Source organism: Dasypus novemcinctus, chromosome 12 (assembly GCF_030445035.2).
Source record: "Dasypus novemcinctus isolate mDasNov1 chromosome 12, mDasNov1.1.hap2, whole genome shotgun sequence".
Lineage (NCBI taxonomy): Eukaryota > Metazoa > Chordata > Mammalia > Cingulata > Dasypodidae > Dasypus > Dasypus novemcinctus.
Window position 1 is genome coordinate 29,481,294 of NC_080684.1, and position 72,089 is coordinate 29,553,382.

Here is a 72,089-nt window from a genome sequence, read left to right on the forward strand (position 1 = left end):
AACATATATCACCAATACTACTTTACACTTTTTCCTTGCTTACACAATTGCCTTTCGCCGGCACTAATACTTTCTTTTAAAGTGAACTCAACCAGCAATAAGAAATTAGAATAAGAAGAACAAAGTGACAAAGACAAGATATAACACTTATGCAAAAACAACAGCTAATTAATCCCCAAGACTAGACAAAGAAGCTAAGGAACTGATTAAACTCACCAAGATAAAATGATGACCAGAAAGCAACAAAAATCTACAAACCAAACCAGTAATCAGGAAAACATGGCTGAATCCAATGAACAAACTAAAAATCAGGAAGGGGAGCAGAACTTTGCACAAGAAATGAAAGATTTCAGAACATTTATCACCGACAAATTTAATGAAGTAAAGAAGTGGTTAACAACATGAAGACAACACTTGGAGGGGAAATTGCAGACATACTCAAAAAGATAACAGATTGCGGTCACCCCTCAGGCTGAAGTGTGGTTTGCTGGCCTGGCGGGGGAGCAGCCGCGGCAGGCCAAGCTGCTGCCCTCATAATAGGGTGACTGGTCGGACTCACCGCCACCCCTGAAGGAAGCTCGGCATGGGCGCAGAGTTCCCTCGGGTCTCCCATTCTCGGCAGCCATGCTTCCGTGGCCGCCCCTCCTCCAGGGTGGCGCCACACGATGCCTGTGGGGCAGTACCCTTCTTCTTCTTTCTCCCTGCGCAGGCGCAGGGCGGAAAAATCCAGTCTGCCCTTTTCCCCTCCCCCGACAGCAGCAACAGCCAGGCGTGGGCGGAAAATTCAAGTCTGCCCTCTACCCCAGCAACAGCAGCCACCAATCACTAAACCCTGCCACTTCCCCCAGCAACAGCAACAGCCAATCCCTAATCACCACCCCTCTCCCGTCCAGTACCACCCACTGACCTTCTCCAGCAACCAATCAGAACAGGGCGTGGCTTCGACCAATCAGCCTTCCCCAGCCCCTATAAAACTGTTGCTTCTCCCTCAATAAAGTGGACTTGCGTATTTACCTTGTCTCTGTGGTAGTTTTTCTGCCGTGCGCCCTCCAGTCCTGAGAGCCCCCGACAAGGGCCTGGCCTCCCTTGTCCCCAGTTCGTCGCCTGCTTCTCCGGGCGACCCCTTCGTCGCCTGCTTCTCCGGGCGACCCCTTCGTCGCCGGCTTCGCCGGGTGACCCCGTCAGCCGAACCGTGCAACCCCTTGTGAGACCGATCCCTCGTCTGCTGCTGGACCGACCCCTCGTCCCAAGCGGGACAGACCCCTCGTCCAGAGCTGGACCGACCCCTCGTCCGCAGCCAGATCCCACCTCTACCGACCGAGCAAGCCACCGCAGTTGGCGCCCAACGTGGGGCAAGGCAACCCCACCACAGCACAACGTGGGGCAAGACAACTCCACCACAGCCTCACTCCATAACCTGGCGGCCCCCCCCTCCTCTCTTCTCACCTTGGGACTTCTCTCATGCAACATTGCTGCTACCTGAGCCTTGGCTACCTCATACGATCCACGGCGGTCTGGGAGAATCGCTGGATGGCTTTCTCCTTCCATGTCGGGGGCTTATACCAACCCGCTATGATTAAGAGGAGCCTTGGATTTCTCGGGAGCACTCGCTTGCACGTCTGAAGTAACCCTACCATAGCCCTACGCTCTCCTCTCTTCTCACCCCTATCTTTTCACTCTGCATTGCTGCTCCTGAACTTTGGTGACCTCATATGATCCACGGTGGTCTGGGAGAATCGCTGGATGGCTTTCTCCTTCCATGTCGGGGGCTTATACCGACCCGCTATGATTAAGAGGCGCCAATAAAACTCTCAGGAGCGCGTGCCTGAGCACCTCCACCCCTGCCTTCACCTCTGCCTCCTCCCCTCCATGCTTGCTCCCATTTGCCTTGCTCCACTGCTCTTCGTTCCGCCCTCCCCTCGTCGGGGCCTTCTTTTGGCCCACGACCACCGTCGGAGCCCCACCGGCTCCGACCCCTCGTCTCACCGCGCACCTCGGCTCCCATCGCTGCGCTCTCAAGACTTTGGCGTTCTTATTGCCCTCGCCTACGTCTCCACCACTCCCGACGCTGCTGCCACCACCGTCGCTGGTGCCCTGACGCGACTTGTCCTCACGGCTGCAATCCTCCAGACCATCACACAGTCTGCCTCTACTGCTCTTCGCCGCCAAGAAGAGATCAACTACCTGTAACGCGCTGTCATTCAGGGCTTTTAACAACAGATAGATCTTATAGCCGCCGAGATCAACAAGAATTGGACACCGGCCACCCTTGCTTGCAACGGCAAGATACCGCCCCCTAAATTGTACATTTATATCCCCGTCATACTCACCTCCCTCTTCAGCCCCGCTTCCCTCATTGCTTACTGCCTCTTGGGCCTCGGCTACTTGTTGCTGCTGCCATCCTGGCCCTTATTTGAAAAGAAGGGGGAAATGCGGTCACCCCTTGGGCTGAAGTGTGGTTTGCTGGCCTGGCGGGGGAGCAGCCGCGGCAGGCCAAGCCGCTGCCCCCATAATAGGGTGGCTGGTCGGACTCACCGCCACCCCTGAAGGAAGCTCGGCATGGGCGCAGAGTGCCCTCGGGTCTCCCATTCTCGGCAGCCATGCTTCCACAGCCGCCCCTCCTCCAGGGTGGCGCCACACGATGCCTGTGGGGCAGTACCCTTCTTCTTCTTTCTCCCTGCGCAGGCGCAGGGCGGAAAATTCCAGTCTGCCCTTTTCCCCTCCCCCGACAGCAGCAACAGCCAGGCATGGGTGGAAAATTCAAGTCTGCCCTCTACCCCAGCAACAACAGCCACCAATCACTAAACCCTGCCACTTCCCCCAGCAACAGCAACAGCCAATCCCTAATCACCACCCCTCCCCCGTCCAGTACCACCCACTGACCTTCTCCGGCAACCAATCAGAACAGGGCATGGCTTCGACCAATCAGCCTTCCCCAGCCCCTATAAAACTGTTGCCTCTCCCTCAATAAAGTGGACTTGCTCACTTTATTGTGCAATAAAGGGACTTGCTCACTCCCTCAATAAAGTGTTTACCTTGTCTCTGTGGTAGTTTTTCTGCCGTGCGCCCTCCAGTCCTGAGAGCCCCTGACAAGGGCCTGGCCTCCCTTGTCCCCAGTTCGTCGCCTGCTTCTCCGGGTGACCCCTTCGTCACCTGCTTCTCCGGGCGACCCCTTCGTCGCCGGCTTCGCCGGGTGACGCCGTCAGCCGAACCGTGCAACCCCTTGTGAGACCGATCCCTCGTCTGCTGCCGGACCGACCCCTTGTCCCAAATGGGACCGACCCCTCGTCCAGAGCTGGACCGACCCCTCGTCCGCAGCCAGACCCCACCTCTACCGACCGAGCAAGCCACCGCAACAGATATGATGGGAATGAACACCACAGTTCAAGAAATCAAAAATACACTCGCAACAAATATCAGCAGACTAGAAGAGGCAGAGCAGAGAATTAGTGATGTGGAAGACAGTACATTGGAAATCAAACAGATAGTAGAAATGGTCAATAAAAAGATAGAAAAAAATCCAGCTAATACTTAGGGACCTGAATGATAATGCAAAACACTCAAACATATGTATTATAGCCATTCCAGAAGGAGGACAAAAGGGAAAGGGTTCAGAAGGAGTGTTGCAGGAAATAATGGCTGAAAACTTCCCAAATCTATTGAAAGAGACAGATGTACATATCCAAGAAGCACAGCCCACCCCAATTGGCATAAACCCCAACAGGCTCACCCCAAGACATATACTTGTCAAATTATCCAATGCTCAGGACAAAGAGAAAATTCTAAAAGCAGCAAGAGAAAAGAAAACCATCACATACAAGGGAAGCTCCATAAGATTAAGTGCTGATTTCTCATCTGAAACCATGGAGGCAAGAAGGCAGTGGTATGATATAGTCAAGGTACTAAAGGAAAAAATATTTCCAACGAAGAATACTCTATCCAGCTAAACTAGCATTCAAAAATGATGGAGAGTTCAAAATATTCGCAGATAAACAGAAACTGAAAGAGTATGCCAACAAGCAACCTCCCCTTCAAGAAATTCTAAAGGGAGTTCTGCAGGAAGAAAGGAAAAAACAGGACAGGCAGACTTGGAGGAGAGTGTAAGAGCAACAAAAAAGACAAAAAATAGGAGGAAAAAAAAATGCAAACAAAATATGACAAACAAAAATCCAATCAAAATATGGCTAAAACAAATAATTCCTTGAAAGTAATAACACTGAATGTCAACGGATAAAACTCACCTATCAAAAGATTCAGACTGGGACATTGGATAAGGAAATATGACCCATCTATATGCTGTCTACAAAAGACACATCTTAGACCCAGAGATTCATGGAGGTTGAAAGTGAATGGCTGGAAAACAATCATACAAGCAAACAATAACCAAAAAACGGCAGGATTAGCTATATTAATATCAGACAAAATAGACTTTAAATGCGAAACAATTGTGAGAGACACAGAAGGATAATACATTTTAGTGAAAGGGAAAATCTGTCAAGAAGATCGAACAATCATAAATGTTTATGCTCTTAACAAGGGCGCCTCTAAATGCGTGAGACAAATGCTGGAAAAACTAAGTGAAAAAATAGATGCATCTACAATTATAGTGGGGGATTTTAATACACCACTATCAATTCTTGACAGAACATCTCAAAAGAGAATCACTAAAGAAACAAAACGTTTGAACAGTATATTAGAGGAGCTGGATCTAATAGACATATATAGATCATTACACCCAAACACAGCAGGATATACATTTTTCTCAAGTGCACATGGATCATTCTCCAAGATAGACCATATGCTAGGCCACAAAGAAAGGCATAATGAATTCAGAAAAAACAAAATCATACAAAACAATATTTCTGACCACAGTGGAGTGAAGGTAGAAATCTGCAAGGGACAGAGGCCCAGATTTCACACCACAATTTGGAAATTAAACAGCACACTCTTAGAAAAACAGTGGGTCAAAGAGGAAATCTCAAAAGAAATCAATGACTACCTTGAAACAAATGATAATGATAACACAACGTACCAAAATTTATGGGATGCAGCAAAAGAAGTACTGAGAGGGAAATTTATAGCCATAAATTTATATATCAAAAAAGAAGAAAGAGCAAAAATTGAAGAACTAACTGTACATTTGAAGGAATTAGAAAAACAACAGCAAAGTAACCCAACAGGAACAAGAAGGAAGGAAATAACAAAGATAAGAGCAGAACTAATAGAAAATAAGAAATAGAAAATAAGAAAGCACTTGAAAAGATAAACAAGACCAAGAGCTGGTTTTTTGAGAAGATCAACAAAATTGACAATCCTTTAGCGAGACTGACAAAGAAAAAAAGAGAGAAGATGCAAATACACAAAAAAAGAAATGAGAAAGGAGATATCACCACTGACCCCACAGAAATAAAGACTATCATAAGAGGATACTTTGAAAAACTATATTCCAACAAAAATGACAATTCAGAGGAAATGGACAAATTTCTAGAAACACATAAGCTGCCCATATTGACGAAAGAAGAAATTGATGATCTTAACAAACCAATCATAAGCAAAGAGATAGAATCAGTCATTAAAAACCTCCCAACTGAGAAGAGCCCAGGGCCAGATGGCTTCACAGGTGAATTCTACAAAACATTCCAGAAAGAACTAACACCAATCCTGCTGAAACTATTCCAAAAAAATTGAAACAGAAGGAACATTGCCTAACTCCTTCTATGATGCCAACATTACCCTAGTACCAAAGCCAAACAAAGACACCACAAGAAAGGAAAATTACAGACCAATTTCTCTAATGAACTAGACTCAAAAATACTTAACAAAATACTTGCTAATCGTATTCAACAACACATTAAACGAATTATACACCACGATCAGGTGGGATTTATTCCAGGTATGCAAGGGTGGTTCAACATAAGAAAATCAATCAATTTAATGCACCATATAAACAGATTGAAGGAAAAAAATCACATGATTATATCTATAGATGCAGAAAAAAGCATTTGACAAAATACAGCACCCTTTCTTGATAAAAACACCCCAAAAGATTGGAATACAAGGAAACTTTTTGAACATGATAAAGAGTATATATGAAAAACCTACAGCCAACATTGTTTACAATGGAGAAATCCTAAAATCCTTCCATCTAAAGTCAGTAACAACACAAGGATGCCCACTCACTCCCCTTCTATTTAACATTGTCTTAGAAGTACTTGTTTGAGCACTGAGGCAAGAACCGGCTATAAAAGACATTCAAATTGGAAAGGAAGAAGTCAAAATTTCATTATTTGCAGATGACATGATCCTATACATAAAAAACCCTGAGAGGTCTACAACAAAGCTTCTAGAACTCATAAATGAGTTTAGTAAAGTCGCAGGTTATAAGATCAATGTGCAAAAATCAGTAGCATTTCTGTACACTAATAATGAGCAAGATCAGGAGGAAATCAAGATAAAAACACCATTCACAATAGTAAATAAAAAAATCAAATAGTTAGGAATAAATTTAACTAAAGAGGTAAAAAACTTATACACCTAGAACTATACAAGACTGTTCAAGGAAATCAAAGAAGACCTAAATAAATGGAAGAATATTCCCTGTTCATGGATAGGAAGACTGAATATTATTAAGATGTCTATCCTACCAAAACTGAGCTACACATTCAATGCAATCCCAATAAAAATCAACATAGCCTTCTTTAAGGAACTAGAAAAACTAACTATGAAATTTATTTGGAAAGGAAAGAGGCCCCAAATAGCCAAAGACATATTGAAAAAGAAAAATGAAATTGGAGGAATCATACTACCTGACTTGAAAACATACTACAAAGCTACAGTAGTGAAAACAGCGTGGTATTGGCATAAGGAGAGACACACAGACCAATGGAATCGAATTGAAAGTTCTGATATAGAACCTCATATATATAGCCATATAATATTCGATAAAGCCACCAAACCCTCTCAACTGGGAGAGAATGGCCTATTCAACAAATGGTGCCTGGAGAACTGGATAGCCATATATAGAAGAATGAAAGAGGATTATCATCTCACACCTTATACAAAGATCAACTCAAGATGGATCAAAGACCTAAATATAAGAGCCAAGACCATAAAGATTTGGAAAGCAGTGTAGGGAAACATCTACAGGACCTTGAAATAGGAAATGGCTTCATGAATATCACACCAAAGGCACGAGCAGCAAAAGAACAAATAGATAAATGGGACTTCCTCAAAATTAAAGCCTTCTGCACCTCAAAGGAGTTTGTCAAGAAAGTAAAAAGGGAACCCACACAATGGGAGAAAATATTTGGCAACCATATATCTGGTAAGAGACTTATAACTTGCATATATAAAGAACTCCTATATCTTGAAAATAAAAAGATAAACAGCCCATTTAAAAAATGGGAAAAAGATTTAAACAGACACTTCTCCAAAGAAGAAATACAAATGGCTAAAAAGCACATGAAAAAATGCTCCAAATTTCTAGCTATCAGGGAAACGCAAATCAAATCTACAGTGAAATACCATCTTACTTCCATAAGATTGGCAGCTATGAAAATAACAGAAGAATACAAATGCTGGAGAGGATGTGAAGAAATGGGAACACTCATCCACTGCTGGTGGGAATGCAGAAGGATCCAACCATTCTGGAGGACAGTTTGGCAGTTCCTCAAAAAACTAACCATAGATTTGCCATATGACCAGGCAAAACCACTGCTGGGTATATACCCAGCAGAATTGAAAACAAGGACACAAACCGATATATGTACACCAATGTTCATAGCAGCATTGTTCATTATTGCCAAAAGTTGGAATCAACCCAAATGCCCATCAACAGATGCTTGGATCAATAAAATGTGGTATATACACACAATGGAATACTACTCGGCTGTAAGAACAAATACATTACAAACACACGTGATAACATGAATGAATCTTGAGAACCTTATTTTGAGTGAAGCAACCCAGGCATTGAAGGACAAATACTACATGACCTCAATGATATGAAATAAGCAAGCTGCCTCAGAGAGCTAGAGACTGCAAAATAGGCTTACAGGAAATCGGGGGGTGGAGGAAGGATGTGAGCTGACGTCTGCAGGGGTGGAATCTATGATGAGCTGGCGGTAAGTATGAGCACAAAGAAAAGATAAAATGGGGGCAAGGGGTTACCTTTGGGTGGGGCTTTGCGGGTTTGAGGGGGGTTGGGGATGGGCAGATGGGTAATATTGCCCAAAACGTTGGGGGGAGGGAGGGGCAACATACTAACATAGGAGACTGTCAGGTGTTGGTTGAGAGTAAAATGCTGAGAAAATCATATCAAAATATAATTAGGAGGGTTACCTGTTTAGGATGCTCGGAGGGGATGGTCTGATGCAGGACAGACTCCTGGGGAATGTCTGAATGCTCATTTTGCCAGGGTGGGTTGTACCATTGGGTACAGACCCAAGAAGTGAGAGTTGGGGTGGACCCACATCCTGGGGAGGACTAATGCCATCAAATAAAGGGAACTGTATCTCTCGAGAGAAAGGGTGGCTCCCAGGGCATTAGGGCAGTTGAGCAAGTCAGGCCCTGAACACTGTTGCAAGTATCTTTGGACGTGGCTCCTCGGGAAATGGAGATTGGCTGTTGCTGTGGGCCCCAAGGGGAGGGGAAAATGGATGTTGAATGGATGGAACCAAGATAAATGTGGGGCAAGAGAGGAATTTCACGAGAGTACACAAGGATGGATATAAAACATGTAATATTACACCAAAAACATATAGGGGACGACAGACTAATAATGTAAACCATAATGTAAAACATACGATAACTAAAAAATTTAGAAAACTGTATATCCTAAAGTATGGACCACAATGTAAGCACAGATGTCACCTTGTTTGAAAGCTATTGTTTTGGAGTCTGTACATCAGTTTCAGTAAATAAGATATGAATAAGTTAAAAGATTATCGCTGTGGAAGGGAAAAGGTTTTATGGTGGATGTGTGGGAGTACTGTAAATTGTATATATGAATTACTGTGATCTAAAACTCTTGTGAAGAGAAGCTCAATAATTAGGAAAAAAGAAAAGAAAAAGATAGGATGTAGAATTTTTCCAAATCAATACGTACTCTAGATCTAACCTTTAAACTCTTCGCTATATTCCATTTTACTAATAAGGGAACCTGACATTATATTGGGCTTCACTTTACAGGAAGTTTTGGATCACAGAGTGGTTCAACAATGGTGGCAGAGGAATACTGGTATGGGATGTTATTGACAGGCTATATATGGTTGACAGGGAGTTATACAGGGCATATGTCCAGGGTGCATGGTGATGTTTGGATATACTCATAGTGGAAACAATTAAAAACAACAGCTGGGGGGGTACTGGGTTCCTGGCTGGGGGGGCTGTGTCGTGGTCCCTAGGGTAGCAGCGGCAGTCCCCCAGGTGCAACGGTAAGAACCAGGAAGGAATGAGGGTCCAACAGTGGGCTCCTGATACTAATGACTATGCTTGTGAGCCTATATGCCTGAAATAAGAACAAGGCCTAGAGCAGCATTGTGCCTGGGAATTTCCTCCTGACAGCCTTCATGTTACTCAAATGTGGCCAGTCTCGAAGCCAAACTCAGCATGTAGATGCAGTGCGTTCCCCCCAGCGTGGGACATGACACCTGGGGATGAGCCTCTCTGGCACCGAGGAATCACTACCAAATACTAGTTGAAGATGCAACTAGAAAATGACCTTGAATTAAAGGTTCAAAGGGGATCAGCAGAATATCCCTGTCTACATATAATAACATGACTTTAAAATGCTGTTTGACCTAATGTAAGGGGGAAATGGAAAGGAGAAATGAGTTTATATGGCTATGAGTCTCTAATAAAGAGTCTGGAGGTTGTCAGAAGGATTGCCCTTTTGCACACCTGAGCAGAGTCTCAGAGACAGATAAAGTAGATACAACCCCAGGTATTGGTTCTTTTGAGGGCTAAAGAGACCCGCGGGTTCTATGGTCATGGCAGATGGGATTCACTGCCATGTCAGTTGGCCCTTCTTTGGAGCCAGTGTTTCTGCATGATGGAACTGAACTCAGATGGGATCTCTTTTCACAAGACTTTCATGCTACTTTACTGGAATTGTAGTTGGTGTTGGGGTTTAAGATATATTTAGGGGATTTGAATCTCTAGACTGACAATATGATAGCCACGCCCTGAACCTCAACAGACTTCAACTCCTACACTCTGATTTATTATACTTACCCCACTCAGCTAACATGGAGTTGAAGAATGTCAACTACCACACCATGGAGCCTAGAGTGCCTACAACTGAAAGCAGGAGGACTGCATCCAGTATCCATGTGGAATATAAGCCTCCTCTTGACATAGATGTGCAATGGACACAACCAATCCAATGTCCACAGAGAAAATGTGGCATTGGTGTGGGAAGGGTAGCCATGGTGGCTCCTGGGTGCGGGATTGGGAGGAAGAGATGAGACCTGGAGGCATTTTCGGGACTTGGAGTTGTCCCTGGTGGTGCTTCATGGACAATTACGGGACATTGTAGATCCCCCCAGGTCCCACTGGATGGAACGTGGGAGAGTGTGGGCTATGATGTGGACCATTAACTATGAGGTGCAGCGATGCCCAGAGATGTACTTACCAAATGCAATGGATGTGTCATGATGATGGGAGAGAGTGTTGCTGTGGGGGGAGTGGGGGGTGGGGACGGTGGGGTTGAATGGGACTTCATATTTTTTGAATGTAATATTTTTTAAAAAATGAATTAAAAAAAAGAATTAGAAAAAAAAAAAACAAAAAAAAAAAGTAAAGAAATGTAACTAGGAATAAGGCCCTGAGCAGAAATAATCATTAGAAGAGTAAGAAAAGATGTTGGCACTAGCATCCCCACTCATCCCTTATGCTCCAGTGACTAAATCTTAAAATTTTCTGCAACTAGAAACTACACAGATTGGAGCCTTTGGAAAAAATTAAGCATGTGCTCTGGCAGAGGCCACTGAGTTTTTAGACTAAGAAACTAGCAGATGCAGCCAGGCTTTATCCGCCTTTTCAGGTGTATTACTTGGCATTGGTCTAAGTTTTCTGCTATGAAAAGAATCAGATAATTCAGAGGCTAGAAATAATTATCAGGATAGGGCAATTCAGAGAGATATTGAAAGAGAAAGGTAGCAGACTAGCCAAGAACATTTGCCAAAAAATAAATGAAATATATAAGAGCATATATCAGGGAATCTCAACAGGATTGTAGTGCACACATAAGCAGATCACAAGTCACTGAACCCACAATAGTCACCCAATTGATATTCCCTTTCCTCATTGCTATATGGCATGACTCTTTTGACTCTTTTCTAGCAGAGGCAAAACAAACTGTTTGGAACTCAACTTTGCAAGTTTCCCATCTGGTGGCCACAACATTCTGTGTACATAACAAAATCTTGATGGGAGACACAAAGTGTGTACATTGAGCAGAATTGAGATTTCTTGAAGAATAAACTAAGAATTAAGCTTGTATCCTCAGGAATATAATTGGATATTTATAGGCATAAAGGCCTTGAAGGGTGGATAAGCTAAAAGACCCTGGGTGATTTAACCAAAGAAATACCCCTATATGTGGCACTTGTATATGGAAGTCTCTATGAAGATTTAACAAAATAATTACAAAGAATAATGTAGATACTCACACATACATAAAATTTTATTGGCTCAGAAGGACATTGGAATTCCAAAGATAACTTAGTCTTATTAATAAGATATGCTTCCTGTGTTCATGAACTAAGTTGGCATGCAGTTGTTCAAGCAATGTATAGATGGAGCCAGAGTAGACCCTCTGTGCTCTACTCACACACAGTGAAACATATAATTTAGTAAAAAAATAAAGTAAAATAAAATCTGTAGGCAGTACCAGTGGTAAAGGGCTTGAATATGGCTCAAGGAAAAAATCCCCAGGTTAAAAGTCTTTATATAGCTGGATACTGGATTATATTGGACATCCTGAATATATTTCTTCTGATAAATTTACATACTTTATTGCAACCAATGTACAAAAAGAGGCAAGTGATGGGAAACGGACTTTGGCCCAGTGGTTAGGGCGTCCGTCTACCACATGGGAGGTCCGCGGTTCAAGCCCCGGGCCTCCTTGACCCGTGTGGAGCTGGCCCATGCGCAGTGCTGATGCGCGCAAGGAGTGCCCTGCCACGCAGGGGTGTCCCCTGTGTAGGGGAGCCCCACACGCAAGGAGTGCACCCATAAGGAGAGCCACCCAGCGCGCAGGAGGGAGCAGCCTGCCGAGCAATGGCGCCGCCCACACTTCCCGTGCCGCTGACGACAACAGAAGCGGACAAAGAAACAAGACGCAGCGAAGAGACACAGAGAACAGACAACCGGGGGAGGGGAGGGGAATTAAATAAATAAAAATAAATCTTTAAAAAAAAAAAAAAAAAAAAAGAGGCAAGTGAAAAATATTACATGGGACTATCACATTTCACAATGCCCTAAGGACAGTGGACTTATTTAATATGGGAAAAAGGAGCTGAAATGCTTGTAATTCAAAACAAGTGGCTGGCAAACTTTGAAAGATTGGACTTAAGAAAAAATGAAAAAAAGGATTATCCCCTAACAGTGACTCTGAAGGAAATAGAATAGGCAGTTCACTGGAAAGCATTCTAGGATCAAGAGATATAAATGACAATATGGGTGGTATTGCAATTTCACAAATATATATTTACATTTAATTACCTTTTCTTTATGTGATTGTTCTAGGCCCAGATTTGAACTTAACAGTGCCTGAGAAGGGAGATATCAGTGTTCAAAACATACTATTCATACAATTAAAGTTGAAAGCACAGATTTTAAAGGTGTTTTAAGGTAGGTCAGAAGTTTACTCATGCGACCAGATAAGAGCTAACTGTGATTCTGACCCCCCTACTAAGTTCTGAGATATTTTTTTCTGTCAAATCCAGTGAAATCTCTCTGGAGGTGGGGCTGAGAAGTTGTATTAAGACTGCTGTGCATCTGGGTCCGGAATATAGCTAGCTGGCAGACCCAGACCACAGGAGGATGGCTATGATCAAAATAGATAACAAATGGAAACAGTCTGAGGTCAGAGCAAATGGGAAAAACTCTCATAAGTGGTTCGGAACAACTAGAAGAAATCTCCATGAAAGCATCTCAGAGAAAGAACTAATACTTTTAAATCTGGTGTCAATTAATGGTCAATTTTGACTTGAAATTTCCATTGAATAATTAAGAGAAACAAAGAAATGAAACACCCTCATCCTTGACTCATCTGACTAGTAACTGGTTGGAGGGACCATTTTTTATTCATGGACTATTGGCTGGCTATATTTACCAATCTTGTTATTTTTCAGATGACTTGAGAGGATTAATACTAATGGATCATAAAGAGCAAGGACTATTAAATATCATCTCTTTATTGTATATCTTAAAATCAGTATGGTGTGTACCTGCACATTATGTGAAGCAGATAACTACTATCAAATGCTAATATGGATGGAATGACTTTAAACAAAACACAGACCCCGGCCAGACTCAAATAAGTGAATTTGAGTATGGTAAGACAGCTCAATGTTATTGATGAACCTCTGTGGTTAGGAAATGGGCTATGTAAGAAGGTTTATGGCACCCATAGGCTGAATGTATTTAAGGAGAGAATATAATCATTGGACTGTTTCCTGGGGAGCACATATGCATATAATACATTTCAATTGTACACATTATCATTCAGTTTGAAGCAATATAAGTAAGGTATTGATCTGTAGTCTCTACCTTTCTAGATATTCTTGTGGTACTGAGTCAGGTAGAAATACCATTCCTGTAGGCGCATTCTCATGATAAGGAAGACTTGTCAACACAAACAGAGTTACTAGTGGAAATCTTTTCTAGGAGCCTGATCACATCTGGGTATCAATTTGAAAGGACAGTGAAGTCATTTACAAATGTACTGAAAAAATAACAGCACAATGAAACACTAAATTTGTCAACAGGATTGGGAGAGGCCATGTAACCTCACCCGGAAAGGACTATGGAATATTCTTATGGTTTGAGATCTGATATCTTTAAAGGTCAGGGCCAGGGGCACAAAAGGTCCAGGATGAAAGGTGGGGAACATCGCTGGACAATAGCATTTATTATTGTTCTTTAAAAATCATAGCGCACATATAAAGGCGACATGTCTTCTTTGCCATACAACTGGTTGATTATTGTACAAAAATGGAGAAATAACATGTTGTAACTACAGGAGGGGGAGACATCATGAACTTTGTTACAACTAGAAGCCAGTTTCTGTAAAACCCTGTATTAAAATATCTCCAGACATTATGTATATATGTCTGATAAAATACAAAATACTGAAAATTGGTCTCAAGCCATCACTGTATTCATAGGGAATATGTGATACAAGAGAAAAGATCATTATTTTTGGTAAAGAGTAAAGAATGATATTGTAATTTAATTAACATATGGTGTATCAAGCATAGCTTTAATCTCTCTGCCACATCTACAAAGTACAAGTACATTTGAGTAAAACAATAGAACTAAATGAAAACCGGGCTTATGTAGATGATTTGATATATGAATCCTGCTAATAATGTAATACAATTGAAAAGAAATTGACAGGAAAAATCCGTAGAATTTAATACATCTATCAAAACCTAAATGATTTAAAAATTTTCGATGTCATTACCTTAAAGATAGCTTGTAAAATATTTCTTCAATTAAATCTTAAATTGAAGAATTTTTCACAACTTTCAAGTAGCTCTTATTTGTATATTTACTTTTAATTAGTTTATTTCAAATTTGGGCAATCTCTAATTCTATAATTCTTGACATAGGGTGCCAAATTCATTGAAGAATCTGGTTTATTGATCTATAATCTAGGAAAAAATAAGGTAAAATTATGTGTCATATTCTTTGAAGGGAAAGCATATATTTTTGTGGTTTGAGTTTTCATTGAATATGCAGACATTTTATGACCCAAGCTTTAGGCTAGTGTGTTCATTCAAATTCCTCATATACCATGGATTCTGAGATTTATTTCTGCTTCCATATATACATTTTAAATCCCAGTTTCTTGGTGACATAATGCTGCAACTTCCTCCCCTTTCTCGCTCAGGCTTCTTCTCTACCCATCCATTTGATTTCCTCTGGAATTTAACTTCTTTTAAATTTGATCTTTATTTCAGGCACTTTGGGATTTACCTTTATTTCCTGTAAGCCCATTAATTAATTTAAATGTATATTTATTATTTTTTAGAATAAGCAGTGGTATCTTTGTAATTTCTACAATTGTGTTATATTATTTTTCATCCTGTTAATTGTTTTTAACCATAAATTCTCCTTATTATTTTAAAATAGAAACCATTTCTTTACATATTTGGTTTGGAACAGGCTATTTGTTATCATAGTTTACCACTCTCAAAAAATTCCCAAATGAATAATAGCTCATACAGAGTAGAACTTTACATCTTCTTCTCATCAGAAGCCTATGGAGATTCCTATACAGTTGTGGTAGGGAGGTATCCATATAGTCCTTCAGAGATCCCAGCTTTTCCAAGCTAATGAATCCATCAACATGAAGCATATGAAGATATTTAAGCATAAGCCGCCTGTCTGTAGATAGTGAAGGAGAATGGAGAATCACATAGAGAATATTTTTATAGTTCAGATCTATCTAAAAATAGTGTGGATCACTTCCACTCCCATTTTGTGAACTATAACTCATTTACAAAGCCACTTCTAACAGCAAAAAAAAAAAAAGAGAGAGAAAAAAAAAGGTTGGAAAATGTGGTGTTCTGTGTTTCCAGGGATAAAAGCCAACATGTTTGGCAAACAGAAATTTCTGCCTGACGATGTGAGTAATCATCCTCTAAGGGTATAGTTTTAGGTAACAAATGAATTAATCAGGGTCCATGGTAGGTAATTTTGAAGAGAAAGGGAATTTAATGTTAATATGATTGGAAATAAATTATGTAGAGAAGAATAGTTCAGAAGCTTCAAGATTTGTGCCCATTCTTTTTCTCATTTAGTTGATTTCATTAGCTTCCTTTTTCTTTTAAGCCTTTGAGAGGAATACAAGTTTTTTAATTAAGTCATTAATTGCTTTCTTCACTTGCTTATTTCTCAGTGTGTAAATAAAGGGATTCAACATTGGTGAAATTGAAGTAATAAGGAGTGAAATCCCTTTATTAATAGCTACCTCATCCTTGGCTGAAGGTTTGACATAAATGAAGATGCAGCTACCATAAGTAATCGAAACAACAATCATGTGAGAAGAACAAGTAGAAAAGGCTTTTTTCCTTTGTTGGGCAGAGGGGAGTTTTATAATTGTCCTGACAATATAAATGTAGGAAAGAACTACACACATGAGGGTGATGATGAATGTCAACACGGCACACACTATAACCATCTGTTCTATCAGCCATGTGTCTGAGCAAGATATCTTCAGGATAGGAGATGCATCACAGCAAAAGTGATCAATGACATTTGAGTCACAGAATTCCAGGCCCAGGCCCAGACTGATTGGTGGGAGAATGATTATCAGTGCTGCTATCCAACAGAAAAGGATGAAGTTCTTGCATACTCTGCTGTTCATGATGGTCATGTAATGCAGTGGTTTGCAGATGGCCATATAACGATCATAGGACATGGTGGCCAGGAGAAAAAATTCTGTTACTGCAAAGAGGTCTGTAAACAACAATTGACTGGCACAAGCCTCATAGGTAATGGATCTGTCTCCAGATGATATGCTATACAAGAATCTGGGAACACAAGCAGTTGTGAATGAAATTTCTAAGACAGAGAAATTTTGGAGGAAAAGATACATAGGTGTTTTAAGGTGTGAATTAACAAGAGTGAGAGTGATAATGGCTAGATTTCCAGTGACACTCAATACATAGGAAAGAAATAGAAAAATAAAAAGGAGAGTTTTCAGCCAAGGCTCATCTGTCAGTCCCATCAAGATGAAGGTTGTTAATGCTGTTCGGTTTCTCATCCTTGATTATTGACTCCTGCCCAATCTGTTTGAAACAGTATGAAAGACTTCACATGAGGAACTTTGGAGTCATATCCAGCTTCTAAATTGAAGGGTAGTCAACTTGATAGTGATTCCTATACAATAACACATACCACTGTTTGTATACCTTCTCTTTGTGTCATACATATTTTGTGTCATTCATATTTCAATCACATATTTCATACTGCTGCTTCTAATGAGTCTATAATCTGTCTGTAATTGGTATAATTTCAACATATTTTTTATGAATAATGTTGGCAAAGAGTGTACTCTTTCAGGAAGTTTTTTCAAATCAACTATTCTGCTTTCCTTCAACTTCCTATCTTCAAGTGTGTGTCTAATAGGTCTCAAAATAAATTAATAGTGATCTTTGTTAATAAAACCCTAACATACCTATTTACCTTTATTTATTATTCCCACTGATACCCTATGATGGTTTGTATATAGCTCTGATGACTAGAAGATTCCACTGTGGTACCAAATTTTGCTTGAGCACTATTGTGTCCCTGGAACCAAGGATATTTTTATGGACACAGTAAGTGTTCCTTGAAAGATTCAAGAAACGGTGAAAGAATGAACATCGTATTTGTCTTATAGATCAAGAACAAGTTATATTCCTTAAAATGTGTTAAGTATGACCTTTAAGAATAATTTGTTTTCTTCTTATATGACCAAAAGATAAAAATGTTCTGACATTTGGCACAGTTGCTGGACATCGTGTGTCCTCCCATAACCCACTGGATGGACTGGGGGAGAGTGTAAACTATAATGTGGACCATTGACCATGTGGTGCAGCAGTGCTCAGAGATGTGTTCACTGAGTGCAATGAATGTCCTATGATAGTGTAGGAGGTTATTGTTGTGGGAGGAGTGGGCTGAGGGGGGTGGGGGATGTATGGGAACCTCATATTTTTTGAAGTAACATTAAAAAAAATAAAGACAAAAAAAAAATACCCTGACATTTTAAAAAATGCCTTTAAGTCTCTGCAGTTATGAATCTGCCTCTCTGCATTGCTTTGCTATTGGACTGCAATACTTTCTGTACTATATACTTGTTAATTTATGTACCATGCTTTTTACACAGAATCTGGAATCAAACTGATTCTGCTTACCAACTTGTCCTTTTTAGCCTTTGTTTCCACACAAAAAAATGTATTGTGAAGATTAATTGTGACAACCCATTCAGATTGCTGAGAGATAGTAAATTAAAGGCTCTACTCCTACTTGTTTATCTCCTTAATTTCCCTTTTCATTTTGGGTCCATGTATTGTTCTACCACTTATGCTAATGTTCGTGGGCACTAAACAAAGATCATGTGCTGACTGGGTTTTCTTTTCTGCATTCTTTAAAAGCAGGTAATTTGGGACGCTGATAACCTGTTCATTGCTGTCTCACTGAGATATTAAAGCCAGAATTCAGAGACTCTGCAATTAGAGGCACGAGGCAATGGTTATGCCGCATTTATTTCTCAACCCATCATTAAATAATTAATTACATAAGAATCAACTTCCATTTGTTAATAAAGTGTCTGGGACTTCCAATTTCCCTCTAATTCATCTATTTATTGTATGAACAGTTTTCACATCTTTGCTGTACACTACACCCCACAAAAATGCTAACGGTATGTTTTCTTACGGTCTAGCGAATTGAAGTACTTTGTTTCTATCAAAACAGTAATAAGCGCCACATTGGTTTGCTCTAGATGGGAAAGGAGTTGTGGTTTATAGGTACCTTCACAAGAAGAAGTGCTAATTCAGCTCAGGGAGAAGTAATTAGCTGGCAAAACGGTACCCTCTTAGATAGAATCACATAGAAATTTGACAGTCCTAAACCTCATTGAGCAATTGTTTAAGGTGTTAGGGTTCACTGTGGCATCATAACTCAGATCCTCATACCAAGTTCCAAAATGCACCTGCCTTCCTAATCATCAATACTTATGCTCTGTGATACAAGGATTTTAAGTAAATATTGTGATAAACTAATTGAACCCAAATATAATTTCTATTTAGTGTATTTCAAGCAACATTTCCATTTATAATTAGCTCAGGAAACATGAATGATAACCTTGCAGTTTATTTGGCATTCTCATTAAGAATATTAAGTGTTATATATTGGTGTTACTATATACTGATTGGTGAGAGTGACCTTGAAAGCTGGGTTGCTTCTGGTTGTCTCTCGGATTATCTTGTTTTTATGAGTATTCATTAATCAATTCAAGACATACCTCTTAGAGAGCCTATGGTATGACAGTTACTGTGAGCAGGAAGACCTCTTTATTGATTCCTGTAATAAGTGTTTCCAATGACCAATGCCTTCCAGTTTAATTTTTATATATAATAACAGAACATAAAATAAAAACTATTTTCTTTTCCAGAGATATATGAATTAATTATCATCTCTGATTTTTAAGCAGATATTCTGATATTTTTCTCAGACTGAAGATACAGAATGCTGAATGAAGAAACTGAAATTACCAAACAAGAACATACTTACTTTTATGGAAGCCAATCATGACTTTTTAGTTGATTGTATAACTCTGATAGTTCCAAAGATGAAACTGAAAGCACAAGTGGAATCAAACATGTGCACAAACGTCCCACTCATGAATCCATATACTGTAATAGGCTATTTTTCTGGACTTGATAGTGCTCTCTGGTTTGTCAATAGCCCTCACCATACACAGAATCTCATTAGACATCAAATTCTACTTTAAATGTAGATAATAATTTCTTATATCTCACTGAAGAAATTAAACAACATTTATATTAAATGTGAGAATTTTAACATGAATTTTATGACTCTAGAAGAGATTATTTCTGATTCAACTATGTGAAAATAGATTTTTACACTCTGAAGTAAGATTAATATTTTGCAAGTTCAAGTCTGTTACAGATGCTCAAGAGCCATCTGCGTGAATAAACAGAATCCTTAGTGGCCAGAGATCAAACAACAGTAATGAACCTAATATGCATGGAATGTGGGCAAAATACCTAATAAAGGCAGCAATGGGGATAGTGTCCTTGGAGACAATAGAATGCAACAATTGTATTGGACAAATTCCTAGTACATAACAAAATTAACTTGATGAAAATACATAATTCTGGCTACCCTTAGCTCATAAATAACAAAAAGTTAAATGAGATAAAAAATGTTTCATGTTTTTATTTGCAGTTGGAAAATATATGCATATACTTACTTTATATTTTTGTATCAATTTCCAAGTTAATAAAACATAAGTACATCCTATTAATAAATATAGATTTCTATCATAATATAAATCCAGCATGGCCACTTACTTTATCAAAGCATGTAAGCCGAGGAGGAAATAGAGTCTGCTGGCAAGATGGAGGCAGCAATCTTTTATAACTGAATAACAGAAGTAACATCCCAATACCCTCATTATATTCCATTGGTTGAAAGCAAGTCTCTAGTGAAGGCCTCAATCAAAAGGAAGATATTACACAGAAGCATGAATAGCAGATGACAGGAATCATTGAGATTCATCTTAGTATCTGTTTGCCACAGTTATATCCTCTATTCCTGTGCTCAACTGCATAAATATTTTAGATCTCAAAACATAATAAATTAAACAGAAGCTGAAATATAGTTTTATCACTGTTTTGGATGTTTAATGACTAATGCCACTTGACAAATATGCAAAAGAAAACATGTCAGTATGTTGACTGGAATGATTCTATTTAAATATAAGTGAAAATATATTTATTTCCTGCTACAGGAGAGACAGTTATACTGATAGAAAATGTATAATGGACAGCAGCTGAAAGTCATCATAAGCAAGATCAACAAAGGATGAGAATTCTGACTAATGAAAGTTGTGATCACCTAACTAAGTTTAATATCGGAGAAGATACTAGAGGAAGGCAAATAGAACACGGATTGGAAGTAAAAAGGGAAAACATGAGTATAAGGTATGAATTTGTGACTAGGTGTTAATTTTTATTTTATTTTCTCTTTCTTTTCTTTTTTAATCAAGTAAGGTTTAAAAATCATTTAGAGTATACTCTTGGTGCTTACTTTATAAATTCATCCCAAATTTGCAGAAAATTGAGAAATAATCAGGAAAAAATCAGAGAAAGACTGAGCAGCAACCAAAAATCATGAAGACTGAGCACCATCCAGAAATCAAGAAGACTGAGCTAGCTGGATGAAAGAAGTCTGATGACAGATCTTATCCTTTGAAGTAAGGATGAATAGCTTCTTAAACCATTATATTTTATGCACACACACACATCTTTACACTTACCCCATAAACAGAATTATTCACTTGTGAAATATAATATAGACAAAAAATGAATTTATAAAATCACGTTGTTACTTAATCAAGATATTAAGGCATAATTTACATTCCATGAAAAGCATACATTGCAAATGTACATTTTGACAAGTTTTGACAAGGTATACATCTGAATAACTTTCCTGACATTCAAGAGATAGAATTTTTCCAACATCCCAGACATTTCCTTTTGCTCCTCTGTAGTCAATCCCCCAACAACTGCTTTAAGTCATAACTGAAGTGGCAGAAGTTGATGGCATTGTAGATGAAAATATGATTTTAGAAATCTAATTATGGTACATATGGATATTAGACCATCAAAAAATTGTCATGAGTATATTTAAATATTTTTCTATCTTATTCAAGGATTTAATCATCTATAAGTGTAAAATTTTATGAGAGCTCAGGTCATTATTCCTGTACAGAAGCCAAGATAAGAAATATACCATCTTTCTGTCCCCCTTCCAAGTGCAGATCATGGTACATAATCTTAGATCAATTTACTGAATTTTAAAAGCTGGTACCTCAAATCTTAATTGAGTAATAATAAATAATACAGTGATGAAGGGTGTGTAACTTCCTAGATGGAGCAATGGCAAAAGCTGGCACAAAGGCTGGGTCCAACAGCGGCAGCATAAAGAAAAAGTTGATTTTAGCAGAAGTAATAGAACACTGGGCACTATCTGTAGTCTTCTGGGTGGACTTGCTACTATTTAATCTATCTCTAGTCATATCCACATAGGCCTGGTTCATCTAAATTTTTAGATAATTCATATTTCCAGTAAATTCATTTTCTTAGTTTATTCTATATGCTAGCTTTTAATACAGAAAAAAACACCCTGAAACTTAGTGGCATAAACTAATGACCATTTTTTTGCTTACAGTTTTGTTTATTGTCAGTTTGTTCATGGCTCAGTGGCAATAGATGATCTTATCCCATGTGGTGCTGACTGGGTTCACGCACATATTGCCAATTATTTGGTTAGTCAACTGTGGACTGGCTGGTTGCTGAGAAAATCACACTCAGGATAACTGCCATTTCCCAGCCCTTGCCTGCCCCTTACCCCTGTCCTTTCTATTGTGTATAGATTTTTCAATATGTTTCCATTTCATAACCTGGAGGGGAGGGGGTGGATTTTAGAACTAAGGGAGTGGCCTGATCACAATTTAAACCTGAAACCTGGAACAAGCAGCCCAGCTTCTTAGGGATAAAACTTTCAGAGGCTGTGCCCGCTCCCCATGGGATGTTTGTCTCTCCTCTCCGATGAGAAGTAGACTTGAGGTGCTGCCTTCACCAACCCTGACCAAAATAGCTGGCCTTCCCTGGAGACCAGTCACATTGGAATCTCATCCCCTGGACTTTTGGATCCTTTGTTTTGTAGTAATAAAGTGGTCATTTGATGGAAGTTTCTGCTGTGACTAAGCCTGTGTTCCTGCCACACACTGTGCAGGAACTTCCCCACACTTGTCTTTTGTGACCATATTCTCATGCCTACTGTTTTGTGTTGACTATGGATAGGCTGCCTATTTCCCACCTGCTAAACTGAGCATCTTTATTTAACAGTTGTGTTCCAGAGTTAAGAAGAGGGATATCAAGTCCAAATTCATAAGTGTCTCCAAATCTCTGCTTATAGCATGGTTGCTATTGACCTGTTCATCAAAGTAAGGGGTATAACAATGGCCTGAGAGAATATGTAAAGGGACTATAGAAAGACATTGATATAGGGAAGCAGGATTCATTATAGTTCATTTACTGAATTGATGTGTTTTGATTTCTATTGCTACCCTAGGAAAGCTCAGCTTATATGTGAGAGCATGTGAGTTAACAGGGCTTTTGATTCTGCTAGAAACTTTTAGTAGCAATGGCCAAATAATCTTTCCAACTGGTTGAAAAGAAAAGGATCTTTTTGTTGATGTGAGAGAAAATTCGGTGTTAGGCCTGATGTTAGGTGCATTTTGATTCAGGAATTCATTATGTCATTAGTTCCTATACTCCATTCCCTCTTAGAGTGAAATTTTATGCCAGCAATAATGGTGATGGCAGTGCCATATAGAAAATTCTTTGAAACGCTAGAAGAAAAGTAGCCTATTTCAGACATTTTTCAGGAAAAATCAAGTTTTTGCCAGGCCATGATTATTTTTAAACCAACTACTGAAGCTGAAAAATACAATATGCCAACTGTATTATTCTATATCATATCCCCTACTTTTGGAGTCAGTTCCAACAGAAATCTGTCTTTTGTCTAATCTATGTCTTATATTATTTATCACTAAAGGAGATAAAGGATTGAGCATAGAAAAAAGTGAAAACAAAAATAAAAAACAAAAATACAAAAATAATTTATATTTATAACAGTATATCCTGATTTCACCAAGCACACTTCCTTCCCTATAAATGTTTTCAAAAATGCTCATGGACACAGAATGAAATCAGTATTCTCAAAAGACAAATCCCTCAATTGCATGTTCCTTCAAATCCAGGATTCTTATATGATGTTGAATAATTTTCATTAGTTGTAGAACTATTTTCTCTAGGACATTCAAAATATTATTAAATATGTTTAGCCATATCCAATGCACCCAATATACCATGGTGAAGAGAAAACATAATAATGAAAATAAGGTTTTTCTTTAACAATGTTGATAAAATAATGCAACAGTGGCCACTACTCCATAGCTTATGTCATTTCTAATGGAAAGAATAGCAAGGTCAACTAAATGTCCAATAATTGGAATTAATTTTTTTTAATTTTTAATTTATTCTCCACCCCCCACCCCCCACCCCCCATTGTCTGTTCTGTGTCCATTTGCTGCATGTTCTTCTTTGTCCACTTCTGTTGTTGTCAGCAGCACAGGAATCTGTGTCTCTTTTTGTTGTGTCATCTTGCTGCGTCAGCTTTCTGTGTGTGTGGCACCATTCCTGGGTAGGCTGAACTTTCTTTCGTGCTGGGTGGCTCTCCTTACAGGGCATACTTCTTGTGCATGGGGCTCCTCTATGCAGGGGGCACCCCTTCATGGCATGACTCTCCTTGCGTGCATCAGCTCCAGCTCCAGATGGGTCAAGGAGGCCCCGGGTTTGAACCACGGACCTCCGATGTGGTAGACAGATGCCCTATTCATTGGGCGAAGTCCACTTCCCAGAATGTATTTTTTTGGTGGCCAATATAGGAGTCCATAGTCTTGAAATTTGGGGAGGTCTCTTCATGCTGTCATTTAAGGTGCATGCACTTAAAATGGGCATTGAATGTTTCCACCTCAAGGTTCTGTAAAAAACTAACCATTGAATTCTTGTCAGAGATCTAAATGTATAGAACTTGAGATTTTCAGAGGAATTAAGGAATTATGAGCAGATGAACAAGTTTGTGTTTCTTTGACAATATAGGACTCTAAATTACAGATATTTTGCCAAAACAGTTGCAAACATGAAACTCTTGCTTCACCAAACTCACGTATTACAAATAACAGGTGTTATTTAAAAATAAAGTTTGGGCAAGACTATTCTAATGAAAATACTAGCCATTTTTAAAAAAACACGTTAAATTTCTAATAAATAAGCATTATAGTAAATATGAGATTTACCTTATAGATAGTTTGATGGAAGGGTCAGTAAGAAATGATTAAAGGAGATGACTAGTAGAGAGAAGAGAAAAGTGCAATAAGCACTTCCAAGACAACCTATTTCCAAATTGAGCCAGTAGGAAATATACTCTACTTCATTGTTTCACAAAATTATATTGCTCTAAGATTTCCTATATTCAACCATGGTGGTGTTCTTTGCTGTTGTTTAATAATAGAAAATGTTAACATGTTAAGAAAAATCAAAAATAAACCAAAATGTCTCCCATTTTAAATTGACAGTCTTTCCTCATTCACTAAACATGATGAACTAACTAATTCATTCCAGAAGCATGCCTTATTTCCAGACGAGAGAGTCCTTAGGAAGCTTCTGGTGTGTCAAATTCTATTAGAGCTATTTTCCATGAACTAATAAGCAAAGGCAAAGTAATTTTCAAGTCAGATTCTGAATTCAACCAGATCTCATCTGTGTGCTAGCTTGCTACTCATGTTAGTCCCTTTCCTGGTAGGAAAAGTGACTATACAGCATTTTTATGCTTTACTTTTATCACACCATATCATAAGAAGAACGTAGAGTAGTGTACAATTTCTAGGAAAAAAGCCTGGATTAACTTGATTGGCCTGTTAGATCACAACCCTGAAGTAATCACTGTGGTTTGTGTAATAGAAGGCAATTATTTAATTACTCTGGCTTATAGGATTCAGAAGTGAAATTCAGAAAAGGCAATTTTCCTGAAAATTATGAGTTCAATTTCATTGATTAGTGGGTGTTTTACACACAACCCCAAACGTGAATGGAGACTGGACAACAAAGCTTGACGTATTAATCAAATTTTCCCAATCAAAGCAAACATGGGATTAGAGAAAAGATGAGTATTCTTCTTGATTTTTACTTTGCTCACACTTCTCTCAAGGTGACTGGTATAAATTATATGATGTGCACCTATGTATTTAAATTCTATTTACAACATCAACTGATCCAGTCACCTATACCATATTTCATCTAGGTCACCATGATTCATTTATCAAATATATAGTGAGTTTATACTGTACGCATTACTATAGTACTTGATAGTTTAGTTGAAGGAGAAAGACTGTTAAAATATATATCATCCTATCTTCATACATTTATGATCAACATAAAATTTCATTTTCATAAATCGCACAATCACGTATTATACAGAAAATGCATGAATATATATATAAGTTATTTCCATGAAAAGCTTAAATTCTGTATCATTTGATAAGTTCTACACAATATATCATGGTTATTAATTGACACATTTACCAATGTGATGTTCCTTTGTTTGTTTTTCAATCTTTTACCATTAAAAGTAATGACTACAATGATCTGAGTTATAAATATATCTCTATGATTATTGACCATTATAGTTATGGCATAAATCCTTAGATGTATATTTCCCATGTGAAAGTTTTCATGTCCTTTTTGTAAGTAATTAATTCCAAAATTTTCAAGGGAATTGAGCATGAAATAATTGTTTCCCTGAATATTTGCTAACACTGAACAACATAAAAATTGTTAATTAGGTAAAATTGATGGATGGAATAAAATTCATGGTTTTAATTTGCAAATGTGATTAATGATGAAGTTGTGCATCTTTTCCTATTGTTATAGATAATTTAATTTACTTTTGGAAATTAATTCTTATTTTCTTTTAGTACTGTTAATGAACTATAATTTCTATAAGCTTCTCTTATATTTATATTAATCATTTCCTACTAACCATGCCACAAAACAATAGTTATAACTCCTCATTAATGTTTTTCTATAAATTTAATCATTTTACAATTGAGATTTCAAAGTTCATTGTTTGAATTTGTCATTTTTTTAAGGGCAAATCAAGCTTTGAAATTAAAACATTCAAATTTATAATTTTATATGGCTTTTCTAAATTTTACTACAGAAATCTCATATATAGAAATCTGTATAGCACAATCTAATCATCTTGCTACACTTTTTAAAAAATCACATTTTGAGGCAATGTTCAGTATAATGAATGCATCACTGACGAATACAAAAGTTATACTTTTATGCTTTCAGCTACTATCATTCGGATTGAAGCACATGCATAAAATACATTACACAGTACCTGGAAGAAGAAGTCAGGACTAAGGTTGCTGAATATCCTCACCATTACTGTATTCTCTCCCTTATTTTCTTTAAGTGTACACTCTTTGCTTCTATTTCTGTGCTATGCATTCATTTCTCAACCTGCTAATTACTTTCAAACTCATCCATCATGCATCTTGGTATTACTTAACACGTATAATCATAAAAGTAGTAAACACTTAATAAGTCTCTTACCATGATCCAAACACTCTTTTAAGTTTATTACATAAATAATTCATGCAATCCTTAAGACAACTTGTGAGGTATAGAGGTATATTACCCCCATTTGGTAAATGAGAAAACAGGTCAGAGAACTAGAGTAGAGTCCACTGTTTCCTAGATAGTAAGGGTCAGTCACAGATATGCCAGAATTCCAGCTTTTAATCACTGCACATTGATTGTTGGTGCACATTTACCAGAAAGTTTTGGTGTAATGAAAACAGTCTTTTCACTGATATTTAAAATTGTAAAGGTAGGTTTACTCTGATAGCTAATTTCATGTGTCAACTTGGCTAGGTTATGGTGTCCAATTGATTGGTCAAGCAAGCACTGACCTATTATGTAAAAATATTTCATAGATTGATTTGCATTATAGTCAGTTATTTGCATCTAAGTCTGATTTCATGTACAATCAGCAAAGGAGATTCCTCTCAAGCCATGAGGGGAGGCTTCTCATCCAATCCGTTTAAGATCTTAAAAGCCAGAAATAAGGATTTCAGAAGTCAGTGAACCAGAGATTCTGCCTCTATTTCAGCCAACCAACTTCTCCGGAGGAATTTCAACTTCACCTTCATTAGACTTTCCAACTTGTGACCTGCCCTATGAAATTCAGACTGGCCAAAGCTACTACTATGTAAGCCTAATCTTATAATCTTATAATAACTTCCCCATACATTGTATATATATATATATATATATATACACACACAGACACACACACATACACACATACACAAACATAAGATTTATAGCCCAAACCATAATAACTACAGAAACAAAGGAGACAGTATTAGTAATTATATTGGTACAACTGGTATAAAGGGGACACCCAAGTTCAGAAAGTAAATATGTGTATATTTATATATATATGTATATAAATATATACATATATATATAATTTATTAAATTCTAGTATAATATCAGGGCTATTGGAGATTAAAATTGCCAAAGTGAAAGTAAAATGTCCCCTGCCTTATTTCTGTCCCCTTAAGTGTGTTGATTCCTCGTTTGCTTACTATTTTTCAATGGAATATTAAGACTAGAGATTAGAGATTCTGCCATTCCGTATATTAAAGTATATGGATTGATATTCAGAGATATCTACCTTATAAGTAATGTTTCCGTGGCTCCTGATTCTCTTACCTTTATTAAATGCAAATAAGCCATTTTCTTGTTTAAAAATATTTCCCTCCGAAATTGTTCATTTGTATATTACCAGATCTTTGAAAAATATTTTTTTCTCTTTTTTTTAATTCATTGAGCACTGCCTTCTGCCACTAGAGACCCAATATATGAGAAAGACACCTTCATAGGATAGGAATACTAATCTAGGCTTACAGTAGATAAAGCTTCAAAGAAATCTGCTACTCTCTAGAACAGTGAATTATCATCTGTAGGTGACAAAGTAGCTAACCCTGAGAATTTTTACTTGTTTTCCTTTTTTCACATTCTCAAGATACGACCCAGGAATGTCCTTGGTATTCAATTCAGATTTGCTCATATCAGAAGTCTATTTCATCATCCTCAAAGATCAATATCTTGTTTTCACCTGAATCCCTTTTTACATAAATATTAAGCAATTAATAATCACTTCACATTCAGGTTGATTATATTCTGCTTTAAATATTTAACCCCGTAAAGCATTTTAATTTTTTCAAGATCAGAAATGAATAATAAAATCACAGTTAATATGTCAGTCTGGTGTTGATATGTGTTTGTATATGGATTTGTGGGGTGGGAGTAGAGATTTTGCTTCTGAACAGTCTTCAATCCAGGTCTGGTAAAGATATTTAGGGCCATCACTCTAAGGGCAAAAAAAAACATATATATTTATCATAAATGACTCATGTCTTTTCATCTAATGCTAGCATTATTAGGAAATGTATTGGTTTAAATATAAACCTTTGCTGAAAAAGAGAACTACATCATGCCATTTCCCACCTACTTCTTCCTTAGCATAAATGCATATAATGAAAATAACAAAAGTAAAAAACATTTTCATACTTAAACCATTAAAGTAAAAAGTTATTTCCTGACATCTGTTAACACTTTATTTGCAGTGTTTATAAAGTGACACAGGGTTGAACATGCCAGTGGAGTCATGTGAATGCTATATTCTCAGGGAAACTCACTCAGCCAGAAAGGGCCCTGGAAATTCCAGAAGACCTTCTGCACCACACAGAATTTGTTCTATGAGAGGGTCTCTGCCATTTTAAACTAAGAAGATATATTATTGTTCTCTTGCCAATTGAAACAATGTCTAAGCAAAGGGCTGGGATGTCATGAGCTATGCTATGATTCTGAACTTAGGAAACATATTTGGCACTAAACATTATAGCTGTTTACTTTATATATTCCATCTATGATAGAATCAGTAGAGTCAATAAACAAGAGGACTTAGTGACCAGATTTAGAAGGCACTATGGGATCATCTACATAATCAGTTTTGGCAATTAGTCTTTCACAGGAAGCAATAGGGACAGTGCCTTCAGAGAAAAGGTGCAATAATAGCATCAGACACAGTGACGGTGCTAGACCAATGTAAGTTAAATTATAGCATGTTTGTTATTGTTTTTCCTATGTTATCTAAGTCAATGACCCTTGCATAATATCCCTTGTTCTGTTTTGTTTTCAATAAGGAACTCATAATTTTTATGAAAAATAGCAGAGATAAACGTTGTAAATTTTAATTACAATAATGTCAGAGATTGTTTCTGTCAAGTATAAGTATATAAGAAAACTGATTAAAAAATGTTCTGTATTCTACCATTTTCTTCCAGTATATTATGGCTAACTTGATTAAAAACATATAGAGATGTTCCATCAGTTTTTAATGACTGAACTTCATATAATTTTTATCTTACTTTTGTAATAAGTACCACCAGTTTATTCTTTGTAGTAAAAAGTATCTCTTTAAGAGTTTTTACAACTTTGCACATGTGACTGTTCATAAGCCAAACCATTTCCTCAGGATAAAATTTTAGTTGTAAAAAAAAAAAAAAAAAAAAAAAATTTTAGTTGTAAGTAGAAAAATTTTTTATATTTGTGTGCATTTTGAAATATATTTCCTACCATATATGTTATTATAAAAGTATGTATTTGATCTAAAGTAGAATACCTCCGTAAGCTAAACTTATTGTTTTTATTATAAATTATATTAACTCTATGTCTTTCATATATAGTGAAATATAATTCCCACTTTTAAATATTTCTTAAATTTTATATTTTACAATGTGTAAAATTTTATTTTATATAACATTAATTATTAGTACTTTTATAATCTGATATTATGCTTAGTTTGACTTTTATACATCTAAACTGATAGAAATATCCTCAATTATTTTTATGTCTATTATTGTTTAATTTTTGCATCTTCAGTCTATATAGAAGTTTTCTTTTGCAAGGGGTGAGGCAGCATAAAACTTTTTTTTCAATCAAATCAAATCATGTTTGGCTCCACATTTACTTAAAATATAACCATTATCACACAAAAACGCTGTGAAAAAATATAGCTATTTAAGGACTTTATATTTGCCTCTACTGATTCATTATTTAATCCTTGTATAAAATAGCAGCATTTTGTTCATTATACTTTTGTAACATACAGTTATACTTATTAAGGTAAATTTCTACTTATTTTCCTTTAAATAAAATGTCATGATCTTTACAGGATTAGTACATTAACAATCACAAAGGGATTTTTTAAAACTTTTTCTTTATTGAAAATTATCATTCATACTTAAACATACATAAACAATAAATGTATAATAGTTGTGAACTTACAAAACATACATATAGCATCAAACAAACATACATAACATCTCACCCTACCACCAATAACTTGCATTGTTTTTAAACCTTTTTAACTAATGATTAAAGAACATTGTCAAAATATTACTACTAAACAAAGCAGTTTTCCACTAACCAATCTGATTGTTACTATCTTTATATCATTTATATATGAACATACATAAACGATTAATTATATAGTAAAAGGTGTGAACTTACAAAGCAAATATGTATAACATCATACAGGGGTCCCATACATCAACGCTCCATCAACACCTTGTATTGTCATGAGACATTTGTTACAAATTATGAAAGAACACTGTCAAAATCCTACTACTAATCATAGTTCTCATCTTATATTTGGTGTGTTTTTCCCTCAAACCACCCTATTATTATTTTTAAAGTATATTTTTTATGACAGAAATTGTAAACTTATAAAACAATCATGGACATGTGAAGAACTCCCAAACAACACCCCTCCATCAACACACCACAATGCGGTGTGTCATTTGCTACTACAATGGGATTTTGATTGAAATTATAACATTTATAAAATAATGTGGAAAGAATGAGTTCTCTACAATACAGATTTTCCAATTTAGTTGTAATATGACGTTCTTCTCTCATTTTACTCCAGCCAATGAGTTCTCTACAATATTGAGTTTTCCAATTTAGTTGTAATATGATGTTCTTCTCCCATTTTACTCCAGCCATTTCTTATGTCATGCAGTAGGGTTTAGAATATTCTTTAAGACTTCCACTATATTCTGATACCTTTCATTATGTGAATGAAATTATTTTTCAATTATATTTTCTAAATAATTATCATTGATCTCAAGGAAACTATTTTTATTACTGCTGATTGTTGTACAACATTTTTGCAAAACTGAAGGTTTTTTTGCAAGAGGAACATTTAGCAAAATTCAAATAATGATAATTTATTATTTCTTTCCAATTATTTTAGCCATATGTTTTAAAACGTTCACTAAATATATTAAACAAAACTTCCTGAAAAATGTGGCGGAACAATTAAATAATCACCATTAATGTTTAGCTCATGATTTGGGATGATACTTCTATTTTTTTCATCTTATTTAGCCATTTCGAGTGGAATCATTGATAATATATTATTTTCATATTTACCATTCCATTTTTAAAACAAAAGTCATGGATTTGTTATAATTAGAATTATATATTGTTTAATTTAGTGAGTACTAAGTGGCATTTGAATTTAGGATATTAAAACTAAAGAATTAAGAAACATTGTCAATGAAGTAATGGTATGTGGATGGATATCAAACTCTCAAATCTGATTAATGACCAAAAAAAAAAAAAAAAGCCAAGTATTTAGCAGTACTATAAAGAGGAAATATATTCTCAATTGATAAAACTTGAAAAATAACATCTATTAGTAGTATTAAGATTCAAAAAAATAAAATAAAAAATAATAAAAAATGAGTCAATGAATAGCTTATATACTAAGTCTCCAGCAACAATTAATTATCCATTTAACAAATATTCATTGAATATTTACTGTAAATTGGGTATTGTTTTATATGCTGGAAGTATACCACTGAATTTACATACATTAAAATATTATCTCATGCATCTTTAAATTGCAGAGAAAAAAAGAGATTATGAAAGCAAACAAAAAAACTATATATTTCAGATGATGACGCATGATGTAAACACATGGGGATTAAGGTTAATTAAATGGTGATAGATGTGCAGTTTTTAATTAGAGTAATTTTAAAATATGATGTAGGGAATTAGGTAGGTGGAAAAGAATTCTTAACACTCTCTAATGTAGTCCTAATCCAGAAGAATGAAATAGAATGAATGTGATTGAGCAATTAATGTTAATAGATAGTCTTGTGGAGCAACAATTTTAGCATGATGGGGGATTAACACAGAGTGCAAACCCATCAATAAATTTATATTAAAAAAAACAGGCAGAATGTGACAGAATACACTTTCCTAGATCCCTAGAAAATAATCAAGTATAAATAGCAACCAAGCAAAACCTGAATCAGGATAAAGAAAACCTAAAATCAGCAAGTCATAGGGCACCTTTCCTTACCCTTGGTACTCCCCCTTCACCAGCTCCAGACAGCAATTTGTGGGACTGATGGTGGCCCAGAGGACTGCATTCCCAATATGGTAGGTCACATTCCCAGTGCAGGTCCTTGGTGTCTGGTTATTAGCACATAAAACTTAGCAAGTTTGTATGTTCCAGTATTCACATGGGGGTAGAAAAATGGTGCAGAGATCATACATGTTATTGAAATTAAAAGTGGTATCAATCAAAACCAGATCTTTATAGATTAAGGGTGTTAAATGTAAAATCCATGGTAACCTCAAAGAAAATATCTAAAAAAATATACAGTACAGGACGTGAGAAGTGGGATAAACTATTTCACTACAAAAGATCAACTATAATCAAATAAGGCAGCAACAGAGGCTGTGAGATACAAAAAAAATGGAGTAAGATTTTTTTTTTAAATGGCAAAATGAAAGAAGTCCTACCTTATGAGGAACTATTTGAATGTAAATGGATTCTATTCTCTGTTAAAGGGTTGAGAGTGACAGAATAGATAGAAAAGCATGTTCCTACTATATAATGTTCACAAGAGACTCACCTTAGACCCAAAGAAACAAATATGTTAAATGAAGGGATGGGATAAATACTCCATGCAATTTGTAACCCAAAGTTAGCTGGAGTGGTTATACCAATATCAGAAAAAATGAACTTCAAGTCAGAAAAAAGAGATAATGAAGGGCAGTATTTATTAATGTAAGGGTTCATCTGCCAAGAAAACATAACAATTATACACATATGCACCTAAAAATATAGCCCCCAAATACAGGAAGCAACTATTAACCAAAATAAAGAGAAAAAATATTCTCCCGTAATAGTTGGAAACTTCAACAAATCACTTTAAATAATGGATAAAACACCTATAGAGATGGTAAATAAGGGAAGAGAGGACTTGAAAAATACAATAAGTCAAGTAGATTTAACTGGCATGTATAGAACATTCCATAGAAAAACAGCAGAATAAACATTCTCAAGTTCATGCTGATTTAATATAGACCATATGTTAAATCACTAAACAAGTCTCAGTGGATTTAAAAATAGTGAAATCATACAAAGCAATTTCTCTGACCACAAAGGAATAAAGAAAGAAATCAATAACAGAAGAAAAAAATTCATAGGTGCATGGACATGAAACAACACACTTTTAAACAAACATTGAGTAAAAGAAAAAAATCACTAGGGAAATCAGCTTATTTTTACATATGAATGAACATGTAAACAAAGCATAATAAAATGTATGGAATGCAGCAAATGCAGTGTTTCAAAGGAAATTTATAACTGCAAATGCTTGGATTAAAAAAGAAGAAAGATCTTCAAATCAATACCTAACTTCACACCTTGAGGAAGGAGAAAAAGTAGAGCAAACAAACCTAAAGTTAGTAGAAGGAAAGAGATATTAAAGATAAGAGCAGAGATAGATAAGCTAGACAATAGAAAAACAATTGAGAGAGAACAAACAAAAGTTTGTTCTTTGAAAAGATTATTAACATTGAGAAACCTTTAGGTAGATGAACCAAAAACAAAATGAAAGAGGTTGCAAATAAAATCAGAAATGAAAGTGGGGGCATTACTACTGAACTTACAGAAATTAAAAAGAATATATGAGAATGCTATGAACAATTGTACATAAACAAGTGGATAATTTAGAAGAAATGGACAAATTGCTAAGCATACATAATTTACCTAAACTAAAGCACTTCCCAACAAAGAAAAGTTCAGTGCCAAATGCCTTCACAGGTGAAATCTCCTGAATATTCAAAGAAGAATTAACACCAATCCTTCACAAACTATTCTGAAAAATTTAGGTTGAAGAAAACATTCCTAACTCAGTCTATGAAGCCAACAATACTCTAATACTAAAGACAGATAAAGACATCAAAAGAAAATTAAAGACCAATTTCCCATATGTATATAGATACAAAAGTTCTCAAAATATTAGCAAATCAAAAGCAACAGCATATTGAAAGGATTATACACCATAATCAAAAGAGATTTGTCACAGGAATGCAATGGAGGTTCAACACTAAAAAATTAATAAATTAGCACATCATATTAAGAGAATGAAGGAAAAATAAAAACAATCATTTCAATTCATGCAGACAGGGAATTTTGCAAAATCCAACACCCTTTCATGAAAAAAAATCATAACAATATCCTCAACAAAATAAAGGAAATTCATGTAAAACCCATGGCTAACATACACTCAATGGTGAAGGACTCAAAGCTTCCTCCCTCAGATCTAGAATAAAATTAAGATATCACTTTCAGCACTGCTATCAATATTATATTAGAAGTCATAGACAGAGTAATTGGTCAAGAAAAATAAAAGATATCCAAACTGGAAAAGAAGAAGTTAAACTATCTTTATTCATAGAAGATGTGGTCCTTTTTACAGAATATTAAAAAGAATCCACACACACAATAAAACACGTAGACCTAATAAACAAACTTGGCAAAGTAGTCATGTACAATACTAACATGCCAATTTATGTTCTTTTCTTTACACCCATGATAAACAAGCAGAAAGGGAAATTAGAAAATAATTCCATTTAGAGTAGTAGCCAAGAGAACCAAATATGCAGAAATAAATTTAACTAAAAGGGTGAAAGACTTGCAGAATGAAAACTGTAACACATTGCTGAAATAAATTAAAGAAGAACTTAATAAATGCCAAAACATCCCATATTCCTGGATTGGAAGATAAATATTAAGATGTCATCACTACACAATGGGATCTACAGATTCATTAGAATCCCTATCAAAATTTAAGCACTTTGTTTTGAAGAAATGGAAAAGCCAATCCATAAATAAGAAATTGCAAGGAGTCTGAATAGAGAAATCCATCTTGAAAAAGATGGACAAAGGTAAGAATCCAATGCTTCCCAACTTCAAAATGTATTAGAAAGCCACAGTATTTATAGCAATGTAGTATTCACATAAAGAAAAATAGACAAATGGGAATTTTGGGGTTTATGTATGTAACTTTATGAAAATTTTTTATAAAATAGATGTTTGTGGATAAAGTCTCAGGATCTTAATATTAAAAACAATTATCTGCAACTACACAAAAGTCTAGACTCAGCAGTAACTTCAGACCTCATAATTTTGCTATGTTTAGTGTAAAAGGCCACCTGGAGAGGACCCTGGAAAGGTCTGTTTCCAATATAAAATAGAGAATAAGTGGAAAATACACCTCCATCAAACAACTAGACTATTGGGAAAATTAGGCAGGCCCCCAAGAAAAAGAGCTAGTAATGCTTAGTACTTACGTATTTGGATAGAATTGGAAATAAACATGCCAAACCCTCATTCCATTATTTTCTTTTTTCTGTACTGGTGTGGTGGTTTTAAATTGCATGTACCCCAGAAAACATGTTCTTACATCTAATGTATTCCTGTGTGTTTGAACCCATTGTAAGTAGGACTTTTGACGATGTTACCTCAGTTAATGTGTGTCCCACCTTAATTAGGATAGGTTATAATCCTATTCCTGATGTCCTTTATAAGAGAACTGAAATTCAGACAAAGAGAGAGAGAAAGTCATATAAGCAAGAAGCTGAAATCAAGGAAACCCAGAAGATAAGTGTGAGACCAGCAATGCTGCCTGTGCCTTGCCATTTGACAGAGAAGCCAGGCAACCCTGGCAGGCAGCCCCAAAATGTCCATCTTCAGGAAAAAGCATGACCTTGATGGCACCTTGATTTTGCCATTTCCCCAACCTCAAATCCATCAGCAAACAAATTACCATTGTGTAAATCAAGCCATTTCATGGTATTTGTTTAACCAACCTAGGAAAGTAAAACAATAGTCCAGCTACTATAATTTACTTATTCACCCAATTTTAATTGAAAACCTATTATCTATTCTAGGCACTGAACTAGGTGATAATGTTACAGTAGTTAAAAAAGTAGATGCAATCACACCTGGACAGTATATTCTAATTTAAGGGGGCCAGGAAATAAACAAGATAAATTAGCAAAGTATATAATATTTCAAATGGTTGTTGATTTCAAGATAAAACAATATTATACAGGAAGAGGGATACCAAAGTCCAGAATAGTCTGCATTGTGCAGTCAATCAAGCCTCACTGAGAAGATACTTCTTAGTAAATATTTGAAAGACAGAAGATTGAGGCAACTAACCATGGGGAAATCTAGGCACCGTCCTTGATTCAGGAGCTTGCCTGAGATGTTGAGGGATAGCAAAGAGAAGACAGGGAGGGTGAAGCTTAAAAAATAAGTCAGTTGTCAAACATCAAAAATGTTTTGTTATTTTAAGTCTGATGTAAACATCTGCAATCTTGACAGTAAAATAAGAGACAGGATTTCAACTATCTCTGATCCTAATGCAATCCTAAGCAATTGTAACCATATTCTTTTAGTATATATAGCTTAATCATTTTAGTAAATGGTTCTCAAACTGGAGGTGTATCAGAATCACCTGGATAGCTAAAGAACAGCTAGTAGAATTTTTACTGTTTTCAGATGGTGTTTTATTTACCTTAGTTACATTAGTGCATCAAAATGTTGTACCCTACTTTTGAATGAGCAACAATGAAATCAAGAGTGTCAGAAATTTCAAGATTTTCAGTGGAAAGGAACACAAAATGGGTGCTTTTAAGAATCTAGTTATTAAAATTATCTCTTAGAGATAGATATATATTTGCCCTATTAAAATGTTGGCTCCCCATTTTATGATAATTAAGGCAATGTGTTAAGAAAGCAAACTTGGAAAATATAGAATATTCATGCCCTACTTCCTTAATTCCAAACTTGGACTCATTCCTTTCTTGGAGGTTCAAAAAGGAATCTTCTTTACCTTTTAACTTACTTCACAGAGTAGTGAGCACATTTTTCTTATTTTGGGAATGGTCATTTCTCTTCTGTGGCTCCTCATATTACGAAAGGTGATTGCCATCTGACTGATCCCAAACAGTCTTATTTTTCTTTCTGTTGTTGGTTCTTCTGAAGTAATCTCTTTGGAAAAGTTTGTCCTTGCCCTGGGACATAGTATTCTTTTGCTGGTGATTGGGAATGTGAGCCTATTCAGTTTAATGGTATAGAGTGACAGATCAACTGATCAACTTAATATCACTAAAGTTGACATATCAATTCCTTTATATATAGTATTTGTTATTTTTTTCACACCTCAGAAGATATCTGCTATTAATTGACATGCTAAAATATCAATAATATTGCTTGGATGGACAATTCTATCTATTCTACACAGTAAGTTTAGACGTTTTATATACTATTGTATACTGAGAGAACACTTTGGTATCATTAGGATAGACATCATTCATAGAAAGGGATTTTCTAAGGACCCTATTAAAATTTTTGAGTCTATTATTTGTCTTAATGAAAAGCTCAAGGTAATTCTCCAAGTGGAAATGCAAACATAGAAGTGTCAGGAAGTATGTGCTTTTATGTTTCTGCAAGGTTAGGCTTTCTTAAAAATTTTAAAGACAATTGTGGAATTGTGGGAAGATGGCATAACACTAAACAGCAGAATTCAATGCTCTCACGAAAACAATGGAGAAAGAGTCAAAACCTCTCTGAGGGACATATTTGGCAGTTGGGGCTTCTGAGAGCCAGAAAGGTGAAGAAGTTGAAACAACAAATGTGAGTTGGTGGCAGACTTGGCCCAGTGGTTAGGGCATCTGTCTACCACATGGGAGGCCTGGTGTGGAGCTGGCCCATGCGCATTGCTGATGCACACAAGGAGTGCCACGCAGGGGTGTCCCCCGCATAGGGGAGCCCCACGTGCAAGGATTGCGCCCTTAAGGAGAGCTGCCCAGTGTGAAAGAGAGTGGAGCCTACAAGAATGTCGCCACCCACACGGAGAGCTGACACAACAAGATGTCGCAACAAAAATAAACACAGATTCTCGTGCTGCTGACGACAACAGAAGCAGACAAAGAAGACGCAGCAAACAGACACAGAGAACAGACAACCGGGGTGTGTGGGGGGGAGAGAAATAAATAAATAAAGCAAAACAACAAACAAATGTGAGTTACCAAGCCCCCACAGAGGATGGGAAGGGGTCCCCTCCCCCACCCCAAGATATTAAACCTGGGTCTAACCCATGGCTCACTGCAGCTGACTGAGAAAGAAACAGACATCTTCTTCCCTGTCAGCTTCAGCTGTTGTAAGGGAAATGGGAGGAGGAATGCGTGGCTATCCCTCCTGGAATGGCTGGAGTTAATTCGACCAACAGAGCCTGCTTTCAATCTCCTTTCTGGAGATTTAGCACAGGAATGCAGGAAAACCCAGACTGAAACACCTCTGTGCTCTGTGAAAAGGTGTGCTGACGATTACTATCTCCTGGCTGGACTGGAAATTACATGAAAAAAAAACTCTCTTCTATCTGTTTCCTACCCCTGGGAGAGAATCTGCACCTCAATAGTGAGTGCATGACCCAATTTTGATAACTTAAGCTGGGAAATTTTTGAAGACTGAGAATAAGAGGAACCAGATATCAAAGAAGAGTTGTGAAAAAACTCTTGGTTTTTTGGTCATTGGAGTAAGTTTACCAACACATTTAGATACCTAGATATCCCCAAAAATTTCAAGCCATACTAGGAAACAGAATGAGATGGTCCAGTCAGAAGGAACTAAGCAAATGCCCTAAATAGATAAGGATTTAAGAAAATGAATTGGTAATAATCGCACAACTCTCCTAAATTACTTCAAAGAATGTAAGGAAAATATGTCCAAAGAAATAAAGGATATTAAGAAGACACTGTGTGAGCATACAGAACAATTTGAAAGCCTGCAAAGAATAGGAATGAAAGACAAGATAAAGGAGATTAAAATTACATTAGAAAAATAAAACAACAAATAAAAATATATTAAAGAAGGAAAAAACCTCCCCAAATACTCTGGAGGATGGTAGAGACTAGAGGAGGGGTTCATAAAAAATGCCAAATTGAAGAAAGAGGAAAACATCAGATCCAGTATCCTAAAACTTAGAGTGGACATGCATTGTTAAGCTTTGCTCACCTTCTGCTTGCCTTGTTGCAAATGAAAATCCAAAGGGAGATAGATGCCAACTAAGGTATTGACAATGCAATCACATGAGTTAGTGACTTCCAAGGACTTCACCCAGGAAGAGTGGGACCTGGGTGAAGAGAAATCTTTTCAGAGAAATGATGCTGGGGAATATCAAAACCTGGTCTCAGTAGGATATTAAGTATGTAAAAGAGATGTGCTTTCCCAGTTGAAACAGGAAGAAGTGTGAAAAGAAGAAATTGGTTTTCCTCAATACTGGAATTGGGGGAGAATATGTGTCTTTAAAACATGGTAAATGATAGAAATGATATTCAATCAATCTACCTGTAGGAAAGACCCTTCAAAAATCATGTCATTGCACAGATCTCACACCCAAAAGAATTCCTTTAAATGTAATTATTTGCCAGAAGATTCCTCTCACACATTCACAGTGAAACAATATGCATTAATTCACATGACAAAGAAATCTTATTTCAGGAAACCACCTGCAACAGTCCTTAGTGACTAATCATATTTTAAATAACATAAGACTCTTCACCCTACAGGTAAATCATATAAATGCTATCAAAGTGCTAAAAATTGTATCCAGTGCTCTGACTTCAGACAATACAATATAACTCCCATTGGATAGAAAACCCAGAAATGCCATCTATGTGGGGAAGCCTTCACTACATCCTCTTCCCTAAACAATATTCGAGATGTCACACTGGAGAAAAACTCCATGAATGCCATCTTTGTGGGAAAGCTTTAATTCAATCATCTTCCCTAAAACAACATGAAAGAACTTACTGGAGAGAAATTCCAGGAATGTCTCTGTGCAAGAAAGCTTTCCACTGACATTTTCATCTACAACATGAGAGAATTCACACTGGAGAGAAACCCCATGAATGCCATCTCTGTGGGAAAGCTTTCACTACATCCTCTTCCTAATATGACCTGTGCATAAATTCAAACTTATTCTATATCCAAGCATACCATAGGTCTAATTCCCTGGAGAGCCAATCGAGGCTTTGGATATTCAGGGAGGATGCAAACTGAATGTATTAATTAAAGTTTACCTGGAATGTGAGGGGTTCATGTGAAAAGTTTACCTGGAATGTGGGGAATATATGCTAATTTAAGCTTCCCTGATGGATATAACCAATCTTGTACTCAGATAAAACACTTGAAGAAACTAATAAAAAGTCCTTTTGCATATAAGCACAATTTTACTCCCTACTCCTATATCCTCTGTATAAAAGGGACCCAAAAATCTTATTTGGGGCTCAGTGTTTTTAGGACAAGAGTTCACTGAGTCTGGCCATTTGTAATAAATCTTCCTTCTCAGAATTCTCACATCCTGGCCTTCAATACCATGTACAGCCAATTTCTCTCTGCTACAACAGCTCTGGGGGTTCATCCGGAATACACTGAGAAGGTCAGAGGCAGCAACAGTTGATTACCTTTCCTGGACGCCTCCAAGGAGGCTAGGAGGGCCCAGGCCAATGCTAGCCCTGGTGCTCCCTGACTCCCTTTTAGTCCAGAAAAAGGTAGTGGACTCCACCAGAGCCCTCCTGGAGAAACTGGAGCACTGGGGGTTCAAGAGACCCTGAAAATCAAACAAGGAGCTCTGCATTCCAGATGGGTAAGACCCCTGGGGGCATAGCACAGGAAAAGCCTAATTCTGAAAAAAAATTAGGAGGGGAGCCTTACCAGCTATCAAAGGAAGGCCCCAGTACTCCTGAGAAAAAAAAGAGGAAGCCATCTTCTCCAGGTCTGAGAAAGGAAAAAGGGTGGTTGTGTGCATGTGATTGTGGAGACTGAATAAAACACAGAGGCACACTTCTGTGAGCTGAGTGTGGAATCCCAATATGTGGTTCCATGTTGACCTCACCTGGTCAAAGGCCATCTGGAGGGCCTCCCTGCAAAGGGGCCCTCTTCTGATTCAGGGGTTTATACTGACCTGCTAAGGCTAAGAGGCATTGTAAGCTCCCACAAAGGAAGTGGCCAGAAACAGATGAAGCATAAGTCCGAATGAGTGTTGTGCAGCATCAGCACAGGGTGGAAACCTGGGAAACACACAAAGTAGGACCCCACTAGGTTGTATGCTGAAAAACTTCCCCAAGCATTCCATGGAGATGTATATGGCATAAAGTTCCAGCCAGGAAAGCTTAGAATACTTTGTGAATTAGAATGGCCAACTTTTGGTGTAGGCTGGCCCCAGGAGGGCACTTTTGATACTAGATCATCCATAAAGTCCACAATGTATAACTGAAAAACCAGGACATCCTGACCAGTTCCCCTACATTGATTTCTGGCAAAATGCTGTGAGTCAAAGTCCACCCTGGTTAGGGAAGTGTACAACTAAAGAAGCTAGGATTGGCCTAATACAAAAACCCAGAAGTGCTATCTCAGGAACCAGGCCAAATAAGCACCTGCAAAGGGTCCAGAGGAAGTGAGGCCCAAATCCAGTGCTGATCCACCCATTATGAAGGGCCAAATGAAAATGACCTCCTTCCACCCTATGCAATTGCTCCTACCATGGCAGTAGCTGAGGAGTGGGGATGAGCCAATTTCCCTAAGCAATGCTCCCCCCATCATCATCTGCACTGGGAAGTGCAACACCCACACCATCCCTACAGCTGCATTTATTACTATCCACACTGAGAAATGCAGCCCAGCTGCCCCCATAGCCATTTGCCCCTGGCAATGCAGTGCTGACCATCAGTCAGGAAGGAATCCCTGAAAAATGACAACTCAGATCACAGAGAATCCCAGAGGCAGGGGGAGCAGGGAGAAGGGTGGTCCTACAGTTACATCTCCATGAAGCCTGGGCTCAAATTTATTATGATGCAGATGGTCAGATTCAAGGGGGAAACCATACTTTTGTGTACCAGCCCTTTACTACAACAGACCTCTTTAACTGGAGAAGTCACACTTCAGGATACTCAGAGAAGCCTCAGGCCATGATGGACCTCTTCCAGTCCATCATACAGACCCAAAAACCTATCTGGGCTGATTGTAAACAAGTCAACATGACTTTATTAAACTCTGAAGAAAGAATGTGGGTCATACAAGGGACACTAACATGGCTCAAAGAGCACTCACCTGAGGGAACTTTGGACAGCGACCAACATGACTGCACTCAGTTCCCAGACAGGACCCCTAATGGGATCCCAATAACACAACCAGGCTCAACTGCCCAGAAACTTTCCATAGGGCCTTAATTGAAGGATTCAGAGCTAGGAGCCAAAAAGCAGCAAACATGGCAAAAACCACCCAACTCCTACAAACTCTCAATGAAATCCATCTCAGTTCCATGACAGACTGTGCAAGGCATTCCATGTGTACACATCCTTTAACCCAAATGCTCCAAGAAGCCAAACAATGGTCAATGCAGCATTCGTTGCCCAATCACAGGATGACATCTGAAGGAAGCTACAAAAGTTGGATGGCTTCGCTGGTATGAATATTTCTCAGCTCATAGAAATAGCCAACAAGGTTTACATCAACCATGATGTAGAAACCAGAAGGGAAGAAAACTGGAAGATGAAAAAAAGCAGACCTTCTCACAGTAGCAATAGTTGAAAGAAGCAATCCTGTGTCAAGGAAAGTAAACTGGGAAACACCTGCCCCAAGAAGAGGGAGGGGCCCACCCCTAGGGTGAAATCAGTGCACATACTTCAGGATGGAGGGACACTGGAAGCAGGAATGTCCCAGCAGGTCACTTTACTCCATTGCTGGAAGAAAAAGTGGCCAAACTTTAGCCAGGAGAGCTAGCAGAACACCACAAACTAAACCCTGGGTTCACAAAAATTCAGAAGGAAGACCTGCAAATCAGCTCATTGGACTTGCAGAAATAGAAGACTCTGATAGAGATTATTAGGACAAACAAGGCTCCTATTCTTTTGGCCCTGAGGAGCATCTGGTTGGAGTCCAAATTGGGGGCTGCATCATATATATGATGGTCAACACTGGAACTCAACCCTCTGTAATGACCAGGCCAGTTGGGCCATTATTAAAAAGACAAGCCACTATCATAGGGGCAACTTGTGACAGTACCCAGGAGCCCTTCCTCCAAGCCAAGACCTGTAACACTGGGGATAAGGAAGTCACTCATGAATTCATTTATTTCCCAGAGTGCCCAGTTCCCCTCCTGGGTCAAGACCTGCCTAAACTACATGCTCAAATTACCGTTAATGCCATGGGGCAATCCACATTAACACTGGGACCACCAAACCCTCTGAAAATAACACTAACCCTCCCTCTGAAGGAGGAATGGAGACCGTTTTGCCTCAGCGAAACTGGCCAATCTATGGCCACACAGCTCCCCTTCAAAGATATGCCTGAAGCATGTGCAAAGGGCAACCTAACAGGGATGGCACATGGCATTCCTCCAACTATTACTGAAATAAAGCCCACAGTCAGCCCAGTAAGCATAAAGCAATATCCAGTTCCACTTGAAGCACAAGAAAAAGTCCAACTACATATTCAGAGATTGCTGATTGAAGGTATCCTAAAGCCATGCCAGTCTCCATGGAATACCCCACTCTTCCCAGTTAAAAAGGCTGATGGGGATTACCTCCTGGTCCACAATTTGTGAGCAGTCAACCCTGCGGTAATAACTCTCCATCATGCGGTTCCTAATTTGTACACTCTCCTCAACTTGATACCCTCATTGGCAATCTACTTTTCATGGTTGTATATTAAAGATGCCTTCTTCTGCAGTTGGGTAGTGCCCCAGAGCCAACTGATTTTCATATTTACATGGGACAATCCAAGCTCTGTTGAAAAGTAACAGCTAACTTGGACACAACACCCTCAGGGATTTTAAAATGTCTTCGCTATTTTTGGACATGCCCTGGCCAGTGATCTCAAATCCTTTAAACCAGGAAGCCATAACTGTTTTCTCCTCCAATATGTAGATGACCTCATCCTCGGAAGTCCCATCTATCAAGACTGTGCAAGCAGAACACATGCCATTTTAAAACATCTGCAACAAAAGGGCTATTGGGTGTCCAAGAAAAAAGTCCAAGTTTTCCTACCTCAGGTCAAATATCTAGATTATAGAATAGTGCAGGGAATTTGTGAATTGGGACTTGAAAGGAAAAAAAATGAAATCTGTTCCCTCCCTGTACCCAACACTTGCCAAAAGCTGTGACAATTCCTAGAAGCAGCTGGATTCTGCTGCATTTGGATCCCCCAATTTTGGGGTCCTCACATTCCCTTTATATGAAGCCACAAAGGAGGAGATTGTGAACCCCTGCTCTGGGAAAGCCCACAGAAGGATGCTTTCACCACTGTCAAGCAAGCTCTGATAGAAGCACTGAGTCTCAGGCTTCCAGATCTCAGTAAACTGTTTTGCCTATACATTCATAATCACCAAAAATCGCAGTAGGAGTTCTCACTCAATACCTGGGTTCCTGACAAAGACCTGTAGCTGATCTATCCAAACAACTGGACACTTAGTCCAGGGATGACCCTCATGCCTGCAAGCTAAAACAGCTGCAGCAATGCTAAAAGAAGCCATAAAATTAACTCTTGGGCAGTCTATAATTGTTCAGATTCTGCATGCAGTAGTGATAATCTTAGAAGCCAAAGGAACACACTGGCTTGCTAACAGCCACCTGATTAAATATCAAACCCTATTATGAGAAAATCCATCCATCCAACTGGAACTTGTAAAAACCCTGAACCCTGCTAATCTGCCACCCATTGAGCTGGGAATTCCAACCCAAAACTGCCTGGAAATATTACAAGAAGCATATTCCAACTTGTTGGGCCTCCAAGACCAGCCATTACCAAATCCCAAAATGTAGTTATTCAGGATGGGAGTAGCTTTATTCAGGGCAGTGATTGGTTAGTGGGATATGCTGTAGTAACTTTAGAGACCACAGTAGAGGACTAGCGCCTCCCAGATAACACATCAACACAACAAGTTGAACTCATTGCCCTCACCTGAGCCCTACAACTTGCAACTGGGGCCAAGGTTAACATCTCCACAGACTCCAAATATGCCTTACTTACCCTGCATGCACATGGAGGTTTGTACAAACAAAAAGGACTCATTAACTCTGGAAGAAAGAGCATTAAATATGACACACAGATTCTGAAACAATAAGCAGTTTGGGGGTCTATCAAAGTGGCCATGATGTACTACAAGGGACACCAGACAAGTCACGGCCCTGTCACTCAAGAAAATAGGAGGGCAGATGCTGAAGCAAAAACAGTGGCATGGGAAGGAGCCCTATCTGAAAACCTGGCTGCTGACCTCATTCCTCAACCTCTTAATTATCAGAAACTCCAGTATACAATGCCTACTCTCATCCTGTAGCCTCTGAATCACCAGGAACCACAATATACTCAAGACAAGAGAGAATGGATACTCTCTGAGAGTGGGACACAATGAGCAAATGGGTGGTGGACTTTGCCCAATCACAGAATACTTTTGCTTCAAATATTAGTCACAACTATAGCTCAAGACTACCATGAAAACACACACTTGGGAAAAACCCATCTTAAAGAAATGTTAGAAAGATTCTTAAATATCCCAAATCTAGCTGCTATCACCCATGCCATATGCTGGCAGGGTGTGACATATGCAAAAATAACCCTCAACAGAGGAACCAGCAAGATGGCGGCAGAGTAAGGAACACCTAGAGTCAGCTACTGCTACAGGGCAGTTAGCAAACAACCAGAGCTCTCTCATGTTAGCTGAAACACCTGTTTGGAGGCTCCAGGAGAACAGAAAAGCATCCTACAACATCTTTGAAGGAGTGGCAGGAGACTGCTCATCTGTAGGAAGACTCATAAGTAGAGTGCTCCATGCCCTGGAGGCCAGTGCCCATCCTCCACTGGAGGCATAAGCCACCTCAGGAGCTGTTCCACGGCTGGAATCAAAATATCCCCTTCCCCAAAATGGGGGAGGAAGAGAAGTTTGGGCAACAATTTCAGCTATTGATGAGGAAATTCAGTGGGCTACAGTATAATCTGTTGGAAACTGAGGCACAGTGGCCTCTCAAGGAGAGACAGGCTGTCTCCATGCTTGTGCTGTCTCCGTGACTATGCTTGCAACCTAAGGAATGCAGTGATTGGGAGTTCCTGAGAAATGGGCTGAAGCTGTTAAAGGCTGAAAGAAAAGATGAGCTCATACCTTTTGTAATGAATGGAACACTTAGACTTTGTACCTTGAGATAAGGTTTTTTTCTAAAATTCCTTAGACTATAGGTAATGTTGATAGTTAATACGAGTTGCTCCTTAATGTCACATAAACTATGTTTGTGCTAGGTCTGTGCTTATTGGCATGTAGGCTGTCGTGGTCCTGCTTGTAGACACGTACACTGTGGTATATAAAGAACCCCTTGTAATCAATAAAGTTGTCTGATGAGTCTCTACTCGTAGATCCCCTGACCCCAGCTCTCTTGTTCTTTTTCTCTCGCTCTTTCTTTTTCTGTTTCATTCTCCCTTCTCTCTTTGTCTTTCATTCCCGATACCCTTCGGGTCCCTCGACTCCAACAATAATCCAGAGAACAGCTATAGCTTTAGCCTGTCCAAGTCAGAAAGAGGCCAGGAGCTGCCATTTTAACTCTGCGCCTTTCATGAGGGGAAGCGTGGAGGGCTGAAAATCCCAGTGCTGGTGGAGACCAGATTCTTCCCATCCAGATCATATTGCAGGTCCAGCCTAGGTCCGAGTGCCACCTCCAGAAGGGAGGAAGCTGTGGGGACCTGCACCACCCTCTCCAGAAAATTAACTGCCAAGCTGCAGAAGCCAGTGATTATCCTACTCTGGTGGCATAAGCCACCCCAGGAGCTGTTTTGTGATGAAATTTGGAAGCTCCATTTCCCAGAAACAGGGGAGGAGGAGCTGGTTGTTTGCTGATTTCAGCTACTGATTTTCAGACTTGGCTGGTTAAGAGAGAACCCTGGGAAATGGGGGGGGGGGGGCGGTGTGAACCAGCCCCAGTCAGAAAGAGGCCAGTGGCCACCATTTTGACTCTACCTCCAGCCTGAGGGGAAGCCAGGCTGACCGAAACTCTCATTGTTGGCAGGAAACAATTTCTTTCACACAGATCAGACTGTAGCACACCTAGACTTCTGCCTTGCCTCTGATGGGGAGGAGGCTGAGGAGACCTGCACCAGCTTATATAGGTAACTGCAGGTAACTTTGACTGGCATAGACTGAAAATCAGAAGTCTACCAGGGCAACTGTTGTCATCTTGGACCCACACTGCATAAACTGTTGTCCACACCTGCAGCTCCATCCCTGCCCTAGGCAAGGGGGAAAGGAATGTGAAGCTTCATCATTCTCTCTGGGCAGCTACATTCTAGGCCTGAACATGGATTATTCCACATAGCTGTAATGCTGACCCTACCCCTGGCAAAGGAGAAAGCTGGAAGAAGCTTCATTGGTCCCTGGTGCAATGAGGGCAGCTTGAGCCTCCATAGCTTACAGCATGAACTACATACTTGGTTCTTATTGCACAACCAGCAAGGGAGAAAGGATAGGAAGCCCTAAACTAAAGAGAAAAACTGCACCCAGAAAAAAATACTCCAGTAAGCCAGATGCCAAGACACCAGCAAATAAATAACAACCCACACCAAGAAACAGGAAGCTATGGTCCAGTTAAAGGAACAAGATAAGCCTCCAGATGACATAAACGAGTTGAGACAACTAAATATAGATGCTCAAATCTCCTTAATAAATTCAATGAGATGGCTAAAGAGATTAAGGATATTAAGAAGACATCGGATGAGCACAAAGAAGAATTTGAAAGCATACATAGAAAAATAGCAGATCTTATGGGATTGAAAGGTGCAATGAGTGAAATTTAAAAAAAAAAAACATAAGCAAGATCCAATAAGATTAAGTGCTGATTTCTCACCTGAAACAATGGAGGTAAGAAGACAGTGGTCTGATATATTTAAGACACTAAAAGAGAAAAATTTCCAACCAAGAATCTTATATCCAGCAAGACTGTCTTTCAAAAATGAGGGCAAAATCAGAATATTCACAGATAAATAGAAACTGAGAAAATTTCTAATGAAGAGACCAGATTTTCAGAAAATACTAAAGGGTATGCTAGAGCCTGAAATGAAAAGACAGAAGAGAAAGGCCTGGAATAGAGTCTAGAAATGAAGGCTATATCAATCAAAATAACTAAAAGTGTCAAAAGAGTGGTGAAAATAAAATATGACAGATAAACCTCAAATAGTCAGGAATAAACTTAACCAATGAAGTAAAGCACTTATATTCAGAAAACTGCAACTCAGTGTTAAAACAAACCAAAAAAGCCCTAAATAACTGGAAGTACATTCCATGCTTATGGATTGGAGGACTAAATATCATTAAGATGTCAATTCTACTCAAATTGATATACAGATTTAATGCAATCCTGTTAAAAATTCCCCCAGCATTAAAGAAGAAATTGAAAACATGATCATTAAATTTATTTAGAAAGGTAAGGAGTCCTGAATAGCCAGAAACATCATAAAAAGGAAAAGTGAACCTTCATGTCCAGACTTTAAATCATAATACCTAACTATAGTGGTAAAAACAGCATGGTACTGGCCTAAAGACAGACACAATAGACCAAATGGAACCAAATTTATGGTTCAGAAACAGACCCTCACAGGTATGGTCAAGTGATTTTTGACTAGCCTGTCAAACTCACATAGCTTGAGCAGAACAATCCATTCAACAAATGGTACTGAAAAAATTGGGCATCCATAGCTGAAAGAAGGAAAAAGGACCCCTATCTCACACCTTATCCAAAAGTTAACTCAAAATGGATCAAAAAACTAAAAATGAAAGCAAGAACCATAAACTTCTAGAAGAAATGAATGAAAAATATATTCAAGACCTGGTGGTAGGTGGTGGATTCTTAAAGGAGATAAAAGGACTGAGTGGACTACTAATGTTAAATGTATGTAGAAGTTTTACTTAGCTTTCCTGTAAAAGTGTGGAAATGTATAGCATGAATGTTAACACACAGTAACAGCTAGTTTATAAATGGGGATGTGACTGAAAATGGTAGTCTAGTTATGTAAATGCCAGTTGACAGAATGCTTGAGAATAATCCAAGAGTTGGATAGCACTGTAAACCAAGAGGTGAATGAGAATTGTGGTTGATGGTAAACATGCTAGAGTGTACTTTGTTAGCTAGAACAAATGTGTATCACTACTGCAGGGTGATGGAATTGTGGATAGCATGGGATAAATACAGCTGGAGTGAACTATGGACTGTGATTAGTAGTAATAATATAATATTGCATCTCTGCAAAAGATGTACTGTGTTGATACTGAGGCAATATGGAAAATATGAGCCAAATGTACCCTATGGACATGGTAACAATCAGATGATATTATTTTTTCTGTAGCAAATAACACACCACATTGTGGTGTAAGGATGGAACGGTGTTGTTTGGGAATTCTGCACATGTGCATGATTGATTTATAAGTTTACAACTTTTGTCATAAAAATATACTTGAAAAACAATAACAGGGTGGGTTGGGGGAAAACACACCAAATGTAAGATAAGGAGTAAGATTAGTAGTAACACTTTGGTGGTGTTCTTTCATAGTTTGTAACAAATGTCTCATGACAATGCAAGGTGTTGGTGGAGGGTTGATGTGTGGGACCCCTGCATAATATTATTCATATTTGCTTTGTGCATTCACAACTTTTACTGTACACTTAATTGTTTATGTATGTTCACATATAAATGATATAAAGATAATAACAATCGGATTGGTTAGGGGAAAACTGCTTTATTTAGTAGTAATATTTTGAAAATTCTCTTTAATCATTAGTTAAGAAGATTAAAAAACAATGCAAGTTATTGGTGGTAGGGTGAGATGTTATATACGTTTGTTTGATATTATATATGTTTGTTTTGTAAGTTCACAACTATTACACTCTTATTGTGTGTGTATGCTTATGTATGAGTGATATATTTTTAAAAAGTAAAAAAAAAAAACCCTCACCAGGGACTCACAGGAGCCCCAGGAGTCCAAAGAATTGGCGGTATGCCTCTTGAAGATCTAGTATTTGATTTCGCTGAAATGCCACAATCTGGAAGCTATAAATATCTCCTAGTCTTTGTTTACACCTTTTCTGGCTGGGTGGAAGCCTTTTCCACTGGAGCAGAAAAAGCCAAAGAAGTGGCTAAATTTCTCTCAGAGAAATCATTCCTCAATATGGGCTACCCTCTCATTTGGCTCTGACAATGGACCCGCCTTCATCTCTGAAATCACTCAAAAGATTGCCAAAGCACTGAGCATCTGATGAAAACTGCACACTGCTTACTGTCCTCAAAGCTCAGGGAAATTAGAGCAAATGAACTGTACAATAGACTTATATTGCCAAGATTTGCCAAGAAACTGGGCTAATATGGGTGCAAGTACTCCCAAGTGCTCTCCTCCAAGTTCAGGCCAGTCCAAGCCAAATGTTAAGCTTAACCCCTTCTGAAATCTTCTTTGGAAGGCCACCCACTTAATCTGAAATATAGAAGGGGATGTCAGAGAAAGAGGAAACTTTTCAATACTCAGAAAATAATCAGCTTAGGAAAAACCCTATAAAATCTTCATCATTGGGTCCAAGAAAGGGCCCCCATTAGCTTAAGCAGCTCCATACACCTGTACCAGCTGGGAGATGCAGTCTGTGTCAAAGACTGGAAATCAGCTCCACTAACCTTTCAATGGTGAGGATCCTATCTTGTCATTTTATCCATCCCCAGGGCAGTGAAAGTAGCTGAAATCATCCCATAGGTACATCATAGCCAGGTCAAGTGAGCTGCCCCAGAGTACTGGACCTGTATTCCAGATACCCACAAACTCAAACCAAACTTATCTTGTGAAATAATGGAACACCAAGCCCTGCTCCACAGCTGAAGATTGAGGATGGAACACCAAGCCCTTCTCCAGTCACATGCTGGAAGCTGACTGGTCCACACACAGCCAAAGGTTGAGGATGGAACACCGAGCTCTGCTCCAGTCACACCCCAGAAGCTGATTGGTCTATGATAGCCAAAGAATAGAAATCCAGTTTAATCCCAATTACAATGCCCCTTCGGTAATATTCCCTACTCCTAGCCACAACCCTCCCCTCCAGTCCCAGGTCGGCATCACAGAGTGTAAACCGTGAGTCCAAGAAGTACCAACGGGGACCCATGTCAATACCACATTCATAGCCATTACACCTGCAAGGGCCATATAACCACCTGCCAGTTTTAGGGAATCTCCTATAGTGTCTGTAACGTATCTGGCCAAATTACCTGACATGACCCCAAAGCCTCAAAAGTCTCCTGTAAATGGAAAATAAAGTGTTTAATCAAAATGGGGAGTTACTTAACTTCTCCCCAGTCACTAGCCAGAACCAACGAGGGTCCCTCCTATTTGACACATGTCAAATTATAGACCTCGGAATGTGGAGGGCTCAGCTGGGAGCAGAAATATACTCATCGATAAGTATATGTGTGCTCCAGAAATGAAAAGTGCAGCCCAAGGAGGGGGGAGGCTTCTGGTGCAAACACATAAATGCATACTACTCTCTCTACTGGTCCTGTGTCACCTGGGCCACTTGGAATATAGACACAACTAAACAGCCATCCTCACCAAAGGTATGACCCAGCTAACTGTCCACACAGTCAATGCAACCCCTTAAACCTCATCATCCTAATCCTGAATCCTGGCACACTTGGGGAATCCAAATGGACCTCTGCATTGATAGTAAAGGAATAGAACCAGGACCTTACATCTCATTTGGGTATCAGGAACACCCACTTACAAGTAAAGCCCACTCTGTGTTCCACTCCTTCTATGAAGAAAAGGAAAAGCCCTTTTCCATTCCACAAGCAGCAAAAAACCTCTTCATAAACCTAGCTGAAGTAATAAGTGCAGCCTTAAATGTCTCCTCGTACTAAGTATGTAGAGGTGTTAATATGGGAGGCCAATGGCCCTGGGAAACTAGAGAATACAATTACAGCCAACCATATAATGAAACTAGCCTCCTGGCCATCCCCCTAGATAGTAAGTGGTCCTTACAAACTTCTGTGATAGGAAAATATTGTACTTCATGGGCCTGCCTAAACTCTATATCTGTTGGAAACCTAACATGTTTAGGGGGAAAATGACAAAATTACACCACCAATACAATGGAACTTTGGGGAACATGGAATGAATCTGACCTCATTCTCATAAATTGTACTTTCCCCAAATTAATCACAGTATGGAAGGCCACTGCAAAGTGCCCCTTTACTGTGCCAAATGGTCGGTTCTGGATTTGTGGGAAAGTTGCATTCTGAGAACTTCCGTAAAACTGGTGTGGTACTTCTCTGCTTGCTACAATAAAACCCTCCTTTTTCCTCAATCCCTTAGCAGAAGGGGAAGAGCTAAGCCAGCCAGTTTATCAAAACATAAGAGAAAAAAGGGCTGTCATTATCTGGGGAGATGAAGAATGGCCACCTGAGCATATAATCCAGTCCTAGGGGCCAGCAACTTGGGCAGAGAATGGAATGTGGGGTTATCAAACCCCTATCTATATGTTAAACTAAATCATCCACTTATAAGCCATGGTAGAAATAATAATTAATGAAATCACCCAGGCTCTAAACATACTAGCTCAACAACAAACTATATTCAGAAACATTATTTATCAAAACCATCTAGCCCTATACTATCTCCTGGGAGCAGAAGGGAGAGTTTGCAGAAAATTCAATCTCTCTAACTGCTGCCTTGAATTAGACAGCACTGGAAAAGTTACCAATGAAGTTTCAAGCAAAATGGTAAAAATTGCTCATGTTCCGGTGCAGACCTGGAATGGTTAGAATTTAAGTAATCCCTTTGGAAGCTGGCAATCAATAGCAAACAATTTCAAGCTTCTACTAGGAATAATTGCCTTCTTCATAAGAGGATGCACCATACGTCCTTGTTCCTTCCCTTTCATCAAAAACAGAATATGTGTCCTAATAAACAGTATAGTAAAAATGCAGACAGCTGCCCATCTCATGGTTCTATATACATACCAGTCAGTCCAGAGAGACTCTGACAAAAATGGTGCTGAAGCTAATAACCTTAAGCAGACATCAAAGGGGGGAATTAATATGGTCTGTGCATAAATTCAAACTTATTCTACATCCAAGTATGCCTAGTTTCCTGGAGAGCCAATTGAGAGGTATAAACTCCATAGGCTTTGGATATTCAGGGAGGATGCAAACTAAATGAGTTAATTAAACCTTATCTGGAATGTGAGGGGCTCATGTTAAAAGCTTACCTGGAGTGTGGGGGATTCATGTGAAAGCTTACTTGGAATGTGGAGAATATGTGCTAATTCAAGCTTATCTGGAGGATACAACCCATCTGGTACTCGGATAAAACACTCAAAGAAACTAATAAAAAAGTCCTTTTGTATATAAGCACCATTTGACTCCCCACTCTTACATCCTCTGTATAAAAGGGAACCAAAAATATTATTTGGGGCTCAGTTTTTATTAGGACAAGAGTCCACTGAGTCTGGCTGATCTTAAAAAATCTTCCTTCTCAGAATTCTTGCATCCTGGCTTTCAATACCGCATATACCTGACTTCTCTCTGCTTCAATAAGACCTGACTTGCCCATCATGAGCTGGGTATTGTCTGACCAACCAAACCATAAAGTTCAGCATGCACAGCAGCACTACATATTAAAATGGAAGTGGTATATATGATATAGGACTCAAGCTGGGCCTGAAGGAACTAGCAAGTTACATGAGTAATAGCTCAAATGCCCTTGGTCACCACCCTTGCTATGTTATCTTCTCTTTCTTATCCCACAGTTTGGGCCTTTTGGGGAGTCCCTTAAAATCAGTTGACTGAGGATTAGAAAACATGGGCCTGGTGTACAGATTGGTCTTCCTTATATGCAGGTACAACCCCAAAGTGGACAGCTGCATCACTGCAGCCCTTTTCTGGGACATATCTGAAAGACAGTGGTGATGGTAAATCCTCCTAGTTGGTGGAACTTTGAATGGTGAACATGACTGTTCATTTTGTATGGAAGAAGAAAGAGCCAGAGGTCATTTGTACACTAATTCAGAGGCTGTCGTCAGTGGTTTGACTGGATGGTTAAAGATTTGGAAGGAGCATGATTGGAAAATTCATGACAAAGACGTCTGGGGAAGAGGTATGTGGTTAGGCCTTTCTGAGTGGGTGAAAAACATGAAAATATTTGTTCCACATGAATGCTCACCAGAGGCCACTTCAGCAGATGAAGATTTTAATAATCAAGTGGATGAGAAAACAAACTCTGTGGCTAATGCTAAATCTCTTTTCCCAGCCACTCCTGTCATTGTGCAATGGGCTCATGAACAAAATGACCATGGATGTAGAGATGGAGGTTATGCATGGGCTCAGCAACATGGACTTCCCCTCACCAAGGCTGACTTGGCTACAGTCACTGCTGAGTGTGCAATCTGCAAGCAGCAGAGACCCACACTCAGCCCTCATATGACACCATTACTTGAGGTGACCAGCCTGCTACCAGGTAGCAGGTTGACTACATTGGACCACTTCCACCATGGAGAGGGCAACTGTTTGTTTTAACTGGAATAGACACATACTCCAGATATGGGTTTGCATTTCCTGCATGCAATGTTTCTTCCAAAACTACCATCCATGGACTTACTGAATGTCTTATTTACCACCACAGCATTCCACCCTGCATTGCTTCTCATCAAGGAACCCATTTCAAAGCAAATGATGTGGGAAAATGGGCACATACTCATGGAATTCATTGGTCTTACCATGTTCATCATCACCCTGAAGCAGATGGATTAATAGAACGGTGGAATTGACTTTAAAAGACTCAATATGGTACCAACTAGGTGGCAATACCTTGCAGCATTGGGGCAATGTTCTCCAGGAGGATGTGTATGCCCTAAATCAACATCCACTCTATGGTGCTGTTTCTCCTATAATCAGGATTCACAAGTCCAGGAGTCAAGGAGTGGAAATGGTAGTGGCACCACTCACTACTACCCCTAATTACCCACTAGGATAATTTTTCTTCCTGTCTCTTCATCCTCAAGCTTTGCTGTTCCACAGGTTTTAGTCCCAAAAAGAGGAGTACTACAAACAGGGAACACAACAATTATTCCACTGAATTTGAAGTTAAGACTGTCACCTGGCGACTTTGGGCTCTGAATCAATAGACAAAGAAGGGAATTACTGTTCTGGCTGAGGTGATTGATTCTGACTATCAAGGGGAAATAGGGCTGCATCTACATAATGGGGGTAAAGAAGAGATTGCCTGGAATACAGGAGATCCTTTAAGGCATCACATACTACTTCCATGCCCTTTGATTAAATTCAAAGGAAAATTGCAACAGCCCAATCCAAGCAGGACTAACAAAGTCCCAGAATCTTCAGAAATGAAAGTTTGGGTCACCTTAGGAGGCAAAGAACCATCACCAGCTGAGGTGGTTGCTCAGGGTACTGTGAACATTGACTGGGTAGTGGAAGAAGGTAGTGATAAATATAAACTTTGACCATGTTTCTAGTTACAGAAATGAGGACTGTAATAGTCATGAATTGTTCTTCCATGTTTCATTATGAGTATGATTGTGTACATACACAAAAAGAATTTCTTTGTTTTCTTCCCTAACCATTTCCCCATCATATGACAAGTTGTATTAGTTTCATGTCATAATATTTAAGGATGTCAAGTTTGAGAGTGAATATTTCCCAAAGAATTGCACCCTATTCTGTAGGGAATTAATGAGTTTCCAGTTGCACATAGGAGAGTTGAACATTATTAGGTGGAAATGTGTGTGTATATATGTATGTCTGTTATTGTTTTTACTTAGAGAATAAGTATGATTTAAGGTAATGTGTATGGTTACTGAGTTGGCAAGGCGTGGACTGCGATGATTACACTAACATGTCAACTCAGCTAGGTAATTGTGCTCAGTTGTTTGGACAAGCAAGCACTGGGATAACTGTAATACAAGGACATTATGGACTTTAGTCACTATTGACTTTACTGCATATATAGCTGATTACATCTAAATCAATCAGGGAGATTGCCATCAGCAAAGAGTGATACTTTATCCCATCAGTTGAATACCTTAAAAGGGGAAGTGATTTCAACATTCAGAGGGAATGCTGCCTTAGATTGCAAATGTCTCCTGTAAACTCATCAAGTACCTTCATTGAACTCTCATTGGAGTCCTGGTTTGCTGGCTGCTTACAGTACCTGGACTTGTGCATTCCCACAATCAAGAGAAACTCTTATAAAATTGCATACTATTGACAGATATCTCCTGTTGATTCTGTTTCCTTAGAGAACTTTGACTAATACATTCCTGTAAATGGGATTTCCAAAACAACAAATATGCCAAGGACCAGACTGAGGCCGAGAAAAACGGATAAACCTTCACAATGCATATGCCTTTGGCAGACCTTCCTGATAGGAGGTCTGAAGCTCAAGAAAATATCTGTCTTATGACCACTGTTGACAAAATGAAGACTCAGACACCGCAGGGAATTAATCCGAGTTAAAATTGTAAAATATTAAAATACACAGTGTGCAACAATGAACACTATATGAGGAAACAGGGAGTCATGGCTCATCCAAAGAAAGAGGATAAATACCCAGAAAAAAGGAAGAAGACCAGTACATGTATATACCGAAAAGAAAAGCTTTTTAAAAAAAATCTTAAAACCATTTAAGAAGCTGAAGGAAAATAATTATAAAGAACTAAAGGATATCCAGTCTTAGTAAAGACATAGAAATTATCAAAAGAAGCCAACATAAGTACTAGAGTTGAAGACCAGAATTATTGAACTGAAAAACATTCAGGAGGGTTTCAAGATGAAACTGGAGTTGGTATAAGCACCAGTGAACTTGAAGACACTGCTGAGAAGCAGAAAGAAAACACAATTATTAAAAGTGAAAACAGCCTAAGACAATGCTGGGACACTATGAAACATACAATTATGTGCATTATCAGAGTCCCAGAAGGAAAAGAAAAAGAGAAAGATGCTGAGAGAATTCCCAAAGAAATAGTGGAGAACTTCCCAGACTTAGCAAAAAACAAGAAAATATACAGCCAAGATGCTCAAAGAACACCAAACAGAATAAACTTGAAGAAAAATACATCTCATCTTATGTCGATCACACTATTGAATGCAAAGACAAGGAGAGAGTTCTGAAAGCTGCAAGAGAAAAGTAATGTGTCAGACACAAGGAATTCCAACTAACTTGAGTGCTTCTTTCTCATCAGGCCATGGAGGCATAAAGACTGTGGCTTGAAATAGTTAAGGTGCTCAGGAAAAAATGCAAACCAAGAATCATTCATTAAGTGAGATTTTCCTTCAAAATTATGGATATATTAAGAATTTCTCAGATAAGCATATGTTGAAGGAGATCATCACCACTAGAACTACCCTAGAAGCAACATGACTGCTGATTTTTTAAACTGAACAGATAAGACATTACTCAATGGTTCAAAAGTACATAAAGATATGAATATATCTGGTAACTGTAACCATTTGGATAAATCTAGATGATATCATTATTTTGTTGCATTGTTTGATATACAAATCTACTTACTCCCTACAGATTCTAAAATGAAAATGTATAAAAGGAAATGTAGCATCTGTGGCTTTGAAAATGCAACGGACAAAGATATAAGTGACAAAAAAGTACAAAAAATGGGGAAGAGACAGAGGGGATAGTAAATAATTATGTGCATGTGATTGAGTTAAGTAGGTATCGAACAAATATGATTGGTAAATATTTAAGATGTTAAATTTTATCCTCATGGTAACCACAAAGAATATAGATAAGAAATATGTCTGGATATAAATGAAAAGACACTCAATATAGTACAACACAAAATAATAAAATAAATATGAAAGCAGGTTTTATTGGCAGAATTAAGGTACAAGACCTACAAAGACTAAATAGCAAAATGAAAGAAGACATTCCTGTATTATCAGTAGTGACTTTAAATGTAAAAGGATTAAACTCCCTAGTCAAAAAGTAGAGATAGGGAGAATGAATAATAACCATGACCCAATGATTTGTGGTCTACATGACACTAATATTAAAAGATACAAGGAAATTCAATGTGAAAAGATGGGGAAAATTTTTATTTATATGTATATATATATATACCATGCAAATAATAACCAAAGAAAGCTGGGATAGCTATATTAATGTCAGATAAAAAGACTTTAAGTAAAAGACAGTTACAATGCACCAAGACATTCATTACATATTGATAAAAAGGATGATTAAAACAAATGTAAAGCACTTATGAATATATATGCACCTAACAGGAAAGTCCCAAAATACATAAAGAAAAAACTGACAGATTTGATGAGAGAAATTGACAGGTCTACATTATTAGTAGGAAGGAAACAACAAGGAAAAGAATGGACAGAAATGAAACAAAATAAAATACAATAGAGAGATTCAATAAAACCAAAAGGTGGTTCTTTGAGAAGCTCAAAATAATTGACAAAACTTTACCTAGAATGTCAAAGAAAAAGAGACAAAATACAAATAAGGAAATTCAGAAATGAAGGTGGAATGAAACTACTGACTTCACTGAAAAAAAAAAAGGACTATCCAAGGACATTATGAATAATTGTAGTCCAATAAATTAGATCAGATAGATGAAATGGACAAATTCTTAGTAACACACAAATTACTACATTGACTCAAGATGAAATAGAAGATTAAAACACATGAATCATTAATAAAGAGATAGAATCAGCAATCAAAAATCTCCCCAAAAAGAAAATCTCTGTACGTGTATCACAGGGGAATTCTACCAAACAGTCCAATAAGGCTTAACTTCAGTTTTTCTCAAACTCTTCCAAAAAGTTGAAGAAGAAGGGAACACTCCCAGACTCATCCTATTAGTCCATCACCCTCATTCCAAAGCAAATAAAGATAGCACAGGAAAACTGCACAGAAAACTTCTTAAAAACATAGAGGTAAAAATCCTCAGAAAAATATTAGCAAACAAAATTCAACAATACACTAAAAGAATTATACATCATGATCAAATGTGATTTATACCTGGTATGCAAGGTTGTTACAAAATAAGAAAATTAACTAATTTGGTACATCACATTAGCAGAATAAAGTACATAAACCAAATGATCATCTCAATTGAGGCAGAAATGGCATTTGACAAAATAATTAATCTTTTCTTGATAAAAAGCAATTAAAGCACTAGGAATGGGGAAGCAGCTGTGGCTCATTCAGTTCAGCTCCCATCTACCCTGGGTTCATGCCCTGGGGCCTTCTTGTGAAGGCAGGTTCACTTGCATGCTGCAGAGAGCCATCTGGCCTACAAGCACTGCAGAGTGCCACCCAGTCCACAAGCCCCATGGAGTGCCAACTCAGCAAGGTGATACAACAAAAAAGGAAGACAAGCAAAACAAAAAAAAAACAAACAAAAAATAACACAGAAGAAAGCACAGCAAATGGACACAGAGTGCAAACAGCACGCAAAAAGGCACAAGGCCGGGAGATTAAAAAAAAAAAAGACATTAGGAATGGAAGAAAACTTCCTCAACATAATAAAGGACATATGAAAAGCCCACTGCTTGCATCCTACTTAACGCTGAATGACTGAAAGCCTTCTTCAAAGATTAGGAACAAGACAAGGATGCTCACTGTCACCACTGTTATTCAACATTTTACTGGAATTTCTTGCCAGACCAAGTAGGCAAGAAAAAGAATAAAGGTTGCCCAAATTTGAAAGCAAGAAGTAAAAATTTCCCTATTTGCAGATGGCATGATATTGTATACACAAATCCTGAAAAATCCGAGACAAAGTTCTAAGAGCAAATAATGAAATCAACATAGTGGCATGTACAAGGTCAAGACCCACAAATCTTGTTTTTAGACACAAGAAATGGGCAATTTTAAGAAGAAATTAAAAATGTCCTCTTTTAAAACCAACTAAAAGAATCAAATGTCTAGGAATAAATCTAAACAAGGGTGTAAAGCACTTGTACACAGAAAATTACAAAACATTGCTAAAAGAAATCAAAGATGACCAAAAAAATGAAAAGGCATCCATGTTCATGGACTGGAAGACTAAACATCATTAAAAGGTCAATTTTTCCCAAAGCAATTTACAGATTCAATGCCATGCCAATCAAAATTATATCATGCTTTGAAATGTTTTTATCAGGAAAGGGTGCTACATTTTATTAAATGCTTTGTCTGAATCTATAGAGATGACCATGTGATTTTTTTCTTTCGAGCTCTATTTGTGGTATGACTGATTTTCATGTGTTGAGACATCCTTGCATATGAGGAATGAAACCCACTTGATCATGGTGTATAATTTATTTAATGTGTTGTTGAATATGATTAGCAACTATTTGAGGATTTTTGTGTCTATGTTCATGAGAGATTTATAGTCTTCATTTCTTGTGCAGACTTTGGTTTTGATATAATGCTGGCATTATAGAATGAGTTGGAAATGTTCCTTCATTCTATTTTTTGGAAGAGTTTAAGCAGAATTGATGTTAGTTCTTTCTGGAATGTTTGGTAGAATTTACCTGTGAAGCTGTCTGATCCTGGTCTTTTCTTAGTTGGGAGGTTTTTGATGAGTAATTGCATTTCATTACTTGTGATTGATCTGTAGAGTTCATCATTACTTCTTTCATTATTGTAGGCTGCTTGTGTTTTTCTAGGAATTTGTCCACTTTCTAAATTGTCCATCTTGTTGGCATATCATTTTTCATATTTCCTCTTATGATACTCTATTTCTGTGGGGTCAGTGGTTATATTTCCTTCCTTACTTCTTATTTTATGTATTTGCATCTTCTCCCTTTTTTCCTTGGTTAGTCTAGCTAAGGGTTTGTCAAATTTATTAATATTCTCAAAGAACAAGCTTTTGGTTTTGTCTATTTTGTCAAGTGCTTTCTTATTTTCAATTTCATGTAGCTCTGCTCTAATCTTTGTTACTTCCTTCTTTTCACTTGTTTGTTGTTCTTTTTCTATTTCCTTCAGGTGTGCAGTTAGGTCTTTGCTTTTAGCTCTTTCTTCTTTTTTAATATAGGCAGTTATGACTATGAATTTCCCTCTCAGTAAATTTTTTCTGCATCCTATAAGAGCACCTCTGCTTGAAGCACTGTTTACTGTGGCAGTCAATGAGATCATGCTGAAACATGCATAAATGTAATCTCTGGAATGACCTCCTGAATTATTTTGAAATCTCTTAGCCATAAAAAAAAAAATTGTATTTACTATTTCCCCTTTTTGGTCAAGATCTTTTTTTCAGATGCATTCCTAGATTATGCTTGGTAATAATCCCTTGATGTCAGGGAGGCTTATGCCCAGGAATCATGTCCCACACTGGGGGAAGGTATTGAGTTAATATGCTGAGTTTGGCTTAGAGTGAGGTCACATTTGAGCAACAAAGGAGGTTTTCAGGAGGTAACTTTTAGTCAACATGTAATACTAGGCTAAATTTCAATTTCACAAGAAATGGTCCATAAATACAATTATCAATGTCAAGGAACTGGCACAATGAACTGTCTTCCTTCACTGGGAACTGCCCTTATACTTGGAGGATTCTTGTCATCCTATTAGAGAATATAGAAGAACCCCCCATGATGGGAATTCAAAATTATTTCAGTTATGGTGTGAGTCTCCACCCACCAAGACTATGCCCCATGAACACTTTGGACATATTTATATGCCTTAGACGAATACCCAGGTGTATCCCTCCTCATACAACCCCCCATCACTGACACCCAACCAGTTATCTTCCTGTGCCACAGTTGTGACCCTTCTGTGATCTAAAACCTCTCCAAAAATGAAGCCAACAAAATAACCAATAAAATTAATAAGAAAATGGAATCATAGTAGAAATTATAAAAATAAATAAAATACAGAAAATTTTTAAAAGTTTTTACTATCAAAACATTCTAATATTGTTCCATATATTCCCCCAGTGTCTTGTTTTTTCATTTTATCTTCAAAAAAGCTTTACATTACAGAAAAGTTACATAGGAAATATAGGGGATTCCCATATATCTACCACCCTGCCCCTTTCCACTCACCCTTATTAATACTTTTCAAACTTGTATGTTTTTCAAAAGCATGAATAATTCATTTTAGAATTGTTGTAATGCCAAAACAAAGACATTACATTAAAATTTTAATCAATAGGAAAATAAACACACATTGTATTTATTATATGAGATACTGCCTTGCATTTAAAAAGAATAAAGAAGAATTTTATTTTTCAAAAACCCATTGCTATTTGCAAATTTGGCAAAATTATGTCCTATATCTGCTATTCCACTTAACTCATGCTAAAATATGCAAAACCCATAAAATAATGAAATTCTAATGTTTAAAATAAAAACTACAATAAAAATCAACCTAAGTCAGTTTTCTAAGTGAATCCAAGAGTGAACAATGTTTTCAAAATTACATTTATTAATTAATGCATACTCACACATATTTGATATATTTTAACCAAGCAGTTATATAATTATTGGGGCTCCAAATGTCTTATTTGAACAGTGAGCCTTTTAAAGCCACATTAACAAAACAATTAGAAGTCTTTCGTATCTCTATGACTTCTAATTTTTTAATTCTTAAATTTTTGTCTTAATGTCTATTTAGTATGGCAAAGTACTCTTGACTCCTTACCCATGACTGTGATAGAAAGACTAAAGCCAACACAAAGATGCCCAATTCCTAATCTCCATAAATTTAAAATGCAATCTTAAAGTGCAAAAGGAACTTAACAAATGTACTCAAGGATCTTAGGTCCTTGTAAGGAATAGATGGAATAGGAGAGTAAGAGAAGTAGTTATATCATAATATAACATCCTAAGATCAAGTTAAAACAGCCATTAGCCAAGAAATGGTGGCAGCTCTTAGAATCTTTAAAAGGCATATCTGTTCCCAATGTGATCTTTAATTACATTATGTGTTAGAAATTATAAAAGTAAGTGGTCTTGGATTTTTAAAATTATATTCTTATTGTTTTCCAACCTCTCTCTGTTAAATGCTTTTATCTATTGCCAATTTCTCTGGGCCATGTCTCCACTGTTAGTGGATTAAGTTTGATTTTTTTCCTCCAAAGTTCATTACACAAATGATATTTCAGTAATTTTTTACCCTGGGTCAGGAAGGACCCTGTTGTTTATTAAAGTGGTTACAGATTTGACTAATAAAAGAAATACCACACTTGAAACTGCAAAAATATCTCTGAGCAAAGAAAGGTCAGAAAACAAAGTTTTCCCAAACTAGGAGTTACTTTTAAATCACTTGACCTAATTGGAAGAAGATAGAAAATACAATTTACCTAAGGATGCTGTAACTATTCACAAAGATTCAAACAGAAGGGACCAGAACAGTTCATGCGGTTTCAATGTGACAATAATTTTCAAGTTTACAATGTAAGGATTGTTCTAATTAATTTATAGGGGAAGGCTATGATTAACTGACAGGTGTAAGTATGAGTAATTCGGTTGTTTGGATTATAGCCTCCTTTGAAAGAATAAGTGATATTTGCATCTGGTACATGGACTTTTCCTGGCTACATAAAACTGAGATGTGGGTGTTAATATGGCAATAAATAAATGCCAATTTTCACTGTGCATTACTCTTAAATAGTCTGTATTCATTGATATAATTCTATGCAATGATATGTAGGAGCTCATCTAATGGCAGCTAAGGAGCCCCAAAGATTTCAGCAAGGCAACATGTGAATGCTGCAGGCTCCAGAAGAAATCATGGGCTGTTGAAACTTGATTTCAGAAACTAGAATCCAAAACCTTGAGACAATAATTTCCTATTGGTAATCCAAATCATGTGTGGTATTTATCACAGCAGCCCTGGCAGAATAAGACAATAGTAAAACTTATCACAAAACAAATGAATTGGAAGCTCCAGGAAACTTTATTTTTTGGGGGAAGGAGTAATTCAGTTTTTCCAATACTTGGATAGCTGATGTAGTACTTAGTTTGTGTTCATAGGGGGAAAAAATCTATCAAGAAGACATTGACACAAATTTAGAATTTCATAGTCCCTGAACTCTGGTTTGAATTTCTACTGAGGGACACAGACAGAAGGTAAAAGCAGAAGCAATGAAAATTAAACTGTTTTTTCATACCTTATATCAGAGTCTCATCAAGTCCTCAGAAGAATATATGTTTAAAATTTTTAAAAGTAGTTACTAAGTATTTGCATCCCAGGTAGAACTAGGGTTTCAGGAACACAGATTCATAATAAAACAAACAGTACCAGAGGAAAGATTATTTCAGATAGAAAATCCATTGAATGTCATTAGTTCAATAATTAGAGAAACTTATTAGTTAGATTATTTTATAAAATTATTTAGAGGAAAAGGGTGCAGGTATGAAAATTTTTTTGTTTAAGGTATATTTGACTCTGTTCCTGATATCTTGAAAAGCAACAATATTTGGAGATTAAGCAGTTAGGATGTCAAGAAAATATTCACGAGAGTATTTATTGAGTTAAAAAGATCTACTAAAGAAGAATAGGAAAAGTAAACAACTGATACCAGAAATAACATAAGCACTCAGTAATTAGAAATTAAAAAGGTGAGAGGAAAAATGGGGGTGTGTTGAGATTAGGTTTGTGACAGTGTGTGATCAAAAGTACACATACCACACAGATATTTTCTAATATGTTGAATTAAAATTGATAAAATTTGGCAAAAATGTAGCATTATAATGGTCAAGCATAAAAAGGGAAATCATTATGTATCAGGTCAATGAAAATGTTAACTTATAATTATTAGTCATAACAATGAACATATTTTCTAGTTTCTATGTATATTAACAAGCTTAATCTTTTAACAAAAGTGTATCAAGTATATTATTATTAGTTCTATACTAGAATGGTATAAGGAAATCACAGTCAGAGCAAGCAGAGTTTGGGTAATTTGATTATTACTGTAAACCAGTTCTTTTTGCAGTTAGTATTATTGATACTGGAATGCTGGAGCATGTTTCAGTGTTATTTAACAGATGGAAAATATAAAACAATTGTGATAATGCTATACAATCCTGTGTATATCACAAACAATATACCTTAACCAGGTTGTCAAATAAACGTCCATCAAAATTAAAACTGTTCATCACAACACTGGCAATAATGTAACTTTAGAAAGAATTACATGAGGAGAGAGAGGAAAGAGTGAATAGAAAGTTGCTAAAGGACAAAATACAAATTTTTAAAAATGTAATAATGCTAAAACCATAATAGAAAACAATGGATATACAAAACCTGTATAGTGATGACTAAGTTATTTGTCATACATTTGCAATTTATTACTACACAAATTACAAAGAAAGTCATAAAAGTTTTGTAGAAGATTAAGATTTGGCTTTAAGTTTCAATTGCAGTTAGCTGTCCAAGATAACTATAAGGATAAATTCCTTGTGATATGCAGATAAATAAAATATAAATTGAGAATAAAAAGTGGTATAAAGGAAGAATTCCTGAAACACTGGAATCTCAGCAGAGTTCCAATTCCCAGTCTCCAATTGATTAGACTCACCTGGGACAAATAACAAGGAGATGATGATGGACAATATCCATTCCAAGGGAAAGAGAGAATCTGCAACTACAAGCAAGATAGTTCTATCCTTCTGCCTCATCGTATCTAAGACCCCTTGCAAAGAGAGGCAGAGTGGGCATCATCACCCACAAATCCACAAGATTGGCAAATTAACAATAGGCTAAAGTAGATTTACTATTTTTCTTCTATAGACTTATAGTTATTATAGCAATGGAGGAATTTTTTCATTGATATAAAGGCAATGAACACCAGAGTCTCTGAGGGGAGGGAGAGGGAAAAAATTATGTAATATGAGGGCATCTTTGGGACATTGGAATTGACTGCATGATGTTGCAAAGATGGATACAGGCAATTATATAGGTTGTCATAACTTACAAAATTGCATGGGACATAGTGTAAACTATAATGTAAGCTTTAATCCACAGTTAGTGTAAATTCTTCAATATGTGTTCATCAGTAGCAATCATACTAATGAACGATTTTGTTAATGTGGGAATGGGTGGCAGGGGGAGTGAGTGGACATACTGGAATCCCCTATATTTTTATGCAACATGTATGCAATCTAAAGTTTCTTTAAAAATAAATAATTAAAATATTTATACAATTTTAGAAATACTAGGTGTCTATTTTTTTTCTAAATGCATATATACCATTCCTAAGAGGGTAGCTGCATGTATCTATGAATTGGTATACAAAAGAGAAAAAATGAACACCAATGGCAATTATAAACTTTCCCAATGAAGACCCAAAATAAACAAGGAAAAGTATTTAAAAGCCACTCTCTGTGATCAATTAATTTCAACAGGTGCAAGGATCCATAAAAAAATATAAGACTTTAATTAGCCACTGACATTCCCTCAATCAGGTCTTATATATTTGCCCAACCCTATTGGATCTTCAAGGTTGATTTTTGAAATAGGTTCCTTTCCTCTGTATGACCAAGGTTCTAAGATCACTGGTTTATCTAAGCTTTTCGTATTCATATACTGAGGGTTTTATTTTAATGATTTTTTCCTATTTGTCTCATACTATTCACTGACGCCATTCTTGCCCATATTCTCAGACTGACAAAAACACTTTGTTGTTATTTGTAATGACCTGAGGTGTATCCTGACTCTAATTGAAAACTTCCTGAACAAATGCTGAAAAAAAAGGGGGCCAAACTACTTGCCAAACTATTTAACACACTATGAAAAATGGAAATTCTTCCTCCCCTAATGAGAAAATAATAAGGGCCTCTTTCCAAGGAGAATCTTGGTGTGATGTCTCTGATGTGTCCTATCCCTGTCCCTAACAATGGCAGCCCATTAAATCTTACTTTGGAGACACTGATCAAATCCTACCTAGAGTTTTAAAAACTCATGTCCTTTCAAACCACCACCATAATATGTGTACCATTATGTTGAATATACATACTATTTTTGTTGTTGTTGTTCTGGGAAACCTGGACACCAATGTAGGAGTAACATTGAGTCTTTCCATTGAAAAATTTAAGGTCATCAAACATAATTACTAGAGATAGAGCAGTAATTGTCCTAAATTCTGTAAATTGTTCAGACAAGCTCAACTGCAACCTATGCTAGAGCAAACTCTACCAATTATTACCTACAGCACAATCTATCTCCATTTATTTACTCTCTCTGGACAATCCTACTCACCTGTAATAGTCATAATAATGGCCCCTAATACCTTGAACCTAGTTCCTGTGCATATGTTACCTTAAATGGTAAAATGGATTTGGCAGATGTGATGAAGCTATTGATTTTGAAATTAAGAAATTAATCTGGATTACCAAGGTGGGCTCAATATAATAAATAAAAAAAAAGATTCTTAAAGGGAGAGGCAGGAGAATCAAATCAACAGTAGAAATAATGGTAATGGAGCAAGAGGTTGGAGCAATGAAAGGAAAAGGCCATGAGACAATTAATGCAGGTGGTCTCTAGAAACTGAAAAAGGCAAGGGCACAGGTTGTTTCTTGAAGATTCCAAAAGGAATGAAGCTCTGCCAACCTCTCAATTTCAGACTTCTGACTCCCAGTAGTTAAGAGAATAAAATTGTTCTGTGTCTAGCAGCTAGGTTTGTGGTAATTTCTCACTTAAGTAATTGGAAATTAAGACATCTGGAGAAAGAATAATTTCTTCCAAAACAGATGGGCTAACACATTCAGATTAAGTGGAGCTATATTTGCAAATATCAGTACACTAATGTACTAACCCAAAAATGAATCCCACCTCATCACCTTCCACACAATTACCAAATAAATTTTTAGAGGCCATGAAATCACATGCCTGAGAAATTATTTAAATAATTAGGAGCAATAGCCCTAGAATATGATAAATATTTGAAAGCCATCTATAAAAGCCTCACACAGGTCTCTGAAATGTCAAGCTGATACAAAATAAATTACCTGGCTTAATGAAAAAGAAAAAAAAATCTTTATAGAAAATATTCATACACTATTAGCATATCAAAAAACTCAATATGCAAGGATGCAAGATAATGCAACCTTCAGTCGGTAGAAATCAACCAATAGTGAATAATCTAGACATGACACAGATTTGGAATCAATAGATGAATACAATATAAAGTTTTAACAGATGTATTTAAAAACGTAGATTATGAAATCATAAAATGTGAACTTTAGAAATATAGCAAACAAATGGAAACTATCCATAAAAATTGACCAAATGTAATTTCTACCTCAAAAATGTGGAATAACTAAATAAGTAATTTAAAGAAAATTTGGGTGGCAGAAATTAGACTCAATGTGCTTCAAAAATAGATCAATAGATCTCTCTCCTTGTCCTTTGTATTCTATAGCAGAGAGGCATGGAAAGGATTCATCCTCTGAAACGCCAAAGAACCAACTTTAGTGACACTTTGATTTCAGATTTCTGACCTATAAGAGAATAAATTTCTGTTGTTTTAAGTCACCAAGTTTGTAGTAATTTTTTATAAGTCCTGTGAAACCAATACATCATCGATGGATAAGTTGCACTTTATTGTAACTGATTAGGATTGGGAAGGGAAAGGAAAAATGCATTTCATTTCTAAGGGGATCTGTTGATGGTGTTGTACAAAAACTTCCAGAGACCAATGTCTGTGAATACTGCAATGATATCAAGAAAATGGTTATTCCACAAACCAAATGAAATCCTAAATTACTGAACAATGGTATCTAGCTATGATCCCAGTCAAGGACTTTGAGAGGTAAATAGGTGTAGCAGTTTGATATTATTGATGAATTCCAAAAGGAAATATTGGATTATGTTTGTGAACTCATCTTTTCCTCTGGGTATATTAGATTATATTGGATTCATAGGTTTACTTGAATAAGTAATTATGTAAACCTCTTGTGCCAGTAGGGCATTGAGTCCCCCCTCTTTGGTGGTTGGGGATTCACAGATAAAAGGCATGGCAAAGGACAGAGTTAAAGGTTTTTGATGTTAGAGTTTTAATGTTGGAGTTCGATAATGGAGCTGGAGCCCCAGGAAGTAAGCTCACAGAGGAAAGAAAAGCAAGCCCCAGGCAGCCTGAACCCTTTCAGATGTCGGCAGCCATCTTGCTCCAACACGTGAAAATAGACTTTGGTGACTGAAGTAATTTATGCTTTATGACCTAGTATCTGTAATCTCCTACCCCAAATAAATACCCTTTATAAAAGCCAACCCATTTCTGGTATTTTGCATCAGCACCCCTTTGGCTGACTAAGATAGTAGGAAAATGCCTTTTTTGGAGAGTGGAGTAGAGTGGAAAATTATACTGGAACTTTAAGTGACTTATTCTGTGCTACTATTCCATAGGCATCCGTTACATCAAATACATTTTTACATTTTTGGTAGAATTAAAATGAAAACCATCTATTCAGACAACAATAACCAGGACCAGAAAATATTTGGAAAGGTTGATTTGAATCTCTCATTGATGTACTAGCTATGTAAACAGATTTTCCAGAGTGAAAGTATATTCTACTGCAGATAAAGAAGAGATTCACTTAAATGCCCATTAAAAGTAGGAAGAAAGGAGGAAATTACCTGCTAAGAAAATATAAAAATATCACAAAGGGAAATAGTCATGACTAGCATTCCTTTTAGAGATAATTCCCATTCCTCTGTGGATAATGATTTAATCCTATTGATGTTGGAATGCTAACATGCTTCTTACTTTTGTATATAGTATCATATAAGTTGATGTAAAACAAAACAGTTTTGCACAAGTAATAAATCTCAATGTGAAAACTAAATTACTGAATTTTCTAGAAGAATATATTTGGAATGTACTTGTGGTTAAAGAAAAAGATTTCTTAGCACAAAAAATGCATTAATCACAAAAGAAAAAACTGACACATTTTACTTCATTAAAATTAAAACTTCATTTTATATAACATTAAACCACAATTATATATAGTTAATTTCCTATCCAGAAGATAGAAAGAACTTCAAGAATTCAGTAAGAATTAAATAAGGAAATGAAATAAAACCAATTTAAAAGAAACAAAATACATTAATAACATTTATACAAGATTCATAGCATCATTATATATCAATGGATATGAATTAAATCTCTGGGATGAAAAACAACTACACACACAAAATAATGGCAATATTTTTTAAGGATAATCCCAGAATTGCTGAGGAGGGAAAAAACTTCATGTCTGATTACAAGCTGATAGAAGTGTTAATGTGTTTGATTGCATCATTTGCAGAAGGGATCTCTGTATTTGAGAAAATTAAATATATATCTATCATATGACCCAACTGTTTCACTCTTAACATTAATTCCAAGAAAAAAAATGTACATATATTCACAAAATATCATGTACAATAATGTTTGTAACAGAATTATTCAAATTAATCACACAAAAGAATAGAAACAAGAAAAATGAGCAAAATTAAAATGAATAAAATACATGTTCAAGCAATGGAAAGCTAAATATCAATTTAAAAGTATATCTATTTATGAATAAAGTGAAATGGATGAATCATAAAGACAGTGCATTTAATCAAAGAATCCAGAAACAAATGAGTGTCTACTGTGGGGTACTGCTTATATGAATTGAAAGAAAAGGTAAAAATAACAACTGGTGGTGGAAATTAAAATATGGTTATTTCAGTGGATAGAGGCACATATGAAAGAGGAACAGGGGAACCTTTGGAAATGATAAAAATGTTTTATATCTTGATTTGGATACTCCATGTTATGCCAGCATATACGAATTGAAATTTGCACTAGTGATTTTTTCCCCTTTTTAAAAAATAAATATTTTATTTATTTGAAAAAGATACATAGATTAATAAAATGTTACATAAGAAAATACAGGGGATTCCCATGTTCCCCACTCCCCACACTTCCCACTTTTCCCACATTAGCAACTTCTTTCATTAGTGTGGTACATTC

General features: G+C 37.3%; 1 protein-coding gene across 1 annotated transcript; it reads right to left on the reverse strand.

Annotated features, from left to right (window-relative positions):
- Window positions 1–16,060: 16,060 nt before the first annotated feature.
- LOC105746837 (olfactory receptor 6C2-like) lies at window positions 16,061–16,999 on the reverse strand. The gene has a single exon (XM_012528069.2). It carries the CDS (start codon window positions 16,997–16,999, stop codon window positions 16,061–16,063), a length of 939 nt encoding a protein of 312 aa, XP_012383523.2.
- Window positions 17,000–72,089: the final 55,090 nt, after the last annotated feature.

Excerpts from the sequence above, each read along its gene's own strand:
- LOC105746837 (XM_012528069.2), bottom strand. The coding sequence starts at position 16,999 with ATGAGAAACCGAACAGCATTAACAACCTTCATCTTGATGGGACTGACA.